General features: G+C 41.5%; 1 protein-coding gene across 1 annotated transcript; it reads right to left on the bottom strand.

Annotated features, from left to right (window-relative positions):
• Positions 1 to 38437: 38437 nt before the first annotated feature.
• Positions 38438 to 45036, bottom strand: SPINK2 (serine peptidase inhibitor Kazal type 2). Its single transcript, XM_007165277.2, has 4 exons — positions 44979 to 45036; positions 44116 to 44159; positions 39349 to 39458; positions 38438 to 38573 (listed from the first exon to the last, which is right to left on the bottom strand). The coding sequence occupies exons 1-4, from the start codon at positions 45034 to 45036 to the stop codon at positions 38528 to 38530; spliced, it is 258 nt and encodes an 85-aa protein (XP_007165339.1). The 3' UTR covers positions 38438 to 38527.
• Positions 45037 to 72089: the final 27053 nt, after the last annotated feature.

Here is a 72089-nt window from a genome sequence, read left to right as displayed (position 1 = left end):
CATTGGCAGGCAGATTCTCAACCACTGCGCCACCAGGGAAGCCCTGAGTTCCTTTTTTAAAAATTTTTATTGGAGTAGGGTTGATTTACAATGTTGTGTTAGTTTCAGGTGTACAGCAAAGTGAATCGTTATACATATACACGTATCTACTCTTTTTTAGATTCTTTTCCCTTATATGTCATTACAGAGTACTGAGTAGATTTCCCTGTGCTATACAGTAGGTCCTTATTAGTTATCTATTTTATATATAGCAGTGTGTATATGTCAATCCCAATCTCCCAATTTATCCCTCCCTCCCCTTTCCCCCCTGGTAACCATAAGTTTGTTTTCTATATCTGTGACTCTGTTTTATAAGTAAATTCATTTGTATCATTTTTTTAGATTCCACATATAAGTGATATCATATGATATTTGTCTTTCTCTGCCTGACTTACTTCACTCAGTATGATAATCTCTAGGTCCATCCATGTTGCTGCAAATGACATTATTTCTTTCTTTTTTATGGCTGAGTAATATTCCATTGTATATATGTACTACATCTTCTTTATCCATTCCTCTGTCAATGGACATTTAGGTTGTTTCCATGTCTTGGCTATTGTAAATAGTGCTGCAATGAGCATTGGGGTGCATGTATCTTTTTGAATTATGAATTTCTCCAGATATATGCCCAGCAGTGGGATTGCTGGATCATATGGTAGTTCTATTTTTAGTTTTTTAAGGAACCTCCATGCTGTTCTCCACAGTGGCTGTACCAATTTACATTCCCATCAGCAGTGTAGGAGGTTCTCTTTTCTCCACACCCTCTCCAGCATTTATTTTTTGTAGATTTTTTGATGATGGCCATTCTGACCAGTGTGAGGTGATAGCTCATTGTAATTCTGAGGATGTCACTGAGAAACTGATCCACACTGTTACTGCAGCCCATCCTAATTCTGGACTTACACTATAGTGACACAGTGAGATCCCTTTTGGTTTTCATCAGTTTAGTCAGGGTGTTCTGTTTCGTTCAGTCAAAAGCAACATAACTCAAGAGTATCTACAAAAAATCCATAGCTAACCTCATATTTAATGATGAAAGACTGACTGCTTTCCCTCTAAGATCAGGAACAAGGATGTTCACTCTCACTATTTCTATTCAGTATGTTCGCAGACACACACATACAGTACTAATAAACAAGTTCAACAAGGTTGGAGGATACAAGCTCAATATACAAAAATCAATTGTATTTCTATGCACTAGCAAGACTAATCCAAAAAGGAAATTAAGAAAACAATTCCATTTACAATAACACGAAAAAGGATAAAATATCTAGGAATAAATTTAACAAAAAAGGTACAAGACTTGTATACTGAAAATTATAAAACATTGTGGAGGGACTTCCCTGAGGGTCCAGTGGTTAAGACTTCACCTTCCAATGCAGGGGGTGCGGGTTCAATCCCTGGTCAGGGAGATAAGATCCCACATGCCTTGCGGCCAAAAAACCAAAACATAAAACAGAAGCAATATTGTAACAAATTCACTAAAGATTTTAAAAATTGTCCACATCAAAAAAATCTTAAAAAAATTTGTGGAAAGAAATTAAAGAACTAAACAAATGGAAAGACATCTGTATTTATGGATATGAACATTTAATATTAAGACAGCAATATTCCCTAAATTGATCTGAAGATTCAATGCATTCCCTATCAGAATCCTAACTCTCTTGTAGAAATTGACAAGCTTATCCTAAAATTCATATGGAAATTCAGGGAACCCAGACTAGACAAACAACCTTGCAAAAGAACAAAGGACTTTGAAGGAGTCCCTGATTTCGAAATTTATTACGAACCTACAGTTTTCTAAAGAATGCAATACTAACATAAGGAGAGATCTATAGATCAATGGAAGTGAATTGGGAGTCCAAAAATAAACCCTTACATTTATGACCAACGGATTTTCAACAAGAGTGCCAAGATAATTCAGTGGGAATAGAATAGTCTTTTCAACAAATGGTGCTGAGACAAATAGATATCCACATGCAAAAGAATTAAGTTGGACCCCAAAATCACACTGTATACAAATACTAATTCAAAATTGATCAAAGACTTAAATGTAAGAGCTAAAACTATAAAACTCTTAGAAGAAAACATGAACAAATCTTCATGAACTAAGATTTGGCAATGCTTTCTTATACATGGCATCAAAAAACACAAATGATGAAAGAAAAAAATAGATAAATTCGATTTCTTCAAAATTAAATACTTTCATGAATCGAAGGACACTACCAATAAAGTAAAAAGAAAACACACAGAATGGGAGAAAATATTTGCAAATTGTATATTCGATAAGGGACTTGTATCTAGAATATATATGGAATTCTTCAATTCAATAACAAAAAAGACGAATATATCAGTTTAAAAGTGAACAAAAGATTTGAATAAAGTGAACAAAAGATTTCTCCAGGGAATTCCCTGGTGGTCCGGTGGTTTGGACTCTGAGCTCTCACTGCCGAGGACCCAGGTTCAATCCCTGGTTGGGGAACTAAGATCCCGCAAGCTGTGAGGTGTGGCCAAAAAAAATTATTTTAAAAACCCCCACATTTCTCCAAAAAAGATACATAAATGGCCAACAAACCCATGAAAAGATGCTCAACATCATTACTTGTTAGGAAAATATAAATCAAAACCACAATAAGATACCACTTCACACCCACTAGGATGACCATTACCTAAAAGACTATAAGAAATGTTGACAAAGATGTGCCTTTCTCCAAGAATCTCCTTCAAAACTCTTTGTTTTAGACTCTTTGTCTAAAAGCTCTATTCATTCCTATGAAAACTCAGGCTTTAACTACAAGGAGGGAGCTCACTCCTGGAGCAGTTTACCTGTTCACATTCAGTGTATAAAAACTTTCTGTCTCAAAATGCACCTTGTGTGGATGCTGCAGTGTACCCCCTGGGTCCCCTCCTGGAATGAAGGACTTGCCCCTGCTGCTGGAATGTGGCCAAAAGACAGCTCTCGCCCGTCAGCCCCCTCTTTGAAGACTGCCTCTGATGATAAAAACTGCCTTGTCCCAAGTCAACCTCTTTCCAAGGGTAGCACAAATACAATGACTAATCAACACAAGGGTGTAAAGCCCCAACCCCCTCACTCTGACTTGGGGCATCTCTGCAGGACCATTTCAGACCCGAATCTCCCTGTGGGGTTGGTTAAAGCCCTTTGCTGGGTCTGCAGCACAACTCAACTTCTCCCTTTGTCCCATCCTGCTTCCTCTCCTTCCCTTTCACGGGTGTTGGTTGCAAGAACACTGTGATGCCCTACACGAACACACACACACACACACACACATACACACACAGAGGCTTTATTTATTTATTTATTTATTTTTGGCCACCCCTTGCAGCATGTGGGATCTTAGTTCCCTGACCAGGGATCGAACCTGTGCCCCCTGCATTGGAAGCATGGAGTCAACCACTGGACCACTGGGGAAGTCCCCATGTAGGCTTTCAATATGTATTTATTTAGGCTGTGCTGGGTCATAGTTGCGGCACCCGGGATCTTTTTTTTCAGTTGCAGCATGCGGACTTCTTAGTTGTGGTATGCGTGTGGGATCTAGTTCCACAACCAGGGATCAACCCGGGCCCCCTGCATTGGGAGCGTGGAGTCTTATCCACTGGACCAGCAGGGAGGTCTCCCCACATGGGCTTTAATGTGATGCTCCACGTCCCTGTTGCAAAACATCAAGGGCATTAAGGGGTAGGGAGCTGGGGCCTCTAGATCTCAAAGTCAGTAGGACCTATGTTCTTCTTATAGGATTTGTTTTCAATAATTCACCAGTATGAGCTGCATACACACTGGTTTCTTTACCAGTGAATACATTAAGTTAAACGAATAAAATGTACAGCCATACTAGAAAGGACATATTCAACAATTCTCATTTAGGTCCTTATTTTCATGAGGGGAACACTTTCCCTATTCTTTGGAAAAGAATTCTTTCCTCATCTATAAAAGGGAATAAATAATCTCTTCAAACAGTTGTAGAGTAGTGAGTTAGTATATGTGCCCAGCCTGTTGTGAGTACTATGCTTACCAGAATAACAAAGACATGAGAGTATTTTGAATAGCAGCTCCCTTTGTTATCCCAGGACTCTCAGACTTAATGGTTAAGGTTCTGCAGTTTCTCTCTGTGGGAGGAGGGTTGCCAATTCGTTCATCTTCACTTGAGACATTTACCTGCATATGTGGGAGGGGCTCTTTCCTATAAATGCAACAGACACTCTGTGCTTCATGATAATGCCTATTACATTCCCCATGGAACCCACTGCAACATCATCATAGAGGTATGTGCCTTGTGAATCTTGAAAGGCTACATAGTGTTTCTTAGGTGTATTTATCCATGAAATCCACCCCCTCCCTTGGTTTTTGAGTCATACCTAGGAATTATTTCTTGAATAGTGTCCTGTGAGACACATTTTTGGAATCCCTGATCTCTTCCAGGTGATTCTACTAATTTAGGAGGACATTTTCCCCAAATAACAGCAGGGAACCTGCTTTATGTGTCGGGTCCCAAGCATTGTCCTGAGAGCTGTACAAGCATCACCTCTTTTAACTCTCTCAATAGTTTTTTTAGAGATGGCCCTTTAAAGCCCCACTTTAGAGATGAGGAAATAGAGGAGCAAAAAGGTTAAATAGCTTGTCACACAGCAAGTAGTGGAGCCAAGATTTAAATCTAGGTCTATCTGACTTGAAAGCCCATGAATTTCAATTTCTGGTTTGAACATGGTGGTATAAAGGTAGCATCTCTCTTTTCTCTTCATTGAAATCAGCCAAAAGCAACAAAGAGATAGAGAAACAAAGATACAAAATTATTTTTCTTAGAATGTAGGAGATAGTTAAAACCCCAGGTCCCCATTTATTTGGAAGGGCTGCCAAAACCAGTAAAAACCAAGGGGACATGTGGGAACAAGAAGAGAAAAAACCTACAGCAAGGGGACACGGTAGCTGTTTATCTCAGAAAGAGCTGGATGCACGTCTCCAAATCAAGGGGCAAAACCGAACTCTCTTGTTTGCTATATTGGGGCAAACATGTGTCTGCTGGTATCAAGAATTTCCCTGCACCCTGTTTGATATCAAAAGACAAAGATAAGCCTTCCAAGGAACCAGAGATCAGCCACATTTGGGAGAAACCCTGTCTTTGTGGCAGCGCAGAAGAGTCTTTGTGTTGTAAAAACTTCACAGCTGCTCATCTTCATTGCTTAGGAGATGCAAAAGCTAAACAAACGTACTTAAAACCCCAAATAAAGAAAAGTTCCAGCTAGCCTGACCCTTCTCCTACACAAACCTTCTGTAAGCAGCTCATCGAGGAAAAACTCATATCCTGCAAGGATGAATCATATAAAAGAAACCAGTACAGGAAGCTACACAGAAATACTATAAGAAAAAAAGCGGAAATGGGTAGGAAACCACACAGTAGACAAAGAATACAACCTGGCATGTTGCTATGAAGCAGATAATAGTTGTGATCAAATATTTCATCATGAGTTTTTAAAATTTAATGAAGCAATTGCCTGTGTGAGACCAGCACACAAAGCAAACAATGCCAAAGGTCAGGAAGGACACAGTGAGATGATGGGATGAAATGAACTGGCAGAGCTCAGATGTCAGCGCAAGCCCAGTAACAAAGCTCACCTGTTCTTCTACATACATCACTAGTAGAGCACAAAAAGGATGATGATAGCAGATGGAAACAGGGTAGGTTTCTCTTATGACCAGAGTATAATTGGAGGGGAAATTTGGGGCTAGATGAGCTCGCCTCCAGAAATCCAAGATGGTCTCTTATAGCTTTTGGTACAGCTATAGGACTAACTCTGACTACAACTTTCAACAGATATGATGTATTCATGGAGATGTAAGGTAAAAACTAAGTATCAATAGATTGTGTCAAAGTCTCTCTTGGCTGTCAATTTTTTTTTCTTTTTTTAAATTTTATTAATTTTTTAGAATTTTATTTTATTTATGTATTTTTTATATAGCAGGTTCTTATTAGTTAATCTACTTTATACATATTAGTGTATATGTGTCAATCCCAATCTCCCAATTCATCCCACCACCACCACCCTGCACCCCTGCTTTCCCCCCTTGGTGTCCATACATTTGTTCTCTACAACTGTGTCTCTATTTCTGCCCTGCAAACCGGTTCATCTGTACCATTTTTCTAGATTCCACGTATATGCGTTAACATACGATATTTGTTTTTCTCTTTCTGACTTACTTCACTCTGTGTGACAGTCTCTAGGTCCATCCATGTCTCTACAAATGACCCAATTTCGTTCCTTTATATGGCTGAGTAATATTCCATTGTATATATGTACCACATCTTCCTTATCCATTTGTCTCTCAGTGGGCATTTAGGTTGCTTCCATGACCTGGCTATTGTAAACAGTGCTGCAATGAACATTGGGGTGTTTCAAATTGTTGAATGGGGAATTTAGTTTGAAAGAATCATGCCAAGGAATGATTGCTATGGGAAAATATTATAGGAATTCTTAAATCCTTTAACACACACATACATACACACACAAACATGCACGTACACTAGATAGATAGATGATAGATAGATAGAAAGACAGACACACACGTATATCTTAAATAGACTCTAAACTAAATGCATAGGCCTAGGCCTTTCCCACCAGAGACTACAAATACTGCCACATTTTCCTCCCATTGCCAGATTACATTAGCTTAAGCCCTCATTTCACTTGCCTTTAGGAAATCTAGTGTTTTTTTTATTGTGTTTTCCACACCAAGTATCACTGAAATTCCTGGAAAATGCTTACTTCTGAAATTCATCTTGGTTGTCCCTTTCCTCCTCAGCAGTTACTAATCACCTCTGAGCCATCTTGGGTCACCATTTCTTCTGCCAAATTCTTCCCCTGGAAGTTCCTAAAATGCCCTCCCTCTGGTTGCTGCTACTTTCCCTTCTACTACTTCATCCCAACCAGGCACAGACCTCTCCCTCATTTCTACAGAGCACTAGTGGAAACCAGGCTGTAATGTTTAACAAAGATTTTTCTAGAAGCTGGTGGCTAACATGAGGGAATTATAACACAGGCCTAGAATCTTCACAGTCCTTGAATGCTTCACAGGAGTCCCTTGTGGAGCATAGCTTTACTTAAACCCCAGCCTGCAGTCACATACTGAGGCTACTAAACATCACTTTTCTCCTGAGAAGACCCATGAGTGAGTCACTGGGTACATTTTCTCTTCCAAGAGTTCAGGTCCAAGTAGAGGATGGAATTGCCCACTCACACCTGTGTCAAGCCTTCTTCCAGAAGCCTTATCTCATGTTCTAGGACCTACATTTTCCCAGAATGATTGACAGCAGAAATGTCCCATTCCCAACCAACAGGGCTAACCTTGCCCCAACTGGGCAAACAGTTTCTCAAGAGGTCCAGCTAATTCAGTACTTTATAGGATCACAGTCTTGTGCCAGGTCAGGCACAGCTAATCCAATCAAACTTATTTTTTAGAATCTCCTTTAATTCAAGAGAATAACCCTCAAGCTGTTTTCAGAGTCTTGTGTCTTGATTTTCTGTTTGCACAGCAATACACATGCATACCTTTACCAAAAGTAAGAAATAATATCCTATCTATACCTTACACATTATCATTCAGGGCATTTTAGCTTCTTGGAGCCACATATATCAAATCCATCCATTCTAGAAGATATGGTAGCCAGTCTCTTAATATACCCCCCAAAAAACCAGACCTCCTGGTATGAAATCCTTGTGAAGGCCTCTCTAACACGAAATCTTGGCTAGCCTCATGACTCACTTATCCAATCAAACGAGAGAGAAGTGACATTGTGCCAGATCTAGACCTAAGGCTAAAGAAGGCCAGGAAGCTTCTATGTTTGAACTTTTGGGAGCCCTGAATCACCATAGAAGTCAGACCACCCTACTGAAGAGACCACGTAGAGGGAGGGGTCATGTAGATAGAGGTCCCAGCCTTCCCGTCATCTCTGCCAAGGCTGCAGACATATGAATGACGCCTTCTTGAAGGTTCCAGCCATTACCACTCTCCTACCATTGCAGCTGGTTGAGAGGCCCCAAATCACTATGTTCTGGAGTGCATTGTTATGCAACTATAGATAATTGAGACTTAGCCTGTTGTCATACAAAAAATTCACAGGAAAAAAAAAGGTAGTTTACTCCAAAGGTGAACTTTTTAAAAAATTTATTTTATTGAAGTATAGTTGATTTACAATGTTGTGTTAATTTCTGCTGTACAGCAAAGTGATTCAGTTATACATACACATATATATTCTTTTCCATTATGGTTTATTACAGGATACTGAATACAGTTCCCTGTGCTATAGAGTAGGACCTTGTTGTTTACCCATTCTGTATATAATAGTTTGCATCTGCTAGTCCCAAACTCCCAATCCATCCCTCCCCCACCTCCCCTTTCTTTTGGCAACCACAAGCTTGTTCTCTATGTCTGTGAGTCTGTTTCTGTTTCATAGATAAGTTCATTTATGTCATATTTTAGATTCCACATATAAGTGATAACATATGGTATTTGTCTTTCTCTTTCTGATTTACTTCACTCAGTATGATAATCTCTAGGTCCATCCCAAAGGTGACCTTTTTAACTGTCATCTCTTATCTGCTTAAAGTTGTAAAATTTTAATTGTTTCCCTTTTGATACTTCAAATATTTTAGGAACAGTATGTAAGATTTGAGTTCAAAGTACCATCACTTTCTTATCCCCTTAGCAGTCTCAGTGTAGCTCATAGCTTTCACAGGTCAGTTTAAGCCTGAAATTAGGGTAGAGGATCTCTTTCCTCCTTCCATGCTTAACGCCAAAGGTCATGGCCTTTCTCTATTACAGTGAGTTAGTTAAATTAAACAAAGCTACTTATGAAAGAGCATGCATTAAAAGTTTTACAAGTATAAAAAAACACATGAAATTTAAAAACATTAAGCTAGAGATATAGGGATGGAATGAAAGGTAAATGTAATAGAATGGAGTATATTGTACACCTAGATCAAAATTAAAATTTTATTCTAATCTGACCTTACAACATAGCAGTTAGTATAAGGCAATTCCATTTTTACCGCTGCCTAAGGGAATCACTACTGAGTCAATGGTTATTTTGTGTGGCCGTTGATTGTGTGGCCATCTTACCTAAAATATGTTCTTGTGACATAGAGCAAGAGGACACTATTTTGTCTCCACTTACTCAAATAGCCAATTCCCAATTACCCAAAAGCAATATCAAGGGTATAATATCATATGTTGCTGACAAGTCTCCTTCTGCCCGTTAGCTCCCTCTAGTCATCCCCAAGTCCATTATCTTGGTCTTTGTAATGGCCTTCTACTCCTGGCCCACAAGGTCTATAGGAAGACAATTTATATCTATTCATTCAATCATCCATTCGTTCAACAAATATTCAGTGAGTACTTACTATAGGATAGATACCCTTCAAAACACTCAAAATAGGGTAAAAATTCTAGTTGCCCTATCACTGCTGCAACAATTACAGAACATTTTGTAGTTTAAAAGTGTATTCAAACACATTACTTCCTCTGCTTTATTAAATTGGTCGCCAAACATTTAAACCTCTCAAAATGAGACTCATTCCACCCACCCATCTCTAGGTTGGTAGGATTTTTTTTGCCTAACTTCAGCACCATTTAATGAGGGTTACTAGTGCCCTGAATTATTCCAAACATAAAGAATGATAGTGATATCTCTGCACAGAGAGGCCTAATAGAAGTTTCTATCAATAAGTGGTCATAAATGTAGGTGATGATGTCATTGTAAAATCGCCATTTATAAATAATACAATGCAGTTGAAAACTAAGTGCAACTCTGAATAACAGAAATGACGCAAGCGGACAAAGAGAAATAAATGACCAGTGTGTTACGATAATAAGTGCTTTATAAATACCTACTTACAGCATATTAAACTTGGGTGGAAAATGGGGTTGGGGGAAGCTAAACTCACATGAGTCTCTCTCTAGTTCCTGAGTATTTCTCAGGATTTTCCTTACAAGGTGGGCACACAGTTTTAAACTCCATGTCTTAGGACAATGTCCAAATTTCCTTAGGTGGACCTGATACATTATTGAATAAGCTCAAGCAAATGATAATATTAAATATTTTATTAGTAGCAAGAAAAGCATTTTGAACATTTAGCAACATTTTCTTAAAATAGGTGATTTCTAGAATCTTCAGGCTAAAAAACAAAACTATTCAAAAGATAGGATGGATTTCTCAGATTTAAAATGTGGGCATTAACATTGTATTTGCTAAAATTTGGTTGTCTATTTCAATATATAAAAAATAATTTGAACACATTTGATATGGGTGGCTGAATGATCGTGGTCATTGGAAACATGTGTTCTCAGACGCTGTATCTAGGCATCAAGAAATTTAAGATCTAGTTTTGTTTTTCAGTCCAGAGTGAAGGTAACAAATGTTGAAAGCTATTAATTTTACAGATGATGGAAAAATGATGAGAAAGAAAAATGAGAATCCCCTGTTTCCCTATGACTTCAAAGAATCTTGTAAACATAGCTTCATTCATCTAAGAAAACAACTCTGCTAATTATATTATATGTAATTATATTATTATATATAATAAGCTAATCTCATAGTTGCCTGTTTTATAGAAATAGAAGTCAAGCCTTGGGAAAAGAGTTGTGCAAAAGTGGAAAAACTAGAATGAAGCCCCTAGATTTTCTAACTTTTTGGCTCAGACTAACCCTCCATGTAAACGGAGATGCGTTTTCCTCTTGGTCTAACTGGTTCAGTGGATTGTGAGCTCCTCCCTAGTGGGAATGTATCTTCTTCACCTCCCTGGTTTCCATGTCACCACTCACTCACTTCATTTCTCTTCCTATCTCTCTAGTCACTTCTCAGTCTTCTGTAGGTTTCTCTTCTATTATGTGCCTCTTACATCTTGCAGCTATTGGTCCTTCCTTGGCCCTTTTTCCTTTTGATGTTATTCATTCTCCCTGGGTAAATTTTTCTTTCCCATGACTTCAACTACTAACCACTTGCAGATGGGTTTCAACTTTAATCTCCAATACCAACGTCTCCTAACCTCCAAGCCTGTCTGTCCAGCTGTCTACTGAGTGTTTCCTGGAGTTCAGCATATCCAAAGCCGAGATCCTCATCTTCCCCTGAAGACCTGCTCTTCTTCATTTCCCCCCATCTCAATGGATGTCACACAATCTACTAAATGTTGAAACCAGAAAACTGGGAATCGTCCAAGATTCCCTTTTCTTTCACAGACTCTACATCCAAACAATCAAGTCCTGACCACTAGCCCCCGAAATCTTTCCCAGGTTTACCTTTGCCTGTCTGTTCCTATTGTTACTGCCTTTTTTTTTTTTTCAAGTTTTCATCCCTTCTCTCTTGGACGAAACACTAGCCTCCTTTACTGGTCTCCCTGACTTCAGACCCATTTCCTGGCCCCCGCATCCACCACAGTGCCTCCAAAGCAGCTCTAGATATTAATTCTCTGTTAACCTTCAGTGGATCCTCATCCAGGACAATATAACATGGTCCCTCTCTATCTAAACTTCCTTGTCTTACACCAATTTCATACTTTCATAAATCCTTTCATGTTGCATTTTATGTTCTAAGAATATCAAACTCTTTGTAACTCCCCAAATGTGCTAGACCTCCCTGCCTTTGCATGTCCTTTTCTCTCTTCCCTACCCTGATGTCCAACTGGCAATGTCCACAAGCCCTTCATGTCCTGGTTCAAGCATTCCCTCCTCTGTGAATGCCTTCCCTGACCCTCCAAGGCAGGTTTTATCCTTCCTCCTACAACTGCACCAGCCACACTACTGTTAGAGCATTCATTACATAGATTGTGAGGCAGGAGCATATTTTGATATAATGAATTGGAAAAACTCAGTCTTTCCCTCTTATGTGTCTCCTTTGCCACCACAAAACACTTCACTTCTCGTTACTAAACGTGTGCTCGTTTTCCCCCCACCACACCAAGGAATCCTCTTTGACACCAGCTAGGTGTCCTACGATTTAACTCAATTCTAACGCTATCTAGGTGGAGATAGTGTCAGATCCCACAGGTTAAGTGCTCAGTCCCATAAGACTGCTACCAACCTGGGAATGTAAATTGACACAGCCACTGTGGAGAACAGTATGGAGGTTCCTTAAAAAGCTAAAAATAGAACTACCATATGATCCTGCAATCCCACTCCTGCCCATATATCTGGAGAAAAATATGGTCCGAAAGGATACATGCACCCCAATGTTCATTGCAGTATTGTTTACAATAGCCAAGACATGGAAGCAACCTAAATGTCCATTGACAGAGGAATGGATAAAGAAGATGTAGTACATATATACAATGGAATATTACTCAGCCATAAAAAAGAATGAAATAATGCCATTTGCAGCAACATGGATGGACCTAGAGATTGTCATACTGAGTGAAGTAATTCAGACAGAGAAAGACAAATATCGTATGATATTGCTTACATGTGGAATCTTTTTAAAAATGATATAAATGAACTCATTTACAAAACAGAAACAGACTTACAGACTTAGAGAACAAACTTACGGTGACCAGGGGAGAAGGTTGTCGGGGGAGGGGTAGTTAGGGAGTTTGGGATCGACATGTACACACTGAGATATTTAAAATGGATAACCTGGGACATCCCTGGTGGTCCAGTGGTTAAGACTCCATGCTTCCAGTGCAGAGGGCATGGGTTCTATCCCCAGTCGAGGAACTAAGATCCCACATGCCTCGCAGTGTGGCCAAAAAAATTTTTAATTAAAAAATAAAATAAATAAAATAAAATTATAAAATAAAATAAAATGGATAACCAACAACAGGGAACTCTACTCAATATTATGTAACAACCTAAATGGGAAAAGAATTTGAAAAAGAATAGATGCATGTATATGTATAACTGATTCACTTTGCTGTACACCTGAAACTAACACAACATTGTTAATCAACTACACTCCAATATAAAATTAAAAGTTAAAAATAATGTACCACCAGAAAACCAAAAAAAAAAAAAAAAATGACTGCTTCTACCCTACATTAGATGCTGATCACAAGTAGTAGGTCCCCAGGTTACCCACAACTTCTGCGCGATTTGCCTACAAAGCAAGGGTTCCCATGACCCCCTCTTCAGGTTCAGTTAATTTGCTAGAGCAGCTCACAGAACTCAGGGAAATATTTACTTATATTTACTAGTTTATTAAAGGGTATGATAAAAGATAAAGCTGGACACCAAGATGAAGAGTGATATATGGAACGAGGTCTGGGAGGGTCCCAAGCTCAGGAGCTTCTGTCCCTGTGGATTTGGGTGTGTCACCCTCCTGGTGTGTAGATGCGTTCACCAACCTGGAAGCTTGTCGAACCCCATACTATTGGGATTTTTATGGAGGTTTCATCATGTAGGCATGATTGATCATTAACTCCATTTTCAGCCCTTCTCCCTTCTCAAGAGAATGAGGGGCAGGGCTGAAATTTCCAAGCTTCTAAGTATGGCGTGGTCTTTCTGGAGACCAGCCCTCATCCAGGAGCCATCTGGGAGCCCACCCAGCGTTAGGGCAGGTGGATTGTACCTTTGCCTCCACAGTGTGATTTTAGGGACCCGAGCAGCTCCCTGCAAAGCTTTCTCACCTGCTCGTTCTAGGTGATGCCTGAAATTCCATTGTCAATACTCCATTCCCTTAACCAGAGATTTTGATCCTTGCTAAAATGGAGGCACATTTGGGAGAAAAAATATTTTGAGTTGCTGTCAATATTTGGGGTGACCAAAAGAGTTGAGGAATTTTTTAAAAAGAGGTGATAAGGTGGAGAAGAAGAGAGTAACAGGTACCTGGAGATTGGGAAGGGGACTCCATGAATAGAGAAAAAAGACAGAATAGAGAAACGTGGGGTGCAGATTCTTGGTGGACTTTGCAGTGCTGCCTTGGACCTACTGTACCTGTGCATGGATAGGATTTGGTTCTGGATCTGGGAAGGCCGGGACGAGAGAACAGAGATGCTTTCCCCTTCCCGCCACTTCCTGACAGTAGTCACTGGCACTGTGGGAATTACCCTGGCCTGCTTGGCAGCAGTTTTCTGTCTTGGATCAGTTGGTGCTTTTCTAAGCACGAAGAGAGCTGAATTGGACTACAATAGACATAAACACTGGGGCATGCACCAACTCACCAAATTGCTTCCTGAGCTTGTGATGCAGAGAACTATGTAATTATGAGACTAATACATATATGTTGGCTTGAAGAAATTAGACATATACACCCAACTGCCAAGAGCAATGAGAAAAAGTGGATTTGTTGGAGCCAAGTGAATGGTGTGGAGACAAGGACCTTGGAAGCTTGGGTTTTCTGATGAGAAGATACTGCTAAATCTAATTAAGTTAAATCTAATTAAATCTAATTGCTACAGGAAGTAGCTCTCACTTTCCAAAGCAAAGAAACAGTCATGGCTGTGGCATGGCTATGACAAGCAGGACCTGAAGGTGTGTCTCAGAATTTCCTAAAAAGATTGACTGCCAGAGCAGCCCATTGTCCTCCTATTTCACTGGGTCTTCTCAAATGGGGTGAATATCTGTTTCTCTCCAAGTTCATCTCAGCTGTGCTTCTGTCCCAGTTATTGAACATGTGTGTACCCCTTGCTGTTGCTTAGAAATAACTGTACAGTCATTGATTGTAACTTAGGTGTCTCTGGAAACTTAACACCTCTTTGCTCTTCACCCTTCCTGCCAATGGCTCTGCCAATTTCTCAGCCTCTGAGTTGGTAAATACTAAAGTAAGCTCTTGCCAAGAGCCAAGGAAATGCTTGTTGATTCTGCATCAGGAAAACAATGCAATCACTAGTTCATCTCAGTATAGGGTTAGCAGGACCTTAGTACTAGAGCTTGAAATGCAGTGGGTAAGTAGGCCCCCAGGGACTCCTCTTGCAGGTTGCACAAGGGGAGAAACAACGGGGGTGAAATGTCCCTTCACTGTGCTTGAGAGATAATTGCAAGTACAAGAATGAACGGGTGTGTAAGAATAAATCCATGCTAATATCTAGACAGAAAAAAATATTGAAAAGAAATCAAGAGAAATTTGCATTGCTGGGATTGGCCTCTTAGAATCAGGATAATGAAAATATCAGTAATTCCCGCCAAAGACCACTGTATTAGCCAAGGTTCTCCAGAGACAGAACAAATAGGATAGACAGAGATAAAGACAGAGTTAGAGAAAGAGACAGAGAGAGATTTGTGGGGATTTCTTATGAGGAATTGGCTCACATGATTATGAAGGCTGAAAAGTCTGAGAAGATCTGCTGTCTGTTAAGCTGGAGACCCAGGAAAGCTAGTGGTGCAATTTAGCGCTGTTCCCAAAGACACGTAAGTTACAATCAATGACTGTACATTTGTTTCTAAGGTACAGCAAGGGGTACAACACTTGTTCAATAACTGGGACAGAAGCACAACTGAGGTAAACTTGGAGAGAGTGTTTCCTGTTATTTTTTTTAGTTTAGCACCTTGAAATATTTCCTCCTTCACTTGGGTTTATGTGGTGAATACAAAGTATTCATCAAAAATTTATCTTTAAATTTGGATTTACTTTATAAACATTTTCATTTACCAGCAACACTCTGAGGATATTTTTCAAGTGATGGCAAGTTGCACACCTTAAGGAAGGCGGGAAGGAAAGGAAATGTGAAGGGAAGCCCCCCTCCCCCTTACTTGTCGTCCATGTTCACAAGTCATCCATCCCTACCCCTTCCCTGCTCTTCCCTTGCTTTTAAAATTATCCCAAGATCAGGAATTCCCTGGCAGTCCAGAAGTTAAGACTCCACACTTCTACTGCAGGGGGCATGGGTTCCATCCCTGGTCAGGGAACTAAGATCCTGCAAGCTGTACGGCATGGCCAAAAAACTAAAAATTATCCCAAGATCATGTGGCCATGTTCCCTCTAGGGTGAAAGCACATTTACAGTGAATGTCCCTTGCGGTTACTTTTTATGATCTCAGCTCCTAAGGAAGTGGATGCAGATGGGATGGAGCCGAGCCAGCCTCCTTTCTCCAGCCTTCCTGTTTCTTTGCCTCTGTCTGTGCATAGGGGTCCCTACAGACCAGGAAATCTCTGCTACAGATGACAGGGGTAGCTAGATGTGTACCCACAACAATTTCCCCTTCTTCCTCACTGAGAAACATTTATTTTACTGCAAATGTCAGCGTGTTCACTTCAGCAAGTGTGGTCCGTTACTTTTCCCAGCCACTGAGGCGGATAGGAGTGAATGGTTCTGGCTGCCGAGATGGGAGCAGAAGTTGCTGAGCAGGGCGTCTGCAAAGCTCCTCCAAAGGGGGAAACAGCTCACCTGGCAGGGCCCTTGATACTTTCCCCTCCCCCTTTCTTGCTTATGTATATTAAGCACAAACACACAACAATACTCCATATGTTACAAGGATGTATGTATATCCAACAGCACATCTCGATCACATCCGAGGGGAATGCCTGCAGGGAGCAGGCAATGGGAATGGGTGGCTGGTGTGAATGGAGGGAAGCAAATTTTACAGAAGAGAAGGGCCCTGCACAGTCTGTCGATGCGAATGCGTTCTGCGATAGGTGCCTATTCACCTGGTGTCTTGAAGAAAAGAGATTATCAGGTAGGGGTGAGGAGGGGAGAGGAGGACGATAAAGGAAAGCAATGCAAAGAGTTATTGTCAATAATCCTACAGAACTCTGCAGGATGACACATGGATAAAATTCATCTGGCATCCACGGACCCAGGAATCCATGACAGCTCTCCTAGGCTCAAATCTTCCCCGTCTTGCCAGGGTCTGACTTCACTTGGGGGAGCTCTCCAATGTCCAACAGTACGGTAGCCAGTGCCCTGGGGATGAGAAAGGCGAATTCTCTGCTTGCGGTACCTTTCCCTGCAGATGTGAACAAGCACCCCATGGCGCTCCTGCCGGAAGTACACGGGCTGCTGGCCAGCCCTCATGTCTCAAATCCAAACACTAGATTCCCTTTCCAGATCCTCTGTCCTGGGTTTGGGCTTCCACCCAGCTAGCTTCAGGGCCTGGATCAGTCTTTACACAGCTGTCCCTTTTAAGACTCAGTAGACCTAACTTCCTGTTTAGGTTCTGTTCTCCCTGGGGGCAGATTGCTGGCTGCCTTCTTCCTCTAAGCAGAGGTGCATAAAATTAAATGTTAAGTAAAACATCTGTGTTGTGAAAGAGAGGTTTGACAGAAGAGCCACGCAATGAAAGCCTCAGGAGGAGTGCAGTAGGCTGCCATGTGGGTAACCCCAGATGGGCCAGGCCTCCTGGCATTCGCACCCCGTGTAGACCCCTCACCTTGACTCTCGATGGCCCTGTGACGTGCTTGACCCCAAAAGATGAGGCAGAAATGATGCCGGGCCAGTTTGGGGCCTAGAACTAAAGAAAGCCTGGGAGCTTCTGCTCTGACACTCCGTGTTCTGGGGGAAGCCAGCTCCTAAGGAGGAGGGCTGATTACCCTGAGACCATCATGCTGGGAGGGTGCCCACAGCAGGTTTTAGGGTGGTTTGTCACCCAACATGAGATAACCAAAACAAGGAGCTACTATATCCATTCTATTTAGAGTTTAAACCTAGAAAGACTTTGGAAAGCTTTCTGTAGAAAATAGAAATAGAGAGATTTAGAGGGAAAGGTAGTATTTCTTCACTCAAGGGAAAGAGAGTGGTCTTTTGACAAACGGTCTTCCAACCCAAGCTTAAGAGAATGTGTGCTACTGCAGAGCTTCGTGTGAATACCAAGTTCATGTCCCCGCACATCTCCTTCTCTCCTCCACCTCCTCTAAGTACGCCGTTCCCTGTCCCCTGGATCTGCCTTATGCTTCTCCCACTCCTGTGGGTGGCCTGTGCTGTACCATCCACCTGTAATGGCTCCTCCCTTCATCGCCGCGTATCAGAGTCCCACCAGTTCTTGTGACCATTGTGAAGCTGGGCCACTTTATGACAGTTTCCCAGTGAGGGCTCTTCCTTTCCTCTGAACTCCATTCCCATAGCAATTCTAAAATGGAAAACTTATGGGTCATTAGCCATTTTGTACCATCATGTCTCTTATTATCTTGAACTGACGTGTAAATGTATTTTGATTTAACTTTATACTGGTTCATTTCTTGTTCCTCAAATCAGATTGTAGCTTATCAAGACAGGAACATGTGTGTCTCCCCTCAGTGGAAAGTCAGTAAATATCTATTGATTTCTACTATACTTTCCAGTTATCCCCAATCCAAGGGACCCAGCAGTTGTATTTTCTTTTTCTTACTTTTTTTTTCTTTTGTGTGAAGCTTGAAATAGTGCTTTTGCAACATGCAGGTTTTAATTTATTTTTTAATTGAGATATAATTGACATATAACATCATATTAGTTTTTATTTGAAGTATAGTTGATTTACAATGTTGTGTGTACAGCAAAGTGATATATATACATATAGATATATACACATACGTACATATTCTTTTTCATATTCTTTTCCATTATGGTTTATTACAGGATATTGAATATAGTCCCCTGTGTTCTACAGTAGGACCTTGTCGTTTAACTATTGTATATATAGTAGTGTGTATATGTTTGTCCCAAACTCCTAATTTATCTCTCCTCCACCCCCATTCCCCTTTGGCACCTATAAGTTTATTTTCTATGTCTGTGAGTCTGCCTCTGTTTCATAAATAAGTTTATTTTTATTGTATTTCAGTTTCCACATGTAAGTGATATATGGTATTTGTCTTTCTCTGTCTGACTTACTTCACTTAGTATGATAATCTCTAGGTCCATCCATGTTACTGCAAATGGCATTATTTCATTCTTTTTTATGGCTGAGTAGTATTCTATTGTAACATTATATTAGTTTTATCTTTTCTTTTTAAAGCTTCCATTTCCCATCAAAACAGTTGTAATGATTTTAAACTCTTGCCCGAGACTGAGGAGATTCCTGGGAAGTAGGACCTTTAGTATTAAAACTGGGAAAGTCTCTTGCAAACCAGGGTAGGTTGGCTACCCTCCTTCTACAAGTTATCGCCACATCTAATTCATTTGGCATCCCACCCAGAGTTTCAACTGCAGAGACTGCAGAACAGTTGCCCAATCCTATTTTCACATAAACTGCACCCTATAAAGTTCAAGCAGGTGGTCTCCTAAATGAGTTTCACTATCATTTACATTTGATAGGAAGGTTTTTGAAAACTACTTGTGGTAATTATATGTTAGCATAATGGTGGTTGTTTTCATAGTAGCAGCTATAAAAAGGAAGATTAAAAACTTGCTGAATTTTCTCCAGCGTGGTTCTAGAGAGGGAAGCAATATGACAAGCACATGCAGTCCAGAGCCCAGAGAGTTTACCATAGTCCATGTGGCAGTAAAAAAAGTCCAGCACTTCACTCATACCTTCATTATAGCATTTATTACATTGCATTGTATTTGCTTCTTTACGTGTCACTCTTTTTTTTTTTTTTTTTATAAATTTATTTATTTATTTTTGGCTGTGTTGGGTCTTCGTTTCTGTGCGAGGGCTTTCTCCAGTTGCGGCGAGCGGGGGTCAGTCTTCATCGCGGTGCGCAGGCCTCTCACTATCACGGCCTCTCATTGCGGAGCACAGGCTCCAGACGCGCAGGCTCAGTAGTTGTGGCTCACGGGCCCAGTTGCTCCGTGGCACGTGGGATCTTCCCAGACCAGGGCTCGAACCCATGTCCCCTGCATTGGCAGGCAGATTCTCTGCCACTGCGCCACCAGGGAAGCCCCACGTGTCACTCTTTATGCCTCTTTATGTGAGCTTCTTAAAGACACAGACAGGTGTATTTATATGACAATATTTATAAAACATATATAATATGCCAGATAGTATTCTCTGCTTTTTACAAATGTTAACTCATTTAATTCTCATATCTCTCTTATAGGTGCAATTTTTATTCTCATTTTACAAGTGAAGAAACTGAGGCACAAAGTAGTTATGTAACTTGCCAAGCTAGTATGTGACAGACTTCAGACTTGAATTCAGGCAATCTGGCTCCAGAATTGCTTCAACTATGACACAATCCTGTCTGGTCCTTATTTATTTTTGTATTCACAGCACCTAGCCCCATCCTTGGCATAGGACTCAATAAGTATGTACTAAGGAATTAATAAATGAACAACTCTCATATGTAAGACAATCATATGTCCAGGATATTCTTGGAGAGTTCTAATTTTAAACATTCTGCTGTATTTTCAAAACATGTATTTAATCCATGCATCAGGTGCTTGCTTTGGCAGCACATATACTAAACCATGCATCAGATGATGCGTCTAGATTTGGGGGTCAGAAACTGGCACAGTTTCCATAAGTTTATGAATTCCATTTATTCTAAGTTCAAATTGATATTCTTAGTCCAAAAAATCGTGATGCCCTGGATAACAAGTTTCAAATACCAGACACTGGAAAAATATCAAGTGTTCTTCATTCCTATTTGCTGTGATCAAGTTTGAAGCTGAAACAGTAATGAAAATATACATTATATATGATTTTGCAAGAGTTTGGGTCAAACAAAGGATTTGAGGGAGGATATAAGAAGGAGTCTTCTTAGATCTGTTATTATTAGAGGTAAAAACACTTGGAAAATCTTAGAAGGGTTGCCTGGCCAGGAATGCACTTTGTTAAGATACTATCTTATAAAAGGGGCTGCTATCGCAAGTTTCAATCTGGTCTCCAGAATATTTCAGCTAAGGACTCTCAGGTCCAGAAGATTATCTACAGCAGTGATTCTCAAAGTATGCTCCCTAACCAGCAGCATCAGCATCTCCAGGGAACTTACTAGAAACACAAATTCTTGAGCCCACCCTAGACCTATAGAATCAGAAATTCTGGGAGTGGGGTCCAGCAACCTGTTTTTGTAACAAGCCCTCCAGGTGATTCTGATGCAAACTAGAGTTTAAGAGTCACAGATCTGGACTTCCCTGGTGGCGCAGTGGTTAAGAATCTGCCTGCCAATGCAGGGGACACGGGTTCGAGCCCTGGTCTGGGAAGATCCCACATGCGGCAGAGCAACTAAGCCCGTGCACCACACACAACTGCTGAGCCTGCGCTCTAAAGCCCGCGAGCCACAACTACTGAAGCCCCTAGAGCCCGTGCTCCGCAACAAGAGAAGCCATTGCAATGAGAAGCCTGCGCACCGCAACAAAGAGTAGCCCCCGCTCACTGCAACTAGAGAAAAGACCGCGTGCAGCAACGAAGACCCAGCACAGCCATAAATAAATAAATAAGAATCACAGATCTACAATAACGAAATTTGGTTTGTTTTTAACTGTATTCTTTCAAAAAGAGAAATGATTTGAGAATAAGTGAACTGGTCTTTGAAGTGAACTAAACACAGAACTGTTGAATTAGTAATGTTAACAAACATATATACACACCCATAGGTGACAAGTGTGACCCAAGTTTCAGAAGCCGCATAGGGTTGAGGGGGTATTCGTCTCACATTTAATCAGAGTCCGTAGCAAAAGCCTTCCATCTGTTTCAATGACCCTGTTATTTCATGACACCCCACCAAGCAGAAAAGTGTTCCCAAGACTGAACTTGTGGCTCCTTGGGACATGGTTCTTTCTTTTCTCTCCTTTGCACCATGGCTTCCTCTTCCCAGGCGGGTGTGCTGTCCCTGCAGGAGCTGGTAGCTAAGGTAGTTAAGACCAGCCACCCCTAGAACACTGCTTCCTTGGGACAGTCTCAAGTCCCGATGCTCAGTCCAGCTGGCTCTACTAGAAGGCCCTACTTTCTCTCCTTCTAGTCCTTTCTTCTAGGGTCACAGTCCCTAGATACAATTTCTACATGTCTGAACTGCAAGTCTACTGGGTCCCACTTCTTTCCCACAGGGTTTCTAGACCCCATGTGAAACGAGGGTTATGTTTGGGCATTTATGTTAATTCATATCCCTGAGTGTGGCAAAATGGTTTCAAAGCTCTCAGAATATTCTCTAATACTCAGGAGACTGACTTGTCTAAACCTCGTAGAGGTCTTGTACAGGATAGTGTTGCCTCAACTAACCTTACCTGAATGACCTGTCAGACATATCCATCTATCTATCATCTGTCCATTTGTCCATCCATCCAAAAACACACATAGGCACATGCACATCCAGGTGCTTTAAGTCCTTTCTAGAAAAAGGCAAAATATATTTTTTTAATACACATATCTATAAGTGTGTCTGAGAATGAAAAACACACAAATACTATAAAATATGACTTTCAAAAAATATGATTTTTATGTATAGAATATGACTACTCATCACTAAGGAATAGATGAAACCTTAGTTAGGTGAAGCTAATGTAAATATTTCTTCTTTCTTGGTCCAATATGAACCCTCCACCCCATTTTTTAAAAATAAATTTGTTTATTTTTGGCTGCGTTGGGTCTCCGTTTGTGCACGGGCTTTCTCTAGTTGAGGCAAGCAGGGGCTACTCGTCGTTGCAGTGCACGGGCTTCTCATCGTGGTGGCTTCTCTTGTCATGGAGCACGGGCTCTAGGCGCACAGGCTTCAGTAGTTGTGGCACGCCGGCTCAGTAGTTGTGGCACACGGGCTTAGTTGTTCCACAGCATGTGTGATCTTCCCAGGCCAGGGCTCGAACCCGTGTCCCCTGCATTGGCAGGCAGATTCTTAACCACTGTGCCACCAGGGAAGTCCCACCACCCCATTTTCCGTCAACTAAGTCTACATATTTTGCTAATAGTCTTCTATGTCATTCTTTTTTGAAGACTTTTTTTAAAAAAAATCTTTTTGGTCGTGCAGCATGTGGGATCTTAGTTCCCTGACCAGTGATCGAACCCACACCCCCTGCAGTGGAAGCACAGGGTCTTAACCACTGGACCACCAGGGAAGTCCCCATTCTTTTTTGGAAGGAACAATGCAAGACTTTTATGCTCACCACTGAATATTTGGTCTCTCCGCGATAGTCAAAATGTTAGACCAAGAACAGAATTGAATGTACCTTCACAGCCTTCACTATTTTGTTATTATTTATCAGGAGCTTCCTTCACTTTCAAGGTGCTTTCTGTAATGTGCCAGCTGCAGCTGGCACTCTCTTAAAAGGACTTCGCTCTCTGTATGATTTTTGCTCTGCTTTTATATTATGGGGGTCATGGAGACTGACTTTTGGTAGGAAGAGAACAAATTCAAGGTAGTTCAAGCAACACAACACCTGGAAAATCTCCCCCAGTGTGCAGGAGACGTTGACCTCATTGTTTTTTTCTGGGTGACACCATCAAACTCCCCTTGGCAGTAGCTGCTCAACACTTTGCATTCAATTTCAGGCCCACTATGTGTGAGCTTCCCTTGGCTTAGGGATAGAAGAATATCTGTGTGCAAGTCTTGATGAATGAGCTGTTTGGAGATGGATAGTTACCCGTTTAGGAAGGCCTGACAATATTCCACTATTATAAAGTAAATGTCCCACAACTTTTATTTTGTAGATCAGCCACCCTGATTTCTTATTTCTGCTATTAAAGTAGTATTGGGCAAAGAGCCTGGGGTGAAATTGTGATGTAGAACAAGCTTGACCTTAATAGCTCCTCTCATGCCCTTATTATCCAGTTTCCCTGCTTCTAGAACCCACCAAGGGGATACTGTATTATCAGTTCATTCAATTTACACTGCTGCAACAGGGATGCCAAATAGGCTTCAGCTCATCGGCCAACTTTGATTAGCCTGGATAGGCTGCCAGGAGCACTGTGTTGAGGATTTAACTCCAGACTCCTTGAGAAGCGTGCATGTCTGCCATAGACCGGGAGTGTGCCAGGAGATTTGCCTAGAATTTGCCGTCCCTGTGTTAAGAATGTTATATTACCTTTCTATGGGATATTTGTACATTAAAAGAAGAATGTGAAAGAGAGAGCAGTTTATTACGTTGGATGATAAGTGGATGTTCAGGCATCTGTAGAAGGTCAGTGGGGTATATATTTGGGGGAGTCCTTAGAAAGAGAGCAGAAGAAAGTGAAAGGAAGATCTGTCCCAAAAGAGAATCAGTTTGAAAGGGTGCAGAGAAGTTGCTAATCCTAGCCTTACAAACTACGATTTTATGGACCTAATATTAACTCTAAATTTTGGTTAAGTGTATAAAATGTGTCCAAGGTGCTTTGATTTACTTTGCTGCTAATATGATTTCTATTTAACAACAACTTTCCAAGATTCACATTACACCCCTTGGTCTGTTGCTTATTTTATTCTCTGTCTATGATATGAGCCAAGGAGCCTGAGAAGGTGGCTTATAGAAGGCACAGACTGTACCATGCGTCATTCTTCTACTGGACCGAGCACATGCTTGGTTCTCAACAAATAATAAACCACCCAAGTGCTGCCACCTACTTAGAGACCAACTTTTTTCCCAACAGGGTCTAAGTAAGAAACTCCTCACTCAGCAGCACTGAAAACACCAAAGTCCAATGGTTAGGACTCTGCACTTCCATTGCAGGGGGCACGGGTTCGATCCCTGGTCAGGGATCCTGCAAGCCACGTGGTGCGGCCAAAAAAAAAAAGAATAAGAAAACACCAAATGCTTTTGGAGCCTTAGTTTTTTAGGTTCAAAATTGGAAAACAGTAGCCACCAAATCCACTGTAGAGAGATGAAGCAAAAGTGGTCTGGTGATAGGATTTCCTTAACACAGTGAGATATTTTCAGAGCACAGTGATTAAAAAAAAAAAGAATCCCAGATTTAGAGTCAAAAGATCTGCTGTGCCCTTTGGTTGACCATGACACTTAACCTGTTTCAGATTTTCTCCTAAACCATAGAATAGAAACACAACAACTCCCAATTTTCAACCAAATCATTCCTGGTTGACAATCAAAAGAGAAGCCATCATGAATTTAACCCTGAATTCCTATAAGCACAATGCTGTTTCCCATCACAAAAATTATAAAAGTGATCACCAAAAAAGAACCAAAAAAACCCCTCCAAATATATGTGCCTTTATTAAATATGTAAAGCCACACAGCCTTCTAAACTATGTAGTAGGTGCTTCTTTTGTGAGATTCTTCTGCATAGCTTAGACTTGTTGCAACTTATCAAAATATATGGTTTAGGAGGACAAGTTTCCCTAATAAATCACCCTATGGCAAACAAAGGATTTCTTCACTCCTCCAAAGACGAACATACGACATTGCAAGTTAGGGTCATCTGTCTCACAAATATTCATTGTCGATTCCATGCTCATGGATGCCTGTGAAAGTCTTTGAGTGGCTAATGCTTCTACAGTGCCACCTTGCCCTTCCTTTTCAGAAAGGAATTCATTCCTGAGCTCCATACCCCAGAATCTAACACTTCCATTCTGCCCACATCACACCGTTTACCCTGCAGCTTGGTCCATGTTGCCAGGCTCATGCGATGTCCTTGGCACTTGGTTCCCAGCTTTTCATTGGTTTTTTGGTATTAGGTTTGGTCAGTATGATGGAGTCTATTTCCAGTAATAAAGTTCACTAAAGTGGGTGTCAAAAGTCAAAGCATTTCAAATGGTGGGTGATAAACATACTTGAAAGTGGTTTATAAAGTATGAAAGACTTTGGAAACTGTAAATAGTCAAGCTAATATTGGATATTACGGATTTTCTGAATTAATGGATATGGTCACCAGGGCAGAAGTTTTAGTCAGCATGAAAGACGTTGAACCAGAGAGGGACAGGAGGCAGAAAACCTAGAGAAGAAAGGTTGGAAGCTTCTTCATGAACCTGCCCACCACAGAAGAGCGGTCTTCTCTTAGGCCTGTCGGGTCAGAGCTTTTTGCTCATGTCACCTAAGCTTGCATCCTCCTCCTCTGGCAGTTTTTCAAATTCCACCCTTTCCAGCCACAATCTGAGAGCATTTGCCTAACGCCTACTCCAGAGGGTAAAACTGTTTGTCAGCATTTCATCTAGGTCCTTGACCCTGCATGAGCTCCAACTGTACCATTCATTCGGTGTTATTCATAGAAACAATGTCTTCAAAGAATCAAAGCATGAGTCTTTAAAATCAGTTTGCAAGTGAAATGTGACTCCCAGGCCAGTGGCAATGCACTAGAGACGCGTCACTGAGCTGGTTTCAGGCTGAGCTGCATGATTTGCCGGCAAGTGCCAGTTCCCAGGGAGCCGCTGCCCCCTTGTGGCTCAGCACTGGCCAGGAATTATTCCGTGACGGGGAGAACACTTGGCAAAAGTCTGTAAAAGATTATTGGTGGGCTCTTTCTGGCCCTTAGATTTGTTGGTTCAAATAAAATTTCCTTTCATCTCATGGCTTTTTAAATTAAAATCTTTCTTCTTTCTTTAAAAAAACAAATTTTAAAAGGAATATTTTATTATAATTATCAAAGTAGTGTATACTCCTTGAAGAAAAATTTGTGTAAAATTATTTAATTTTGTTAGTTTTGATGTATTTCTTCCCTGATTTTTAAAATCTTTTTCCATATAAGGAAACCTAATTTTACTTCGGGACAGAAAAAAAGCCACAGAACTATGAAATCTAATTGTATCATAAACGTTATGTAAACATGATCTCTTCTCCACAGTAAGAAAATAGGCTTTTGAATATGATAGAGTACTACGAAACAGAATTGACTTTTTTCTACAAAATTTTAAACGTAAAGGATAGCATTTTCGATCATAGAATCTCATAAACTTTGCTTGTAATTTCAATTCTATGGATTAAGAATACTGTAGTGAATACAACTATTAGACACATTAAATTAAATATTATCTCATTTTCAAGACAGAAGAATAAAACTCTTTGCTCTAAAGATGGACTGTGGGAGTTATGGTAATTTAGCAGTGTAAATGATCCAGTCATTGACAAATGCTTCAGATGTTGGTCATATTTCTAAATGCTGTATGGATATGTTGCTTCCCCCCAAGTATGGAGAATGTAGAAACAAAGGCATTATAAGAAGAGCTGAGGGGCTTCCCCGGTGGCGCAGTGGTTAAGAATCCGCCTGCCAATGCAAGGGACGCGGGTTCGAGCCCTGGTCCGGGAAGATCCCACATGCCACGGAGTAAGTAAGCCTATGCGCCACAACTACTGAGCCTGCACTCTAGACCCCTCGAGCCACAACTACTGAAGCCCGCGAGCCTAGAGCCCGTGCTCTGCAACAAGAGAAGCCACTGCAAAGAGAAACCTATGCACCGCAGCTAGAGAAAGCCCGTGTGCAGCAACAAAGACCCAACGCAGCCAAAAATAAATAAATTAAAAAAAAAAAGAGCTGAGAATGAGTCATTTGTGTCTCCAAGTACCTTTCCTTCTATATCTCGTTTGTTGTATGTGTCATCTAGATGTGTATATAACACAATATAAATATGGGTGATGGTGTCAAAGGGAGTCTGTGGACAAGGCCTAGAATAGGCTGGGAGGAAACTGACCGTATCTTTAGCTGCTTTATCTGATCCTTTATTTTCTCAAGAGTTCTCAATCTTTTTGATCTGCAGATCATTTTAATTCTACAGGAAAAATGTCCACAGTCCACCTACTTCTTGTGTATCACTTTTAAAAAAACATATATGAACATTTTATCACTTTCAACATAGAAAAATAAAACTTCCTAAAAAAAAACTTCCTTCTGTAAAGACAGCCTATGGGAATTATGTAATTTGGTCATTTAAATGACCCCGTTATTGGCGACTGCAAATGGCTATTACTATGCATACATACAAAATAATGCTGTATAAGTTTAAACAACTTTACCAAAAAGTCTATTGAATATTAAGCTATTAATTATAATACCTCAAAGTCTCTTATTGTTATTACACATTTCTACATGTTAACATGCTTGTAATCCATGCCCTATTTTTGGTGCTCTTCTATTTATTCATTTACTTTTATAAATTTATAAATTTATTATTTATTTTTGGCTGCATTGGGTCTTTGTTTCTTCGCCCCTTGGAGGGAGGGGGGGCTGGGGGGACTACTTTACATTGCGGTTGCGCGGGCTTCTCATTGCGGTGGCTTCTCTCGTTGCGGAGCACGGGCTCTAGGCGCGCGAGCTTCAGTAGTTGTGGCTCCCGGGCTCTAGAGCGCAGGCTCAGTAGTTGTGGCTCACAGGCTTAGTTGCTCCGCCGCATGTGGGATCTTCCCGGACCAGGGCTTGAACCCGTGTCCCCTGCACTGGCAGGCGGATTCTTTTTTTTTTTTTTTTTTTTTTTAAGGATTTTCTTATTTATTTATTTATTTATTTATTTATTTATTTATTTATTTATTTTTGGCTGTGTTGGGTCTTCGGTTCGTGCGAGGGCTTTCTCCAGTTGCGGCAAGCGGGGGCCACTCTTCATCGCGGTGCGGGGACCGCTCTTCATCGCGGTGCGCGGGCCTTTCTCTATCGCGGCTCCTCCCGTCGCGGGGCACAGGCTCCAGACGCGCAGGCTCAGCAATTGTGGCTCACGGGCCCAGCTGCTCCGTGGCATGTGGGATCTTCCCAGACCAGGGCTCGAACCCGTGTCCCCTGCATTAGCAGGCAGATTCTCAACCACTGCGCCACCAGGGAAGCCCTGGCAGGCGGATTCTTAACCACTGCGCCACCAGGGAAGCCCTTATTTATTTATTTATTTATTTTTAAAATTTTTCTATCTAATTTGACTTATAATGAGGCCAAAAAATGATACAATGGAGAGTTGACAAGAGAGTGAGGAAATGGGCACTCTTGCTCACGTTCAAGGTCACAAAGCTGGGAAGAGGGCAAAACAAAATCAAAGCCAAAGTCTTATCAGAGTCCCAAACAGAAAGATGTGTTCTCTCTCCACCAGTACTCACTGCCTCCTGGGCTTGGAATCCTGTCTCTTGAGTAGAACCAAGGATGATGTCATTCACCTTCAGATTGTAGGGGAATTAGTGAATGTAACCTCCAGTGAGTGTCAGTCTATGTCCTTCCTGGTGAACACACTGCTGTAGCCTCTTCTTATCCTCTGAAACCTCACAAAGTAGCTTGAATAAAGTGTTTTCAGTGAGCGATAACTGGATTAGACCAATGTCCCGTGGATCGTGCAGGGTCTGGCTCTGTGATCTGGTTGTTTTTATTCTCACTCCAACTGCTGGTCCAGCAGAGCCTTCTCCCTGCTCGGCACTTTTGTGGTCGCGCTGACGTTCTGAGGCTCAACTGGCATCACATGCAGATTCCCCAAGTCATGTGCATCTCTGATATTAACCTAAGCTCCAAGCTTCTTCTCTTCTCTCTTCGGCGGAGGCTTCCGAAGTCTGTATGTCATGCGCTCCTCCCCCAAGACTGGCCAGGACCGGCTCACTTCCAAGCTTCTAGAGGATGCTCCGCCCCCTCCCTGTGATGGGGAAAGTAGGAGGTCCTTCCCTCGTTTAGAAGGAGGAGAATCTCCAAGTTGAACCGAAATACAGTTAAAGGAAAGAAATGTTCATTTTAAAGAACTTTAACGTGTAATGGAAACATATGTCTGTTCAGTTTTCTTTTAAATCCCTAGGGTGGTACTCTTCTTTTTAAATCCATTTTTATTCTTTGAAATATATGAGATTCAAATCTAGATCAAGATGGTGGAAAATATCTATCCCGTATATTTTAGTGGGATTTGCATTTTAGACTACTCTAAGGAGATAATCTGAAGGGTCCAGAGAGCTCTGCTTGACCAGCACCAGTGGAGGAGAGTGGTCTACTCTAGGGCACGCGAGGGCAGAGTAAAAATGGGGCCCACGTTTCTCGAGATGCATGTATGGTCGGGCCACTCAAGATGGCTCTTCTCTTCCTCTGTACATCCCCTGCTCGACCGGTCCCTGCTTCACTCACAGGACTATCCAATCCTCTTAATTACAGGGCTTAATCAGTAACTAATTGTGTGCTTGCCCCTGCCGCAGCCGCTGGTTTCCCTGGTAACTGACGAGCCAAACCGACGTCAATTCCCCCTATAAATGGCAGCCTCCTTCTCCTGCCATGTCCTGCCTGCAGTCTGCCGTCCACCGTAGGGTGTCACTCCAGACCCTTTTGCTTCTGACATGTAAGCTCCCCTGTCTGATAAACGGGATAAACGGTTGATGTCTCTGTCACTGTCTCCCGGTTCCTTTTTTTTTTTTTTTTTTTTTTAAAGTATTTGCTTATTTATTTATTTATGGCTGTGTTGGGCCTTCGTTTCTGTGTGAGGGCTTTCTCTAGTTGTGGCAAGTGGGGGCCACTCTTCATCGCGGTACGCGGGCCTCTCACTATCGCGGCCTCTCTTGCTTCCGAGCACAGGCTCCAGACGCACAGGCTCAGTAATTGTGGCTTACGGGCCTAGTTGCTCCGCGGCATGTGGGATCTTCCCAGACCAGGGCTGGAACCCGTGTCCCCTGCATTGGCAGGCAGATTCTCAGCCACTGCGCCACCAGGGAAGCCCTGTCTCCCGGTTCTTTATTCAGTCTCGACGCTGGGCAACTACAAGGGTGCAGGCCTGCGGGGTGCAGCCCAACAATGCAGCTCATCAGAGCTGAGGATACAGAAAGCCAACCAAGGCCACAAGTAACTGTATCAGGTTCATGGCTCTAATCCTTCTGGCTTGTGGTTTCTTTTGCCATCTCAGTTGAGCATTTCACTCTGATAGAGACTGTTAGAAAGAATTCCACATGCCCCAAGGAATTTTGCAATTGTACTTCCCATCTATCACCTCTAGCTCTCTGCCAACCTTGCCTGCTCCTAAAGGGGAGGAAGGGGAAATTACAAAACTGAAAGCTAATGCTAAGCCAGTGATGAGCGATAATTATCACGGTGATGTCTACCAATCAGATCCAGAGAGACAATGCCGTTTTGGGCAACTCTCAACCCAATTGCTCCTCAGTTTACTCATCTGTAAAGGACATTGGACCAGTTATACCTAACTCTGTACCAGTTCAAACTCTAGGAATATGTACTTTATACTAGGGCTTCACAGGCAGAAAAAGTGTGTGGTTCAGCCAAGAAACAGCAACAAGAGTGTGTCAAAATAACTTTATATTGGCCACCCCAATACCTTAAAAAAATGAATAAAACAAAGTGCTTCCTTAAAAATAAAAATTGTTGATCAAATATTCCAATAAACTAGGACGTAGATCACTTATGTCAAGGCTCATGGCCTTGGTGCACGTCCCGCACCTGGTGAGGAAGTGGCTGTCCCTGGAGGTTGAATGAGAGTGATTTCTTTCTGACTGTTGCAACCTGCTTTACTGCCTGAATTTCAGACTCTCCTGCTGTTCAGAATACTCTTACCTTCCTAAATCTGGCCATAGAATACAGAAGCCAACAGAATGGAACTGACTTAAGCTAGCCAGCCCACAAATAGGTATTAGACACCTACTGTATGTCAAGCTAGGAATATAGTAGAGAAGATGACAGGTAAGTGTTCTAGCCTCATGGGATTTATAGTTTATAGCAGACATCAGGTTTTTAGTTTCCAGAAGTGAGAGTTGTTTGCTTTTCAGAGGAACTTAAGAGTATGGTCCTATAGGCTCTGCATGAACAGGGCTATGTTTCGTTCATCACTGTAGACCCAGTGCTCAGTACATAATAGATATACACAAATGTTCATGGTGTAATTGAGGGAATAATCGGATATAAACTGGATACTTAACAAAAAACCTAAACCAAGTTTGAGGTACGCTCCAAGAATCGTTCAAGATCACCTGGACATTCAGTCTCATTCCCTTTTTCAGAGTAATGAAGGAAAAAATTGCAATTCACTGTTGGCCAAGAGTCAAAACCTTGTTTCCTTTGTGGTGTGTGGGTTGTATATTTGTCTGTTTTCAAGGAAGAAGGGTATTCAGGGAGGTTAGTGGTTTTGTTGTCATTATTTTGTGAAGCCTCCTGGGCTATTTTTTTCTTCCTTTAATCAACAAATACGCACTGTGCTAGGCATTGTCCCAGGCACTGAAGATACCATGATGAGCAGGACTGGCAAGATCTCTGTCCTCTGGGAGCTTCTATTTCTGAACTCTCCATGGATTGGTGGGCTCTTCTTTTCTCCACTTACTTTGGGTGACTCTAATGATTACATATCACTTTTATAATGAGAACATTTTTAAGAGGGTAAAAAAAGAGACTTCTTCAACAAAGGATGGATACAAATCTGAGTTTTCAGTACAACTCTGAGTGAGCATATTTGGGCAGCACTGCTTCCATTGCACAAAAAGAAAAGGAGACCAGGCACTAGTTTACCACAGAGAATATGTAAATAGACACAACCTTTTCAGAAAGAAATTTTACAGTCTCTTTCGACATTTTAAATTTGTTTGTCTTCCAACCAAGTGATTCCAGTCTTATGAATGTAACCTACAGATTGCTTGCAAAAATAAAGAAGGATATATGTGAAACATTATTTGTGGTAGTGGAAAATGAAAAATAACCTAACTGTCCATCACAAGGGAACTGCATAAATAGATCATTGTATGTCTGTATAACAGAATACAATAACGTTCTTCTTAAAATGAAGTAGTAACATATACAGACTACTATATATAAAATAGATAACCAACAAGGACCTCCTTTATAGCACAGGGAACTATACTCAACCAAGAGAATTCTCATAAACGATCCAAATACAGAACAGAGACTGGATAAATTATGACACAATAATATAACGGAATACTATGTAGCTTTTACAAAGAGGAAACTGTATATTAATATGAAAACCTAATATAAAGGAGAAAAGCAAGTTTACAGGATGTATATGTATAGATGTTTTATAATAATAGAAGGTTGTACAGAAAAGCACAGAAGTATTGATAGTTCAATGTCATAAAAACAATACTGCAGGGACTTCCTTGGTGGTGCAGTGGATAAGACTCCGTGCTCCCAATGCAGGGGGCCAGGGTTCGATCCCTGGTCAGGGAACTAGATCCCACATGAATGCCACAACTAAGAGTTCGCATGCCACAACTAAGGAGCCTGAGTGCCACAACTAAGGAGCCCTGGAGCTGCAACTAAGGAGCCTGCCTGCCACATATAAGACCCCATGCAACCAAATAAATATTTTAAAAAAAAAACACTGCAACAAAATCCTTATAACACATGTTTACACATTTGAGTTTCTTTTTGAAATACCATTATTATCAGTTTTTTTCCTGAATATAAAAGTCTTCCATGCTCACTATAGTGGGCAATAATTGTTTTATCACCTCACACACTTAAGAATTGCTTGAATTTATTAGTAGACAAGTTTCTTTTAACAACCCAACTCAAACTGCTAGCAAAAAACTGGAGCAAAAAAGAAGAAGAAGAAGAAGAAGAGGAAGAGGACGAAGAGGACAAAGAGGAAGAAGAAGGAGAAGAAAAATAAAAAGGAAGGTGTTGGGGGATGGGCAGCGGGCCAGCTCACAGATTCAAAGGAAAAGTTGACCAACTAAGAATGAGCCATGGCAAGGTAGAAAACAGGGGTGCTCCAGGAACCCTAATGCCTGGAACCAGACTTTTTAAAATTTTATTGAAGTGTAGTTGATTTACAGTGTTGTGTTAATTTCTGCTGTACAGCAAAGTTATTCAGTTATACATATATGTATACATATTCTTTTTCATCCTCTTTTCCATTATGGTTTATCACAGGATATTAAATACCATTCCCTGTGCTATACAGTAGGTCCTTGTTGGTTATCCATCCTATATATAATAATTTGCACCTGCTAACCCCAAACTCCCAATCCTTCCCTCCCCACTTCCCCTTCCCCTTGGCAACCACAAGTCTGTTCTCTATGTCTGAGTCTGTTTCTGTTTCATAGATATGTTCATTTGTGTTGTATTTCAGATGCCACATATAAGTGATATCATATGGTATTTGTATTTCTCTTTCTGACTTACTTCGCTTAATATGATAATCTCTAGGTCCATCCATGTTGCTACAAATGGCATCATTTCATTCTTTTTTATGGCTGAGTAATATTGTATATATGTGCCACATCTTCTTTATCCATTCATCTGCTGATGGACATTTAGGTTGTTTCCATGTCTTGGCTATTGTGAATAGTGCTGCTATGAACATAATGGTGCATATATCTTTTTGAATTAGAGTTTTGTCTGGTTATATGCCCAGGAGTGGGATTGCTGGATCACATGGCAACTCTATTGTTAGTTTTCTGAGGAACCTCCATACTGTTCTCCATAGTGGCTGCACCAATTTACATTCCCACCAACAGTGTAAGAGGATTCCCTTTTCTCCACACCCTCTCCAGCATTTATTATTTGAAGACTTTTAAAATTTTTATTTATTTATTATATTATTTATTTTTGGCTGCATTGGGTCTTTGTTGCTGCACGTGGACTTTCCCTAGTTGCGGCAAGTGGGGGCTACTCTTCATTGCAGAGTGTGGGCTTCTCATTGTGGTGGCTTCTCTTGTCATGGAGCACAGGCTCTAGGTGCGTGGGCTTCAGTAGTTGTGGCACGTGGGCTCAGTAGTTGTGGCTCCCAGGCTCTAGAGCACAGGCTCAGTAGTCGTGGTGTATGGGCTTAGTTGCTCCGCATCATGTGGGATCTTCCTGGACCAGGGATCGAACCCATGTCCCCTGCATTGGTAGGCAGATTCCTAACCACTGTGCCACCAGGGAAATCCATTTGCAGACTTTTTAATGATGGACATTCTGACTGGTGTGAGGTGGTACCTCATTGTAGTTTTGATTTACATTTCTCTAATAATTAGCAATGATGAGCATCTTTTCATGTGCCTCTTGGCCATCTGTATGTCTTCTTTGGGGAAAAGTCTATTTAGGATTTCTGCCCATTTTTCGATTGGGTTGTTTGGTTTTTGTTATTGAATTGTATGTGCTGTTTGTGTATTTTGGAAATTAAGCCCTTGTTGGTTGCATTATTCGTAAACATTTTCTCCCAGTCCATAGTTTGTCTTTTTGTTTTGTTTATGGTTTCCTTTGCTGTGCAAAAGCTTATAAGTTTGATTAGGTCCCATTTGTTTATTTTTGCTTTTATTTCTATTGCCTTGGGAGACTGACCGAAGAAAACATTTATACAATTTATGTCATCGAATGTTTTGCCTATGTTCTCTTCTAGGAGTTTCACGGTTTCATGTCTTATATTTAAGTGTTTAATCCATTTTGAGTTTATTTTTGTGTATGGTGTGAGGGTGTGTTCTAACTTTATTGATTTACATGTGGCTGTCCAGCTTTCCCAGCACCATTTGCCAAAGAGATCATCTTTTCCCCATCATATATTCTTGCATCCTTTGTCAAAATTTAACGAATCCTAAGTTTGTGGATTTATTTCTGGGCTCTCTATTCTGTTCCATTGATCCACATGTCTCTTTTTGTGCCAGTACCATGATATTTTGATTACTTTAGCTTTATAGTATTGTCTGAAGCCTAGGAGGGTTATGCCTCCTGCTTTGTTCTTTTTCCTCAGTATTAGTTTGGCAATTCTGGGTCTTTTATGTTGGAACCAGAATGTTGAGCTCCACCAAGACTCTCTGGGTCTCAGGTCTCTGCTCTCCTTGGCATGTTGGCCTCATGCTCTCCTACCACAGTCTTTCTTTGTAGTGAGGGATCATGGCTTCCAGCAGCTTTCAGTGACAAAGACTCTCAATCCCACCACCTAAAAGGAAAAGGGCTCTTCTCTGAGGAAGGATTCTGAATGGTCAGAAACCCACTGCAGACCAACCTCTGTGACCAAGGTAGGGGGAATTATTACTGGTCATGACTGGTCTAATTTGGACCAGGTGCTCACCCTTCAACCTGTCACCACCAGGGTCAGGGATACAGGATCATGTAAGAAGGCGGCAGCTCCATTCAGCCAGAAGTCTGGAGTGCAGTGGAGAAAGAGAGTGGGAAGCAGAAACAGTGCTTTTTTGGAGCAGAAGAAGGAAGAGTTGTTGGGTAAAACAGATGATTAGTGTATGCTGCATGAGCATAACTTTCTTCTAGATATTTTTAAGTTATTTTCATCGTGTATATATACATATAAACATTCAAGTGCCAAGAATGTATTTATAAGGATATTCTCAAATAGTTTTATAATCATTAAAAACTGTAAGCAACCTATAGTTAACATCTACTGATATTTTTTCTTCTTGAATTTTCCCCTTTTTTCCCTCTGGGAACATTGCACCCAAGTGCTCATCTCAGCTGAACCAATCACATATCACCCTACTTCCTGTGACTACAGCAATTGGCCTGTAGGGTGGGTGTGTGATCCAGTGTGAATCGATCTGTCTTGGCCCAGAAAAGGATCATTTTCTTTTCAGGTAGTGAGACGGTGGGGCTGTGACTCAGGCAGACTTTTTCACCTGGAGCTGTTAGAAAAGAATCATCTCCTGTCAGATCAGGAAGCTGCTAGGACACGATCTGGAGCTGCCAATTCTGCCTCCCACACAGTGGGTAAAGCTAGTCTATGAAGGAAGACTCCCCCCACTCTTCTGCAAATATGACTAAATGGGCCAATTTCCTCCTTACCTAAGGCTAGTTTGAATTGGGATTCTTGCAGTTTCAATCACGAGACTCCTAATATCTGAATACAGATCAATAGAGCTGGGTAACTTATGGCACAATAAAATACTTTTAAGTGTAGCTTTTAAAAAGAACAAACTACATATATTGACGTAACAAACAAATACAAGGAGAGAAGCAAGTTTACAGGACAGGGGTGTGTTTCTGTGTGTGTGTGATTTTATATACACCACATACTTACGGAGACTGTGTTCCAAAAGGTTAATATTGGTTACCTCTGGAGGCTAGTATGGGAAAGACTTTCACTTTCTAAATATATTTCTGTGTGTTTTTTAAAAATAAATTTATTTATTTATTTATTTTTGGCTGCGTTGGGCCTTCGTTGCTGCACGTGGGCTTTCTCTAGTTGTGGTGAGCGGGGGCTACTCTTCATTGCAGTGTGCGAGCTTCTCATTGCGGTGGCTTTTCTCGTTGCGGAGCATGGGCTCTAGACTCACAGCGTTCAGTAGCTGTGGCACGCGGGCTCAGTAGTTGTGGCTCATGGGCTATAGAGCTGTGGCACGCAGGCTAAGTAGCTGTGGCACGCAGGCTAAGTAGCTGTGGCATGTGGGCTTAGCTGCTCCACGACATGTGGGATCTTCCCAGACCAGGGCTCAAACCCGTGTCCCCTGCATTGGCAGGCGGAGTCTTAACCACTGTACCACCAGGGAAGCCCTCTGTGTATTTTTTTTAACTTTCTGAAAATCATATACCACTTTTATAAAACTTTTAAGCCAAAAATAACTATAGGACATAATGTAATTGTGGCACATTTATGTTATACAACTTCCCACTTCATTGCCTCTGTTCCATTTAAGAACAGAGGTCTGGGAATTTGGAGACCAGGCTTCTAGTCCAGACTGTTTTGCATGTATTCTATAACCTTGGGCAAGTTGGTTTGCCTCTGCAGGCCTCAGTTTCTTCCTCCCTAAGAGGGGTACTTAAGTAACAGTAGCTACTGTTTCAGTGGTTTCCATGTGCCAAGTGCTGTGCTAAGCAGTTTCCTCACAGCAGCTCCATGCGTAGAGCATTATCCCCCTTTTCCAGATAAGAAAACAGAAGCTCAAGTAAGTGTTGGAATCAGAATTCAAATTCACGTTTAGCCCATCCCCCAAAGCCATGTTCTTTTCACTACACACTCTCCCAGCCACCTCTTGCCTCACGTCTCACAGTTTCCTGGCCCTAGAATGCACTTAAATCCAGGACTTGACTCAAAATCCTCTATCTAGAAAACACTATCTTTCTAAATTAACCTTTGGTCACTTTTATTATTGCTATGTCTGTTCTTTACGTTGCATGAAACTCTAAGACAGGGTGTCTCAATCTCAGCACTACTGACATTTTGGACTGAAAATTTCTTGGTTGTTGGGAGCTGGATGTCTTTGGCAGTATCCCTGGCTTCTACCCACTATATGTCAGGAGCACCCACCCTTCAAGTTGTGACACCAAAAATGCTTCCAGACATAGTCACAAATGTCCCCTGGGGGATAATCACCCAGGGTTGAGAATCAGTGTCCTAAAAAAGGGAAAAGGCAAATTCCTGCATTAACCCTGAAGGAACACTGTTTTGAAAGGAGTTATGGAATCTTATAAGTATTTTTACCTGCATGATTCTTGGACTTTACCAGCTCAGGCTAAAGTCAGCTCCAGTGTCTCATCTCACATTATCTGCTTTGTGCAGAACACTGTACCAGTTACACATACATTACATATCCAAGATTTAGGGAAATGGGGAAGGAGAATAAACCTTGTCCTCTAAAAAAATGACTCCACTTCTCCCTTAGTGAAATTCACTTTTGCCTCAGAGGAAAAGAGCCACATGAGGCTGCTCAGTGAGAATGGATATTCAACAGGGAACAGTGGTAATTGAATACGATGCTGATTTTATTCCAACTAAATAAAGCAGCACATAAGTCTGGGCAATAAGCTTAACTCAAGGCGCAAAAGCCAAGAAACAAGTATCTTTGTTTGTTTGTTTTAATTATTAGTCACAGTCTATGGCTCTCTTCCATACCTCATCTCAGAAAATGTGGGTTAACATTTCACACAGAGTAACATAGGAAAAGAGAAAAAGGGAAGATGAAATTCATTTAGTGTGCAGTTAAAGGTGGTTTCTCCAATTTCTCTTCTGTGAACTGTTCCATCAGCATGGTCCACTTTGGATTATTTTAATACCATGACCATCTTCCCTGCAAAATGAACAACCATAAAAACACATTTATTACCTACCATATTGAAACTGTCCCCCTCTTTGTATTAAAAAGACCCACGTCATTATACATTAGATTCTTTCCAGGGTGACACTGAATTAGTCATTTTTAAAGCTAAATCTAGGAAATTATGAGGGCAAAAGCACAACTCTGCCATTTTTTTCCTAACCCAATGGCACAAGGAACTATCCCTAAAGAATCACTCTGAGAAGCCCTAGTAATTTCCTGAAGACTGAGTTCAGAGAATGGACCCCTGAAATACCAAGCAGCATACCTGGAGGGGGAGGCATGATCACCTGATCTGGTCAGGTATGTTACATGAAGGGCATCAGGTATAATATCAATACACTTATTACTGAGCATTCTAACAGCTAGAGTTATTAAGATCTGTTTTCTGACCAGTAGTGCAGGCTGTGTAGGTCGCCTGTACATGCCCTCTGAATTTAATAGAACATTTACTACTCCACAGAGTTTAACTACTAAATATATTCTTAATTTTGGGAAACTACCCATCCCTGGATAGTACCATCACTTCATTATTTGGTCTATAATTGATTAATCACTCACCTCATTCTCTAACCTTGACCTAGAAAATGTACTGAAGGAGTCTGTGTCTTTTTAAATGTCAGTCTTAAAATAGAACTACTTATGTCTCATTTGATTCTTATGTCCAAGAGTCACAACTTCCTAAGTTATCAAAATGCAAGATAAGAACGAAAGAAAACTTGGCTAGTTTATACTGTAAAATTGTTACCTGATTTTCATGCACAGAGTACACTCATTGGGATACGTGGACATATCACTTCCACACACGGGGTTAAAGTCCCTGGGACATCCTGGTAATTTATACTGATCGCAGTTTGGCTAGAAAAGAGAAAGGAAGACAGAAATTGGAGAATAACTTGAGACGTTCTCATCACAAAATAGCTGAGGGGAAGACAAAGTCCCAAGTTTCCCTAGATTTCCTAGAAACAGCCTACAGAAAGATTTCTATTTTCCACACACACAAAAAAGTTTTTCTAATGCAAAAATCAGATGCAGTGTTGAAGCAATGGGTCAATACCTGCTATGTAAGAAAAGGACCTCAGAGGAAGGTTCTGTCTGGCTGATTTTTAAATGAAAGTCCAAGACATGTCACCAAACCTACTTTACTATCCTCCAGCTTCATAATTAGCTCTTCACTACCACCTCCATGAGAATGTCCTGTTACATTCCACCTAATCCCTGGGCATAATGCCCAGACACACTCGGGAATCCTGTCTGGACTTTTAAGATACTGGCATTGAAGCAACAGCATTAAAGAAAGCAGTAGGTTCAGAATTAGATCTCAGGTGTTGTTATGGGTTTAATTGTGTCCACCCGGAAAGATATGTTAAAGTCCTAACCCCCAGTACCTCAGAATGTGACCATATATGGAAATAGGGTCTTTATATAGGTAATCAACTTAAGGTTAGTAGAACTGGCCTTAATCCAATATGACTGGTGTCCCTATAAAAAGGGAAAATTTGGACACAGAGTCACACACACAGGGAAGATCGTGTGAAGACATGGAGAGAATGCCATTTACAAGCCAAGGAATGCCTGGGGCTACCAGATACTAGGCGAGAGGAATAGAGCTTCCTCTCTTGGAAGGAAGCAACCCTGCCAACACCTTGAGTTTGGACTTCTAGCCTTGAGAACTGTGAGACAATTCATTTCCGTTGTGTAAGATACTCGGTTTGTGGCTTTATTACGGCAGCCCTAAGAAACCGATATGGGGTCATGGAACTCAACCCTCAGATTTCATGGAATTGAGGCCGGATAGGTAACATGTCTTGTGCATAGCCACTAGTCTCTAGCAGGGCCAGGACTAGAAATGGTCACAATGGTCACACCATGGTGTGCAGAGTCCCACTTTAATAACAGGTTAAATATATGGCCTGCTGTATTTCTGTTTTGTGTGTGCATATATGTTTTAGTAAATAGTGATTACCTTTCCTCACTTCAGAGTAAGTCACACTGTTTAGCACTCTTAATAAATGAATTACACATTTCTACTGACATTATCTGGATTTATAAAGTGCTAAGCAGGGCTGGCCTTGGGCCAAACTCTGAAGTAAAGAAATTTTTTGACCCTTTCCATCCTCCGTTCAGCCCTCTATCTCCATTTCGGAGCCTAATGTGTTTCTTGCAGCTCCAGGCTCACTAAGATGATGCCTTCCAGGGCTTCCACAGGAGAGTAGATGCCCTCTTATCCAATGAGATTGGGACAAGTTGTTCTTGGGCATTTAACTGAAAAAGTCAATTAAAGCACGTAAACAGTAACACAAAATATAACATACCCTAAATATTTTATCTTAAAACATATAAATGAAAATAAAATTGCCATTCTTTTGATGTAAGGCAATGACAAGGCACATGGCCAGCTGTAATGCTACCCACACTAAGATAACCTCGCTTGCAGCTAGTTATGACCACATGATCAAGATCAGGCTGATGGGATACAAGTGGAATTATTGTGTAGTAGCTTCTGGGAACCTCCTTTAAAAGAAAGTTGGTACCTGTCCTCTGCTTCCCCCAATTCTTATTCTCCTTTGTCCATTCCTCCATCCTGCTCCTGGGTGCATGGAGCTATACTTTTTATCTTACAGACCAGGAGGCCAAAGGCCAAATCCTAAGATGGCAGCTCTGCGAGCTGTTATTTTGAGTCATTTCTTGCAGCTGAATCTAATCCTACCCAACACAAGACATAAGACTTTTCCTATCAATGTTTCAACTAGAGTTTTGTGTACTAACACTGCAAAAATCATACCCACAATAAATCACCTATGATTTCTTTAAAATGGAATTTCTCAACCCCATTCATATTTTGGACCAGATAATTCTTTGCTGTGTGAGGCTGTGCACCGTAGGATGTTTAATAGCATCTCTGTTCTCTATCCACTAGATGCCAGTGACAACTCCCTGGTCATGACAATCAAAATGACAGTCTAAATGTCAGCTGGGGGGTAAAACTGCCCCTTTTTAAATATGGTGAGACTTTATAGACACTGGCACAGCAAGGTAATATACAATTTAAAAAAATAATTCCCCAATTATTTTCAGTTGTTTTACCTACACCTAATTTAATTTGTTTTTAGCATTTTGTCTTTCAGCAAGTCTTTCAAAAGCATTTGACACATTTCTCATATAAACAGCTTTATTTCTTTACACTCATGTTTATGCTGTCTTTACATTTTTAATTAAAATAGGACTGGCAACTGGCATAACAGGCTTGTGAACACACACACCTGAGTCTTGGTCAGCACATAACACCACTGATGGAAAATAAGCTTTACTGGCATACAGGAGAGTAGTTAAGCAAAAAGGTAACCTGTCTATAACCAGTGAGTAATCGACCTGCTGTGGGAATTGTTTAGAGAGAAAGGAGAGGGAGGGTCGTATGTGAGTCTGCTGAAGTGGAGGGTGCCTGATTGAGTTTTTACTGTTATTATCCCCCATTTTCTGAAAGAAAATCAAACCCAAGAAAACGAGTCATCTGATCAAAAGTAATATTGGGCACCCATTAAGCGCTGAAGACTGGGTATCAAATAACAAATAAGACATCATCCATGACCACAGGAGTATACCACCTACTAGGGGAAGACAGGCAATTACAATTCAGTGCTCTGATGGGCTAGTGAAGAGCACCAATCTGGAGTCAGAATGCCTGGGTTGGACCCATAGTTGCACCATTTCCATGTGACCTTGACCAAGGAGATAATAATGGTACCTACTTCATAGTGCTATAAAAAGTTAAATGAGGGAATTCCCTGGCGGTCCAGTGGTTAGGACTCCACACTTTCACTGCTAAGGGCCTGGGTTCAATCCCTGGTTGGGGAACTAAGATCCCACAAGCCTTGCTGCGTGGCCAAAAAAAAAAAAAAAATTAAATGACTTATTCTATATAAAGAATTTAGAACAGTGCTTGGCACATAGTAAATGGTATCTAGACATTTAGTGTTGAAGAAAATGAGAATATGTCACCCCCAAAATATGGCTCTATGACAAAAATTATTTTGAGCTAAAGGCAGTTAAGGTGCAACTCTCTCTCCCTTCCCCTTTTCTGCCTAAAGGCAGGATATAAATTCTCCTTTACTGGAGATGACTCTGGACTCTTACCAGCCCAGAAATGGCACCTGAGGAATCTGCAAACAAACCTTACTCCATTAGTTTCCTCCCACTATTTATCTTCCCACTGTTTGCCACCCTTGGAAGCCTAAAACCATTTTTCTTTGTCCTGTCATTTATCTACAGACTTACTGCTCTCTGGTAAAGATGCTATATAAGGCAGATTTCTAAGCCGCCTCTTTGAGTTACTGTTCTCTTGAGTGCTCCCACGTGTATGCACAATGCACATGTTAATAAACGTTTGTTTATTTTTCTCTTGTTAACCTGTCCTTTGTTATAGGGGCCCCAGCTAAGAACTTAGAAGGGTAGAGGAAGGATTTTTTTCCTCCCCTACACTAGCATGGTGGTGATGATAATGCAGTGTAGTTTGAATGGAAGCACAGAGAAAGTGCATTTATGTCTGCTTTGGAGGAAGAAAACAGGGTGGGAAGGTTTCCTGGAAAAGGTCTACACTGAATTGAATATTCAAAGTTACCTAACCCACGGAGGTCAATATCCCCATATGTAAAATAATAATATCTATCTATCTTACAAGGTCATTGTGAGAATTGAGAGACTGCATATACAAATGGACAGTGTCAGACCACATGTTAAAATAGAACTCTGACCCATAACCTGAAGCAACTTGCCCAGGAAACCAACCCATTACTTAGAATAACCAACCCAAGAAGCCAACCTGCTATAAATTAGACTTGTCAGAAGTCAGATAGTGACTGACTTATCTCTAGTGACAGTCCAATAAGCCAAACAGTAAGCTCTGTAACAACTGGCCAAAATGGCCAGGACTTGATTAATAACTGATAGTTTCCCTAAATTTTTGTTCCTGCTTCCAACTTAGGACCAATCAGAGAAAGCCAATATGCCCTCCTAACCAATCACATAGGATTCCTGCCTTTAGTTACCCACTTACAGCCTCCCCATGCCAACAGCCTTGATCAGGGCACACCTGACGCCTTCCCTTTTTCCCACTTTAAAGCTTTCCCTCTCCTCTGCCTTTGAGTCTCGGCCAAAATGCAGGTGATATGCCTGATTCACTTGCTTCATCAAGCTCTGAATAACTAGCTTTTGCTTGTTGTCATTTGGTTGGCCTTCGCTTGCTTCCTCAGAATTTAATTTGATAATATACATAAAATGTCTAGTACAAGGTGTAACTATTAGGGAAACAAAGCCCTGAGGCCTTCAAGGCCTGAGCTATTGTCAACCAAATTTTACATTGTGATCCGTATCAAAAAGCCTGCCTGAGAATCTGGTTTCTAAAGAAGCAGTCCACTGTTTCAAAAGTGGCAGGTCAGACCTGAAAACCAGCCCCCAACCCAAACTGTTGAGGGCTTCGCTCTATCAGTAGAAACAATACAAGTGGTTTCCTACTTACTGTTCTGTATTCTGAAGGGTGAGCAAATTGAGTGTTCAAAGAGGCTGCAAGAAGGAAACAGACACTTTAAAGCATGGGGTTAATTAAGGTTAATTCTTGTTCATAAGGGTTTTTTAAAATTCAGCTTGTGATTTATACAGGCCACGTGTCTCCCTTTCCCTCTGATGCCTAGCTTCTTTGAACCCCCCTAAGAAGTATGTTCAGTTGTGTTCTGGCACCTCTCCTAGCAGGCACACAGAGGACATTTGGTACCGGTTCCGTAACTGACCACGCTAATAGGATTGCTTGGGAAACTTTGGAGCTACCGAGTAAAAGTTAGAGAAGAAACTCAATAATTCACGATGTTCTTTTCCTCTGTGGCTCAAGGTAATAAATGCAAAATTTGACATTAGGTGTTCCCGCTTTAACTCCATTTTAAGTGGACATCAAGTCTGGCTGGACTAAGGCCCCTTTCTCATGAGCCCGAGTGCCCGGCGCACTTGGCATTCACAATTCCTGATTCCTGTACATCTCCTGCTGAGGTTCTGTAGGGCCCCTGGTACACAAAAACCCAACTCCCGATCTTGGGCTCCAGGAAATCTGCTTTAAGGGAGAAAGAGCAGACAGCAGGGTCACTAAGAAGATGCTGGGAACGAAGCCCAAGCAAAAACTAAAGAGGGTTGCTGGCTTCACAACGCCAGCCCCGCACACCCCCAAGGTCGTGTCCCTAGACAACCGCTGGGCGGGCCTGGAACCGCCAGTAACGGGTGCGCGGAGGGGCGCCAAGGCCGCCCGGACCCGGGCAGGGGCAGTCGCCAGCGAGACCCCCTCTTGGTGACTCCTCGGCCGGTCCTCCGCGGAGCAGGCCCACAGGTGAGCGTTACCTGCCGAGTCCCAGCAGACCAGGAGCAACAGCCCCAAGCGCAGTGCCTCGAGCGCCATCCTCCGCAGCCGGCGGTCGGGTCCCTGCGCTCCAGCGCCCGTGCGACACGGACAGCGCCCTCGGGTCGGACACGCGACGGGGTGGGGTGAAGGAGGGGCGGGTAAGAGGAGGAAGAACGGAGCAGGTAGGAGGAGGGGGGAGGGGCAGGAAAGGACGCGTGGGGGGAGGGGGAGGGGAAGGCAGAGGAGGGGTGGTGGCTGGCCCCCCATCTCCTCACCCCGCTGAGGATGAGAGTAAGCAATTAGAGGACCACCTCTCCCTGCAGCAAACTAGAACCTTGTAAGAGCCCTGGATAAGCTTGTGAACGCTGTCAGTCAACCTCAGTTTCTTCAGCATCTGCTCTGTACCAAGCAGTGTTTGGGGCTGAACTTAAAGGCGTCCCTGATGTCTGGAAGCTTTCCAGTGTAGGTGTTGGGGGAGAGGTAACAGAGGGAACTCCAAAACAAGTGAATACAATAATTTCTAAAATTAGGTGCTAGAGAGTTGGGAGGGGGGAGGAGAAGACTTTCCTTTGGGAGGTCAGGAAAGGCCTTTCAGAGGTAGTTAAGCTGCAAGCTGAAGGATGAGAAGGAAGCCTGATGAAGACCCTGGGGACAAGTATTCCAGGCTCAAGGAAAAGCGAGTGTGGAAAAATAGAGGCAGGAACCAACTCAGTGTGTTCAGCTGGAGCCCTAGGTGAGGGAGAGGGAACGGGGAGGGTGATGGAACCATAGGGTCATGAACATGTGTGGTCGTGTAGGCCATGATAAGGGGTTTGGATTTGTTCCTGTTGCAGTGGGAAGCCAGTGGAGGATTTTTTTTTTTAATTTTTATTTATTTATTTATTTTTAATTTATGGCTATGTTGGGTCTTCGTTTCTGTGCGAGGGCTTTCTCTAGTTGTGGCAAGTGGGAGCCACTCTTCATCGCTGTGCGCGGGCCTCTCACCATCGCAGCCTCTCTTGTTGCGGAGCACAGGCTCCAGACACGCAGGCTCAGCAATTGTGGCTCACGGGCCCAGCTGCTCCGCGGCATGTGGGATCTTCCCAGACCAGGGCTCGAACCCGTGTCCCCTGCATTAGCAGGCAGACTCTCAACCACTGCGCCACCAGGGAAGCCCCAGTGGAGGATTTTAAGCAGGGGCATGGCCCTGATATGACTTACGTCTTAAGAGATTGGATGAAGAATGGAGGAGACAGGTAAGAGTGGAGGCGGGGGGAGAAATTCAGTGGCTTTTACAGAAATCCAGGCAAGGGATGGTGGCAGCTTGAACTGGTGGCTAGCAGGGGACTGGTGAGATGTGGTCAGATTCAGGATGTCTTTTGGAGGCAGAACCAAGTGGAGTGAAGAGAAGAATCAAGGACGCTTCCTGGGATTTTGTCCTGAACAGGTGGATGTGTGGTGATGCCATTTCTGTGATGAAGAACGTTTGGAGAGGATGCCTATTAGACCTCCAAGTGGACATGTGGACAAGGCAGTTGGAATTACAAATTCGGAGCTAGAGATATAAATGCAGAAGTCATCAGCATATCAATGGTAGGCTGACCCAAAGTCCAGGGGAAGAGTACGGCATGGGTCAGAGGTCAGAGTCCTGGGGCACTACTATGTGCAGAATTCTGACAGATATGGAGAACAAGGAACAAGCCAGTGAAGGAGGAAGAAAACCAAGCTAGAGTCTGGGGTTCCTGCTGCAAGGTTGGGAATTAGGAGGACTGAGCATTGTCATGAGCTTTGGCGAAATTGTAGTCACTGACGACCCTGATAAGATCTTTTTCAGAGAAGTGGTAGGTTCCAGAGCCCAAATGGCCTGGCTGAAGGCATGAGGTGAGAAAGTGGTGAAGAGCGTGTAGACAGTCCTTGTGAGTTTTGCTATGAAAGGGGAGCCAGAGGTGGGCAGTGAGTAGCCTGTGAAACTTCCGAGTCTTCTGGGGATCATGCCAAAAACCCTCAAGTATCTTCCCGCCTCCGTTGTCTTAGGAGGAAACCAAAGTTCTTACTATGGCTGCCAAGGCCTCTGCTGGTCTCTTACTGCTCTCCCCTGACTCACTCTTCCCCAGCCCCACCGGGCTCCCTGTTCCCACCCTAGTGCCTTTGCGCTTGCCTTTCCCTCTGCTTACATATCTATGGAGCTCCCTCCTCCCCTTCCTTCTGTTGCAGCTCACATGTCCCCACATCAGAAGTGCCTTCCCTGACCATCCTGTAAAACCATAGTGCCCCTCCTTTCTATTCTCCTTAGCCTGCCTTATTTTCCCTCCCCCATAGGGTTTATCTCAACTTGGCTTTTTAAAAAAATTTATTTATGACACCCTCATGTCAGTTCCTAAAGGGGAGTGATTCTTTTTTGGTTCATGCCATATTTCCAGCACCTAGAAGAGTACTGCTCAACAAATATTTGGTAAATGAATAAATGGATTCCTACGGAGTCGGGACCTTAGCTTACCTAAAAGTATGGTCCACAGAAAAAAAACAAACCACCAGTATGCATAAACAAAATGGCTCTTTGGTTAAGAAGGAATTAAACCTTGATTTCTGGTTTTGCATGCATTCATTTCTTAGTATAACATGGCTATAAAGAGTTTTGCAGTCAAATACTTGCTCTGCAAGTTACTTAACAAGCTCTGAATCTCAGAGCTTCTACTTTTGCCTTCCCCCTATAAAATAGGTATTATAATAATAGAATCTTGGGAGTATTAAATGAGAAAATGTACATAAAGAACTTAGGACACAGTGGACTCAATAAATTTTTGTCTCTTGCCATCTTCTCCATGATGGCATCTGTAACAAAAACAGTTATTCAGTTTGTAAGTGATTAGGCACCTGCCCTGAACTCACATCACATCGGCCATTGTGTTGTTACAGAGCTGGACATCAAGAGCCTATAGGCAGTGACATTTTCTATTTCTCTTACTTCTCTAACCCTAGTTTTTAGCACTGTGCCTGACATAAGCTCAATAAATATTTGGTGAATAAGTAAATCTTTGAAATATTAAACAGACATCACAACAGGAAAGTAGACCAAAAAGAGGAAGAATAGGACCCAGGAAACAGGAATTCCAACCCAAGAGAGAAGCAAAGGAATTAGTAGGCAGCAGTATAGCAGTCCTAGAGTTCAGCCAATCCAGAATGGAACAAGCAAGAGGCCCCTGGAGGCAGGTTCTAGAGGAGGAAGTAGATAGAATAAGAAATGTGTCTTACAGTAATTGAGATGAGATTGACATCAAAGGAGTAAAGTTTAGGTATTGATGTGCAACAAGTACATAGAAAACTAAGCAAATAAAAAAGACAGTAATTGGCTTCAGGAAAAACGAAGTTGTTCAAAGTTGTTCAGTCATTGATCTATCCAAAAGTATGATTCACTATTTTGGGAGAATGGGAGGAGAGGAAGTGTGTATGTGGGTAGTGCAAGTGATGGGAGGTATGACAGAGTTACGTCTTTCATAGTAAAAATCAAGGGATGAAATCTAAACCTGAAAAACCAAGAAGAGGCATTATATACATATTATTTAGAGATGGGAAGTTAACTGCTCAAATAATTAGTTAAAAGAGTGCAAATTGGATTCTTCCAGGAATTGGAAAATGAGGCAGGAGGGATGGAGTAGGAGCAGCCCGCTGCTACTTTCTTAACAAACTGTGCATGTGTCATGGGCTGAACTGGGTCCCTGCCCCAAAGTTATGTTGAAGTCCTAATACCGAGTACCTCAGAATATGACCGTATTTGGGGATTTAATTAAGTTAAAATGGGGTCATTAGAGTGGACCCTAATCCAATATGACTGGTGTCCTTATAAAAAGATATTAGGACACAGACAGCACCGAGGGGTGAGCATGTGAGGACAAATGAGAGAAGACGGCCATCTGAAAGACAAGGACGGAGGCATCGGAAGGAAACAAACCTTGATCTTTGACATCTAGCCTCCAGAACTGTGAGATAATACATTTTTGTTGTTTAAGCTACCTGGTCTGTGATATTTTGCTAGGACAGCCCTAGTAAACTAATACAGCATGTACAGTGTTTAAAAAATTAAAAGTATCATTTTGTATTACAAGAATAATATTTTAAGAAATTAGCAAATAAAAGAAAGGTTATTCTGAGACTCATTCATCAATGACCTCTAACAGTACCTCGTATAGTATGAGAACATTTATTTACTGATTTTTTTTTTCCCTTGAGAAACTCCCTTTGACATATTGACTGATTCTACAATACATACAAATTTTTGTGGCTATTCAGCAAACCTTAATGAGAGGTTTAGAGATGAGAAATAATTTGACCAAAGAGGCACAACAAGTTAGTACATTGGCAGATCTGTTTCTTTTCTGCCTCTTATATCTGTGTGTCAGTGTTGATCTGTGACATACTGCCTGGTTCAGTCCAGGTCTAGTCTGGAAAATACAGTCTACATCAAACAAAAAGATTCCTAAGCCCAAGCAGGTAGTTCACTCATTTGAAATAATATATGCCCTTCATCCACATTCCCGCATAATCACAGAAGTGGGACTAGGCCAAGTAAGTAACTGTATGAAAACTATCCTGTATTTGTGTTCCCCCTCAGCTCTTTGTTTAGTTGAGCTCAGCTCTATTTGGTGATGTCTACTGCCATCTAGTGGAAATAAATTGACATTTTAACTAGTGCCTCATTTTTATGGTACTTCAGTTTTCGAAGAGCTCTCATTTTATCTTCACAATAACCTATGAAGTAGACATTGTTATTCCATTTTGCTTTAACTTTTTAGAAATACTAATATTATTGAGCTTATTGTGCTTCAGACACTATACATGAATGATCTTATTTATTCCCCGTATCAATTTTTTTTAAATTTATTTATTTTAGGTTGTGTTGGGTCTTCGTTGCTGTGCGCAGGCTTTCTTTAGTTGCAGCGAGTGGGGGCTACTCTTCGTTGTGGTGCGCGGGCTTCTCATTGCAGTGGCTTCTCTTGTTGCGGAGCACAGGCTCTAGGTGTGCGAGCTTCAGTAGTTGTGGCACGCGGGCTCAGTAGTAGTGGCTCGCAGCTCTAGAGCGCAGGCTCAGTAGTTGTGACACACAGGCTTAGTTGCTCCGCGGCATGTGGGATCTTCCCGGACCAGGACTCGAACCGGTGTCCCCTGCATTGGCAGGCGGATTCTTAACCACTGTTCCACCAGGGAACCCACCCCCCTTTTCAATTTTGTGTGATCTGTGAATGTTGTTATCCCGTTTACAGATGAGAAATCTAAGGCTGAGAGAATTTAAGCCTTAGATTTAAACCTCAGTAGGAATCAGGATTCAAACCCAGGGGAGGCACACATCACTAATACAAACCTTCTCCTGCCCCTCCTTCTCCTTCTCCTCCTCTCTTTCCTCCTCCTCCATTTTCTTCTTCTCCTCTTCTCCTTCCCCTTCTTCATCTTCATCTTCATTATTGCAAACATTGTGATTATGTGCCAGGCATTTTCCTAAGTCCTGTACAAGTATTATATAACTTAATCCTCACAACAACTCTTATGAATTAAGTATAATTATTATTCCCATTTCATAGATGAGGAAATCAAGGCACAGAGAAGTTAAGCAAGTTAACTGAGGCCATCAGCTAGTGAAAGCGTAGCCAGAATTGGAACCCAGAGAATTTGGGGTTTTATTTTTATTTTATTTATTTATTTATTTATTTATTTATTTATTTATTTATTTATTTATTTTTGGCCATGTCGCACAGCTTGTGAGATCTTAGTTCCCCGACCAGGGATTTAACCTGGGCTCTGGCAGTGAAAGTACCAAGTCCTAACCACTGGACCACCAGGGAATTCCCTGTTTTAATATTTTTAAAAATTTAAATAAAGTTAACATTTGCTTCTCTGAAATCTATGAAGTGAATCTTTTCTTCCTCTTTTCTTATTTTGTTTTCTAGCTTTATTGAGCTATCACTGACATATAACATTGTGCAAGTTTAAATATACAGTGTGATGATTTGATACACATAATATATGTGAAATGATTACCACAAAATACTTAACACATCCATCACCTCACATAATCACAAATTGCGTGTGTGTGTGTGTGTGATGAGAACATTTAAAATCTATAATCTCAGCAATTTTCAAGTATATGATACAGTATTTTTTTTTTTTTTAAACGTGATGATGCATTTATTTATTTATTTATTTATGGCTGTGTTGGGTCTTCGTTTCTGTGCGAGGGCTTTCTCTATTTGCGGCAAGCGGGGGCCACTCTTCATCGTGGTGCGCGGGCCTCTCACTATCGCGGCCTCCCTTGTTGCGGAGCACAGGCTCCAGACGCGCAGGCTCAGTAGTTGTGGCTCACGGGCCCAGCTGCTCCGCGGCATGTGGGATCCTCCCAGACCAGGGCTCGCACCCATGTCCCCTGCATCGGCAGGCAGACTCTCAACCACTGCACCACCAGGGAAGCCCGATACAGTATTGTTAATCGTAGTCACCATGCTGTACATTAGATCCCCAGAGCTTTCTCATCTTATAACTGGAAGTTTGTACCCTTTGACCAACATCTCCCCATTTCCCCACCCATACAGCCCCTGGCAACCACCATTCTTATTCTCTATTTCTATGAGTTTGGGTTTCTTTTACATTCCATCTGTCAGTGAGGTCATGCAGCGTCTGTCTTTCTGTCTGACTTGCTTCACTCACCACACCACAGGGCCCTCAGGGGAACCCCAGGGAGCATTGTATTATTCCAGACCCCATGCTCTCAACGGTAAGCAGTTTCAGAAATAAAGTTAATTTGTCTCCTCATTACAAAATTAATACATATTTAGGAAAGCAGAAAGAAAAAAATCACTCAAAATTCTGTCTCCCAGGACTTCCCTGGTGGTCCAGTGGTTAAGACTCTGCGCTCGCTCCCAATGCAGGGGGCCAGGGTTCGATCCCTGGTCAGGGAACTAGATCCCACATGCATGCCGCAACAAAGATCCCGCATGCCCCAACTAAGACCCAGCACAGCCAAATAAACAAATATTAAAAAAATAAAAAATTCTGTCTCCCAAACACAATCAAAATTAATATTTGGTGTCTTTCTCCTAGACATAATTCTAAGCTACTTTGATTTTAATATAGCTGTGATTGTACTATAAAAACCATTTTGGGTTGTTTCTTTTATTTAACATTTTAACTTTGGCATTTCCAATATCCCCAAACTCTTCATAAGTGTTACTGTGAATAGGTCCTTTATTAACATTATAACTTGTGTAATGCCTTCTATGGGTCAGGTACTGGTGTAAGGAATTTCTATGTATTCATTCCTTTAATCTTCACAACAAACCCCATAGGATAGAGAGTATTTTTAGCCCTATTTAGATGGGGAAACTCAGACACAGCTGGTAAGTGATGCAGCTTGGATATGAACCTCCACAGTCTGGCTCCAGAGTCTATGCCATCATCTAACTGAGGAAGCAAGGATTTAAATTGTTTATATTTTGAATCAGTTACTAAAAAGCACATGGAGAAGCACTAACAGTTTTACCATTAAATTGTAAGAAAACTTTATGCAAAAAATAATAATGATGGTGATTAATGTGTCACTTATTAAAGAGGCAAAATTTGCATATAATTAGATAAAGCCCAGAAAATAGAGGAGAGTATTAATAGTCACCATTTATCAAGTAATAGCTATGTACTTTTACATACGTTATCTCTAATCTTCACTGCGACCCTGTGAAATAGTTAATATTATTCCCTGTTCATATGATGAGGAAAGGAAACCAGAGAGGAGTAATTTGCTCAAGATCACAAAGATAATACGTGCTGAAGCTGGGTTCACTCACAGATTTTTTTTACTTTAACCTTAAGTTCTCATCTGCAAGCTAAACTCTAGAGCTGCATTTTCTAATACTGTAGGAATTAGCCATGTGGCTATTGAACACTTGAAATGTGACTGGTGTGAAGTGAGATGTGCTGTAAGGGTAAAATACACACCGAATTTCAAAAACTTAACAGGAAAAAGAGTGTAAAATATTTCAATGATTTTTATATGGATAACACGTTGAAATTATAACAGTTTGTATTTATTGAATTCAATAAACTATGATGACAATTAATTTCACATGTTTCTTTTCACTTTTAAATGTGGCTGCTAGAAATTTCAGATTACACACGTGGCACACATTATATTTCTATTGCTTAGTGCTGCTATAGACCAGCACCTCTTAAACTTTAATGTGCCAATGAGTCACATGGGGATCTGAATTAAAATACAGATTCTGGGCTTCCCTGGTGGCGCAGTGGTTAAGAATCCGCCTGCCAATGCAGGGAACACGGGTTCGAGCCCTGGTCCGGGAAGATCCCACATGCGGTGGAGCAACTAAGCCCGTGTGCCACAACTACTGGAGCCCGAGCGCCTAGAGCCTGTGCTCCGCAGCAAGAGAAAGCCCGCACACGGCAATGAAGCGTAGCCCCGGCTCACTGCAACTAGAGAAAGCCCATGCGCAGCAACTGAAGACCCAACGCAGCCAAAAAAATAAAAAACAATAAATCAATAAATTAAAAAATAAATAAAATAAAATAAAATACAGATTCTGATACAGGAAGTCCAGGGTAGGACCTAAGATTCTGCGTTTCTAATGCGCTCTCAATGAAACCAACGCTGCTGGTCCAGGTGGAACACGTTGAGGAGCAAGGTTCTAGATGGGAGGGAGGCGGGGGAGATCAGCATTAGAACCCTTAGCAACACCTGTGTTTGGGGGAATAAAGGGAGGCTCCGACGCGCCGAAGGGAGAGGTGGCCTGAGAAGGTCCTTGCAGAGCCAGGACAGTGTGTTGTTGGGGAGGCCAGGGTGGCAGCATGTCAAGGCGAAATAATCAACAGCAACGCCTGGGAAGAGGCTAATCGGGGCCTTGCTGGTTTGTCGACGAAGAGGCTACTGACGAATGCAGTGAGGACAGTTTCCGTGAGTAATGAAAACGGAAAGCAGATGTCAGAATGTTGGGGAATAGGACAAGTGGACCTGGTCGCTCTCTGTTTTCCTAGAACGACAGGGAAAAAACAGTTGCTAAAGCTGATGTCAAGGGCAAGTGAGAGAAAGTGGGATGAGGAGCGTAATGGATTATGGGGACACTTGTTTGGTTTGATTTTGCAGGGGGGAGACCTGAGTCTATGACTTATGCAGAAAGGGAAGGGTGTGAGGGAGAAGTTGGCCCAGAGAACATGGGCAACTTCTCTAAGTAAAGGAACGGCCTCACTGAATGTCAGCTGTGAGGCCATGCCAGGAATAAATACGACACAGCCTCTGGCTTCGAGGATCTCACAGTCTCGAGTACTAAGAGACCTGTGTGCCCCTTCCATGAAGCCCTGAGAAGGCAGTAAAGCTGGCATGGATTAGTGATGAGCAATCTCTTCTACACGAGGCCCAAATCAGGAAAGATGTATATGATCCCCAATTTTCCTTGCAGTTACATTTAAGCATTCTATATTTCTTGTATGGTCAGACCACCCAAGATGGCTGTTCTCTTGCTCTCTTGTACATCCCCTGCTGACCAGTACCTGCTTCACCTATACCCTACTCACCTGACCGACCTTCATAGGTACTTGCCCACATCCCAGCTAGTGATTGTTCTTATCAAAGGGGCAGTGAGGGGTGGGCCTCTCTGCTGGTTTCCCTGCTGATGAGCCAACCTGACTTAACTCCCCCTGTAACTGGTAACCTCCCCTCCCCCTCCCCACGCAGACTGTCACCACGTCTGGCCCGCCGTAGGACACACAAGGTGGGGGGTCACTCCAGGACCTTGCTTCAGATGCATAAGCTCCCCTCATCCATTAAATCATTGATGTCTGTTGCTGACTCTGGGCTATTTCTTTGGTCTAGAAGCTGGGCAAGTACAAGCCTTGTAGGCCTGTGGGGTACAGCCCAACATTCTCCATCACATCACAATGAAGGGTTTTATTTTTTAGGCTAAAATTTCACAAACAACTTCACTAGTAACACCCACTGCAGTGACCTTGGTGACAATGAAACCGTGCACCTCAGATTGGGACTTGAACCCACGTGCCAGGACTCAAACCCAGCCAAAACCCTGACTGGGACTTGAACCCATGCAGCTGAGACTTGAACCCATGCGGCTGGGACTCGAACCCAGACAAAACCCACAGTCTTCCAACTGAGATCACACACCTGTTTTCAGGACTTAATGAAGCTCAGGTTCCTGATGTCTCATTGCAGAAAGAATTTAGTGAGAGACAAAGTGATAGGTAAGAAGTGGATTTATTAGGGAGAAACACACTCCGCATACAGAATGTGGGCCATCTCAGAAGGTGAGAAAAACACCAGGGTATGGTGTTGTCAGTTTTTAGAGGGGTGGGTAATTTCATAGGCTAATAAGTGGGAGGAGTATTCCAGCTATTTCAGGAAGGGGTGGGGATTTCCAGGAATTGGGCCACCGCCCACTTTTTGATCCTTATGGTCGGCCTTGGAACTGTCATGCCGCCTGTGGTGTGTCATTTAGCTTGCTGATGTGTTACAGTGAACATATACTGAGGCTCAAGGCCTAGTGGAAGTCAACTTGTCCGCCATCTTGGACCCATTTGGTTCTAATCAGTTTGTCATGTCCTCCCGCTATGTCATTCTTTCAAAGGTTGTGCCCTGCCCCCTTCCCTCCTGTTTCAACAACACCAAGTCTTTGAAGAAATGTTGAGTGAGGTGACACCACGTGGGGTTGGTGAGGTTATGACATAGAGGCAGGGAAGAGATTTGGCTTCAGGATACAGTCACAGACCAGGAACAACCAAAAACCTCTGGCCCCTCGGAAAAGGCTACTTTTGGTGGCAACTGGAGGAGGGGGGTCTTGTCCTTTTAGTGGGAGCACATGGGGGTATGGAGTGAAGTGGCAGTGTGCCAGGCCAGAGTGAGGGGGAGGGGAAGCTGGTGCAGGCACAAAAGAGAGATTTCTCCCTCCCTTATCTCCTTGTCAGCCTAAAAACAGTTAAAAGAGAAACCCATATCAGGCCCCACCCAGCCCATCTTCTGAATAAGCTCTGCAGTCCACTCAGTTGCTGTAGAGATTCCCAGAAGAGTTAAAGGTCAAGCCTCCAATTCTGTCCGGAAACCAGCCCACCTGCGGGTTTGTGTAACTATTGTCCCATTGTGTCACATTCTTATGCAAATATTCTGAAGCACAGCAATCAAAGAACCAGCCTCAGGGAGTAAACAAACTTAAAACACACAGTGAAGATGCTCATCTCCCTTCAGGATTTTTTTTTTTTAATTTTTATCGGAGTATAGTTGCTTTACAATGTTGTGTTAGTTTCTACTGTACAGCAAAGTGAATCAGCTATACGTATACATATATCCCCTCTTTTTTGGATTTCCTTCCCATTTAGGTCACCACAGAGCATTGAGTAGAGTTCCCTGTGCTATACAGTAGGTTCTCATTAGTTATCTGTTTTATACATAGTATCAATAGTGTTTATATGTCAATCCCAATCTCTCAACTCATCCCACCCCCCATTCCCCCTTGGTATCCATAAATTTGGTCTCTACATCTGTGTCTCTATTTCTGCTTTGTAAATAAGATCGTCTATACCAATTTTTTCAGATTCCACATATATGCATTAATATATGATATTTGTTTTTCTGACAAGAGCACAGAATCATGGAGCTCTTTGGAGATTCACCTCCAGCATCTTGGCTTCCTGGGGGCTCAACTGCCTCCTAGCCCTGGGCCAACCCTTCTCTGCCAGCTCTCTGGGTCCTTCTTCCTCCCTGGGACAGTCTGAGCCATTTTAAAGCAGCCTGGCTCAAATAAAGGAAGAGCCATTCCTGTTCTTTCCCTCAAGGATGAGTGTTTACACAGGCAGATGTGGAGCGTTTAGAAGTGGTTCTTTTAACGTGTCTCTGGAGAATGATCTTCTACTTCTGTAATGACCTGTCCAATGCACCAAAGAAGCCCAGCCACTTATGCACCTTCAACAGTTTTCTGACACCTTAATAATTAAGGCCCATGCACCTCACCAAGGTGGTTTTAAAAAACCTTGCTGTTTCCTTGAAACTTTCCTGCTTAAAGCCACTGTCTCACCCTGTTTAAGCTTCCTCCCCTCAGCCTCCTCCCCAGCCTCCTAAGTGCACCTTCATCTCCAAAACCCAGGCTCCAGTTTGCCAGCATGTAAAAGCCCTGCCAAGCCCCGGCCCGTCCATGAAGCGTGTCTGAAATTTCAACATTCTCCAAAAGGCACACCTAGCCCTCATGAATGACTTCTTTCTCTTCACTCCTATGGTTATTTTGTAAAACGTCCACACTTACAGTGGCTAATTCAGAAAATATAAGGCTTACTGCGTGCCTGGAGATTTTTAAGGTGCACTAACAATTCCAAGATGTATAAAGTGGTCAGTCAGTCCTATTCCCACGGAGCTTGAAGATCAGTGAGGGAAAATGACGTGTAAACATATTACTCTATGGTAGGTGCTATGTTTGGGATATTCCCCAAGTACCATGAAAATCCATCCCAGCCTTGAGGGCCCTAAAAAGGCTTTCTGGAAAGGGAATGGGGAAGGACATCCCAGGCAGGAAGTAGACAGGCAAAGGCCTAGAGAGGGGTCTTAGCCTAGCTAACAACACCATTGGGTCAGCTAGGCTGGAGGGCAAAGTCAGGCAGGGCAAGGGGAGGATGGGATGAGGCTGGCGTGGAACGCAGGGTCCAAAGGGTGAAGGATCTTTTCAGCCACGTTCAGGAGTTTGGTCTTGATCCCTCAGGCATATGGGCCATTTAAGAAAATTCCTTTGTGGTGGGCTGAATGCATTGGTTGGGGTGAGGGGACTGCAAGAATGAAGGTGCATCACATGGGATCTGACACATATAGGAACCAGACGAGTATTTCTTCCACGAGGAGGCAGCTAGAAGCCTGTGAGGTTACCCAGATGAGAGATGACTGAGGCCCAAGCTCAACAGATGACTGTCTTCAGAGTATTTGTTTCTTCACTTGTGTATGCGTGTGTGTATGTTTCTCCTTCATTGGAATGGAAGCCCTGAGATGGCATTTCTGTCTTGTTTACTGCTTATTATAAGCCCAGGACTTACAATGGCGCCTCGACCCTAAGAGGCACTCAATAAATAGGTGAATGAAGGAATGAGAGCAGCTGACAGTTGATTTGACAGGTGACTGATTGGGGTGGGGGGAGGGGGGGAGGGAGGCAGGACCGCCTGCAGTCCCTGCCCCAATGCCATGACCCCTGAAATGAGGCCCCCTCAGAGTTGGCGACTATTAGTTTCCTATTGCTACTGTAACAAATGACCACATGCTTAAAACAACACACATTTGTTCTCTCCCACTTCTGGAAGTCAAAGGTCCAAAATCAATTTGACTGAGCCAAACACAAGGTATTAGCAGGTCTGGCTCTTTCTAGGGATGTAGGGGAGAATTTAACTTTTCTAATTTCTGGAGGCTGCCTGCATTCCTTGACTCCTGGCTCCCTCCTCAAATCGATTCAACCCCTTGTTTCCATCCTCAGGTCTCCTACTTGCTATTTTGTACTCAAATCCCCTTCTGCCTGCCTCTTATAGGGACACCTGACTATGTTCAGACCCATCTGGATAATGCAGGATAGTGTCTGCCTTTCAAAGTCTTCTATTTAGTCACATCTGCAAAGTCCCTTTTGCCATATAAGGTGACATTCACAGGTTCTGGACATTAGGACGTGGATATTATTGGGGGCCATTATATCAGCCTATGACAGTGACCAGCACATGAGGTGGCTACTGGGTGCTTGAGTTGAGCCCCTGTTGAGGTTGGTAGGACTGAACCTCTTCACCTGAGAGTGTTTAGGAGCACAGCCTGGAGCCAGACTGCCCAAATTCAAAGCTCTGCTACTCATTAGCTGTGTGACCTTGGGTAAGTTACTTGACCCCTCTGTGCCTCAGTTTCCTTATCTGTAAAATAGAGAATAGCTGCCACACAAGGTTGCTGGGATGAGTTAATACAAAAAAGGCATGCAGGTAGACTAATGCTAGGCACACAGTAAGCCCTCAGGAAGTGTTGGCTACTTGGGATAGCCCAAGGGAAAACCTGGGGATGCCCTGATCCCATTTCTCAGCGTGAGGTGTGTCAGCAACTCAACCCTGAAGAAGCAAACTACCCTGGGCATCTGAAGCCTCTCCTATGCTGGGGAGATTGAATGACTTGGAGGTGGTGAAGCAGGACATTGCTACTCAGAACTCCTCCATTGAATCTCCCCATTTCAGATGATCTTTCTATAATAAAAGTCAACACAAATGTATGCCACGTGCTAACCTAAGTACTTTTAATATTTTGAATCCATGTAATTCTCACAACAACCATATGTTATAGCAACTGTTATTATCTCCATTTTACAGTTAGGAAAATTGAGGACCAGAGACCAAGATTCACTGCAGGAACAGTCTGGCCAAAAAGCTGCCTTTAGTACCTCTACTGTGGGATACTCAGAGCAGCCACTGTGAAGAATCATTTCTCAACGATAGATCCCTACATCTTCAGGTCACTAAATCCCAGGCTGTTTCTGAATAGGCTGAGCCCACACGTGCCCATATTCTCGAGGAATTGAGGGCAGACCATGTCTGGCTCTTTTCAATAGCCTTGATGGAGGCTGAGCCATGCCTTCAACCAAAGCTCAAATAATCGGTGAATTGCCCCTGGATTAGTTCTCTTTTCTGTGTAACAAATTACCCTAAATCATAGCAAGTCAAAACAACAAAACAAACAACATTTCAGTTTCTGTGGGTCAGGAACCTGGATCCGGTGTCACTGGGTCTTTTGGCTCAGGATCTCTCACAAGGAAGCAATTGTATTGTCAGGAATATAGTCATCTCAAGTCTTGAGTAGGTAAGGATCCACTTCTAAGCTCAGTCATGTGGCTGTTGTTAGGCTTCTGGTCTTTGCGGACTGTCAGCCAAGTCGACAGTTCCTTGCCATGCAGGTCTTTCCATAGAGCTGCTTGCACCATGGCAGCTGGCTTCCCCCAGAGTAAAGGCTGAGAGAGGAACGTGAACACCTCCTGAGTGCAATATTTAGGAAGAGAGTAGGGAAGAGCAGAAAGAAGGAATTAAGGTAGGAGGCGAGGACAACCCAAAGGACTGGTGAGATGGCTTGATCCTCAACATTTTTCTTTTGTCTTTGGATACTTTAGGCAGACTCAATATGAAAAACTATATAACGTAAAACTAAAGGAAAAATAGCACAGTCAAAGTTCAGGAATCCACCGTGTAGCAAGAAATGAACAGATTCTCAATATGAAAAACATGCAAGCATAATTTTTAAATGGATAAAACTGAAGAAGTCTAGGGGTTGCTGTGAAATACAAGACCATTGGAACAGATGGAAATCATCAATGATATTATGCAGCAGGTGGAGAAAGGAAAGTTAACCCCTGGAAAAAATGAGTCAGAATTTGAAGGCTGTAAGGTTGTGGTATACATTTTAATGGAGAAAAGTGGTACCTTCCTGTTTTGGTGCTCGGGTTCACAATTAAAGATACTCTCGGGAGTCATTTGTGTGTACAGAATTACATTCCATGTACCCTGAGTCCTGTGCACTAGTGGCTTTCAAACACTTTTGAAGTGGACAAAGAGTTAGAAATACATTTTACACAGCAACTGAGGTGCATACACTCACATGTAACAGGGAAGAGCCAAATCAGACTACATGTTGGATCTGTTTCTTTAACTTTTGCTTTCCCTGCTTTTGTTCACTAAAAGGATATTGTCTCTACATAGTGGCCTGCCTCAGGGAACCCTGCCCCTCTGCCTGAATGTTAAACCAAAGCGCCTTTGTTCAGGGAAACATCCAGACCCTGCCCACCTGTGAATGGCTGCAAGAAAGAAGAAATTAACACATCCCCTCCCCGAGGCTGGCCATTCCAGGGGATAGTTGCAAAACTTGGTGCCTTTTTACTTTACTTCCTCATCTGCTCCCCCTCTCTGAGCTGTAAAAGAAACTGGCATCCAAACCCCGATAAAATGGTTATTTTGAGACATTAGTCTGCCATCTTCTCGGTCTGCTGGCTTTCCGAATAAAGTCGTATTCCTTGCCTCAGCACCTCGTCTCCGATTTATTGGCCTGTTGTGTGGCAAGCAGAGTGAGCTTGGACTTGGTGACACACACACAACAGAAGTACAAGTTTTATGAAAACAATATTTATCCTTATTATGTGCTCAGATTTTTATATTCTATTTTAAAATTCTGGTCAAGATCCACTATACAGATTTCATGAACATTTAATAGGTTGTAAACATGCAGGTTGAAGAATATTACTCTTGGGAGACTTTTAGCCAGTTTCATCCTGAATTATAGAGAATGGTCAGGATAAAGCCACAAAGCCCAAGTTTACATTAACTGACTTCCCCATAGGGAAAAGGAAGAAAATCAGGTGTGAAATAAACATTTTATCTTAAAGATTTTTTTTCATTTTTATTCTTTTTTTTTTTTTTTTTTACCATTTTTAATTGAAATATGGTTACTTTACAATGTTATTTTAGCTTCAGGTGTACAGCAAAGTGATTCAATTATATATATTATATAATATATATATAATTCAGAGTTTTTTCCATTATAGGTTGTTACAAGACATTGAATATAGTTCCCTGTGCTATACAGTAGGTCCTTGTTGCTTATTTTATACATAATACTGTGTATATGTTAATCACAAACTCCTAATTTACTTCCCCCTCACCCCCTGCTATCTCCTCTGGTAACCATAAGTTTGTTTTCTACATCTGAGTCTATTTCGGTTTTGTAAATAAGTTCATTTATATTATTTTTTTAGATTCCACATATAAGTGATATGCTATAATATTTGTCTTTGTCTGACTTACTTCACTTAATATGACAATCTCTAGGTGCCTCCATGTTGCTCCAAATGGCATTATTTCATTCTTTTTCACGACTGAGTAATATCTTTTAATAATGCATAAAGTTGAACCAAGTACTTAAAAATGTTTTTCTATATCTGTGCTTATTTCCCCATTCTAATTTTTTATTTTGTGTATCATTTTGTTTTCTTTTTTCTTTGGTTAGCAGTTTATTGCTTTTCAAAGAATTCAGTTCTCGGGTTTATTTATTAGTTCTACAATTTTTCAATTCTCTAATATGTTAATATTTGTATTCACCTTTATTTTTGCTTTCCTTAGGTTTATTCTGTTTTTCTGTTAAATTTGAAAAATTCAATGCTTAATTTATTTAATTTTTCTTGTGTGAGTTGTCTATTGCTAATTATTGCTAATAAATTACCCTAAAACTTGGTGACTTAAAATAACATACATCTATTATCTCACAGTTTCTGTGGGTCAGAAATCCAGGTTTCACCTGCCCTCTGCTCCAGGGTCTATTGTGAGGCTGCAATCAAGGTGTCAGCCCAGGACACAGTCATCTCCAAGTTCAGCTGGGACAGAACCACTTCCAAGCTCACCCAGTGGTTGTTGGTAGGAATCAGTTCCTCTCTGGCTGTTGGTCCAAGGTTGCCCTTAGTTCCTTGACAGGAAGGCTTCTCCATCAGGGTAGGCATGGGAGAAAAGCCAGGGACAAAAACACCAGTAAGATGAAAGTCAGTCCTTTGTAATGAAGAAAGCAAGAATTTGTCACCCCAAAATATTGCCTCTTTGATATAAAAATCATTTTGAGCTCAAGGCAATTGAGAAGAAGCAAATACAGGAAAAGCTCTCTGCCCTTCCCCTATTTTCCTAAAAGCAGGACATAAATTTTCAAAGGTGTCCCTCTCCTCTCTCTACCAGGAAAGATAAAAATTATCAGAGACAGCTTTAGACTCATATCAGCCTGGAGCTGGCCCCAGAGGAATCTACATAACCAACTTTACTAACTAGCCTTTATCTGCCATTGGTTCCCCATATATTTACCTTTCCTTGGAAGTCTAAAACTATTTTCCTTTGTCCTGTCATTTCTCTACAAATTTATTGTTCTTTGTTGAAGATGCTGTGTAAGCCAGATTTCTAAGCCACCTCTTGGAGTTACTCTTTCCCTGAGTCTCTCCCATGTATATGTGAGATATACATGTTAGTAACTTCAGTTTTTCTCTTGTTTATCTGTCTTTTGGTACAGAGGTCCCAGCTAGAACTTAGAAGGGTAGAAGGAAAAGACTTTTTTTCCTCCCCTACAAAAACCTAATGACAAAAGGAAGCTTCAATCCATCTCTGTTACCATGTTCTATTCATTAAAAGGGAATCATTATGTGTAGCCCACACTCCAGGGGAAAAGATTACACAAGGGTGTGAATTCCGGGAGGCAGGGACCACTAGGATTCATGTCAGAACTCCCTACTGCACTTATATACAGTTGACCCTCGGGCACTTTTGCCTGAGGCTGTACATCATTCACAGACATGCAGAGCAGCAAAAAATTTGTGTCAGCTTATATGTTTGTTCCCAGATGGGGCTGAACAAGGTGAAACTCTGCCTTCTTGTTTTAGCTCTCATACTATAACGTGTCCCTTCCACAGTCTATTTAGTGCCACATTTTTGTGTTTTTTGGTGGTGATATCCATATTTATGCCACCCCTGCCATGTTAAGTACTGAACTATTGCCTAGTATTCCCAAGTACAAGAAACTTGTGATGAGCCTTAAGGAGAAAACACATGTGATAGATGAGCTTTACTCAGGCATCAGTTACAGTGCTGTTGAACATGAGTTCAATGTTAATCAGTCAAAAATGTATACGTTAGGGGACTTCCCTAGTGGTCCAGTGGTTAAGACTCCGAGCTTCCACTGCAGGGGGTGCAGATTCGATCCCTGGTCAGGGAACTAAGATCCCACATGCTGCACAGCCCCACCCCCGCAAAAAAAGTATATGTTAAATAAGGTGTCTTTAAACATAAACACCCATAAAACTAGGTTATGTATTAATTGTTTGACAAAAATGTTGTGACCAGAGGCTCATAGGAAACTAACCCTGTATTTTCCCTAGAGCAATGGTTCAGTATTCACTAATGCAGCGTTTGTGGCCACTTTATAGAACATAACTACTATAAATAATGTGAATAGGCTCTATGAGTGTTTGTATTTAAGACTATGATTTTCTTCTGAGCTGGGCTTTTTATGCATCTCAGAATTCTGATATGCGGAGTGTGCCTGTTACTAAGCTTTTATCAAACCCAGAAAGAACTGCTTTCCAACTACCTTGAGTCCTATATGTTAGTGGTTTTGAAACCTCCGTGCTGGGCTTTGTGATGGCGGGACTAGAACTCTACAGTTTACATTCATTCTTTGTCAGCTGGCTGGTGTTAGGTTCTGTCAGTAGGGGGCACTATAGGGAGACTTGAAGGCAGGAGGAGGAAGCAGGAAATATGGTCTGCAATGCCCCTTTACCCTGGCAGAAGCAGCAGCTAGTTTCAGCCTCCAGACATTTTTCCAGGCACCCTGAACCACTGTCCCCCTCAGAGGGCTGAGTCTCAGCTCTGTGGAGCCCTTCCTAGAACATGGCAGATGCTACCTGCAGGCTTTACCTCAGAGTTACCTCAGTGTCCCTTTGCTTTTTTTCAGACCTTTAAGATCTGTATAACTAATTTAATTTCCAAGTTAAATTCTCTCTGTTGAGCTACCTACCATGGTTTCTATTTTCTTGGAAACTAATTGATACATAGAGGTTTCTTTAACTTTTTACTTTAAAATAATTTTATACTTACAGAAAAGTTACAGAATAGAACAGAAAAATTCTGTATATGCTTTATACCCTTTACTCAAATCCATCATTTTTTTTCATTGAGGTGAAACTCACATAATATAAAAGTAAACATTTTAAAGTGAACAAGTCAGTAGCAATCAGTACAATAAAATGCATCAATCAACTTTTATCATTTTCCCATGTTTGTTTTATAATTCACTATCTCTATAAAGCACATATGTATGGATGCATAATTTTGCATAATATTAATTATTTCTCCTGAAATATTTGTAAGTTGCATACATCACACTCCTTTACCTCTTACTACAATTACATGTACTTCTTTAGAATATATTTGTATATAACCATTGGTACATTACTTTAATCTATAATCCATATTACAATTTTGCAAAATATCCCAGCAATATCCTTTACAATATTATTTTCCCCATTAGTTCAGGACACAGTCCAGGATGACACATTGAATTTAGTTGTTATGTCTCTTTTATTTTATTTATTTATTTATTTATTTTGAAGGTTCACGTCTTTAAGCACACGTACACCTTTTGTAGGGTTGCAAAATTCAGTTTTTGATGCACGCAATTTTTGTTCCCTTTTTACCATTACTGTGGTTGTGATTTGTAACCCGTTATGTCCATTAGTAACTGTGACTTTTTCGTTTTTTTCTTTGATTTTTTTTTAACATCTTTATTGGAGTATGATTGCTTTACAAATGGTATGTTAGTTTCTGCTGTATAACAAAGTGAATCAGCTATACATACACATATATCCTCATACCTCCTCCCCCTTGCATTTCCCTCCCACCCTCCCTATCCCACCCCTCTAGGTGGACACAAAGCACCAAGCTGATCTCCCTGTGCTATGCGGCTGCTTCCCACTAGCTATCTATTTTACATTTGGTAGTGTATATATGTCCATGCCACTCTCTCACTTCATCCCAGCTTACCCTTCCCCATCCCCATGTCCTAAAGTCCATACTCTACGTCTGTGTCCTTATTCCTGTCCTGCCCCTAGGTTCATCAGAACCACTTTTCTTTTAGATTCCATATATATGTGTTAGCATACGGCATTTGTTTTTCTCTTTCTGACTTACTTCACTCTGTATGACAGACTCTAGATCCAACCACCTCACTGCAAGTAACTCAATTTCATTTCCTTTTATGGTGGAGTAATATTCCATTGTATATATGTGCCACATCTTCTTTATCCATTCATCTGTTGATGGACACTTAGGTTGCTTCCATGTCCTGGCTATTGTAAATAGAGCTGCAGTGAACACTGTGGTACATGACTCTTTTTGAATTATGGTTTTCTCAGCGTGCATGCCCAGTAGTGGAATTGCTGGGTTGTATAGTAGTTCTATTTTTAGTTTTTTAAGGAACCTCCGTACTGTTCTCCACAGTGGCTGTATCAATTTACACACCCACGAACAGTGCAAGAGGGTTCCCTTTTCTCCACACCCTCTCCAGCGTTTATTGTTTGTAGATTTTTAAATGATGGCCATTCTGACTGGTGTGAGGTGATACCTCATTGTAGTTTTGATTTGCATTTCTCTAATGATTAGTGATGTTGAGCATCCTTTCATGTGTTTGTTGGTGATCTGTATATCTTCTTTGGAGAAATGTCTATTTAGGTCTTCTGTCCATTTTTGGTTTGGGGTGTTTGTTTTTTTGATGTTGAGCTGCATGAGCTGCTTGTAAATTTTGGAGAATAATCCTTTGTCAGTTGTTTTGTTTGCAAATATTTTCTCCCATTCTGAGGGTTGTCTTTCCGTCTTATTTATGGTTTCCTTTGCTGTGAAAAAGCTTTTAAGTTTCATTAGGTCCCATTTGCTTATTTTTGTTTTTATTTCCATTTCTCTAGGAGGTGGGTCAAAAAGGATCTTGCTGTGATTTATGTCATGGAGTGTTCTGCTTATGTTTTCCTCTAATAGTTTTATAGTGTCTGGCCTTACATTTAGGTCTTTAATCCATTTTGAGTTTAGTTTTGTGTATGGTGTTAGAGAGTGTTCTAATTTCATTCTTTTACATGTTGCTGTCTAGTTTTCCCAACACCACTTATTGAAGAGGCTGTCTTTTCTCCATTGTATACTCTTGCTTCCTTTATCAAATATAAGGTGACCATTTGTGTGTGGGTTTATCTCTGGGCTTTCTATCCTGTTCCATTGATCTATATTTCTGTTTTTGTGCCAGTACCATACTGTCTTGATTACTGTAGCTTTGTAGTATAGTCTGAGCTCCAGGAGCCTGATTCCTCCAGCTCCGTTTTTCTTTCTCAAGATTGCTTTGGCTATTCAGGGTCTTTTGTGTTTCCATACAAATTGTGAAATTTTTTGTTCTAGTTCTGTGAAAAGTGCCATTGGTAGTTTGATAGGGATTGCATTGAATCTGTAGATTGCTTTGGGTAGTAGAGTCATTTTCACAATGCTGATTCTTCCAATCCAAGAACATTGTATATCTCTCCATCTGTTTGTATCCTCTTTAATTTCTTTCATCAGTGTCTTATAGTTTTCTGCATACAGGTCTTTTGTCTCCTTAGGTAAGTTTATTCCTAGGTATTTTATTCTTCTTGCAGTGGTAAATGGGAGTGTTTCCTCAATTTCTCTTTCAGATTTTCATCCTTAGTGTATAGGAATGCAAGAGATTTCTGTGCATTAATTTTGTATCCTGCTACTGAATTTACCAAATTCACTGATTAACTCTAGTAGTTTTCCGGTAACATCTTTAGGGTTCTCTATGTATAGTATCATGTCATCTGTAAACAGTGACAGTTTTACTTCTTTTCTGATTTGGATTCCTTTTATTTCTTTTTTTTCTCTGATTGCTGTGGCTAAAACTTCCAAAACTATGTTGAATAGTAATGGTGAGAGTGGGCAACCTTGCCTTGTTCCTAATCTTAGTGGAATTGGTTTCAGTTTTTCACCATTGAGAATGATGTTGGCTGTGGGTTTGTCATACATGGCCTTTATTATGCTGAGGTAAGTTCCCTCTATGCCTACTTTCTGGAAGGTTTTTAACATAAATGGGTGTTGAATTTTGTCAAAACCTTTTTCTGCATCTATTGAGATGATCATATGGTTTTTCTCCTTCAATTTGTTAATATGGTTTATCATATTGATTGGTTTGCATATACGGAAGAATCCTTGCATTCCTGGGATAAACCCCACTTGATCATGGTGTATGATCCTTTTAACGTGCTGTTGGATTCTATTTGCTAGTATTTTGTTGAGGATTTTTTTTTAATTATAATTATTTTTTTTTGGATGTGTTGGGTCTTCCTTGTTGCATGCAGGCTTTCTCTAGTTGTGGTGAGTGGGGGCTACTCTTCGATGGGGTGCACGTGCTTCTCATTGTGGTGGTTTCTCTTGTTGTGGAGCACAGGCTCTAGACATGCGGGCTTCAGTAGTTGTGTCACGCGGGCTCAATAGTTGTAGCTTGAGGGCTCTAGAGCGCAGGCTCAGTAGTTGTGGCACACGGGCTTAGTTGCTCCGCGACATGTGGGATCTTCCCAGACCAGGGCTTGAATCCATGTCCCCTGCATTGGCAGGCAGATTCTTAACCACTGTGCCCAGGGAAGCCCTTGTTGAATATTTTTGCATCTATGTTCATCAGTGATATTGCCCTGTAGTTTTCTTTTTTTTGTGACATCTTTGTCTGGTTTTGGTATCAGGGTAATGGTGGCCTTGTAGAATGAGTTTGAGAGTGTTCCTCCCTCTGCTATATTTTGGAAGAGTTTGAGAAGGATAGGTGTTAGCTCTTTTCTGAATGTTTGATAGAATTCACCTGTGAATCCATGTGGTCCTGGGCTTTTGTTTGTTGGAAGATTTTTAATCACAGTTTCAATTTCAGTGCTTGTGGTTTGTCTGTTTATATTTTCTATTTCTTCCTGATTCAGTCTCGGAAGGTTGCGCTTTTCTAAGAATTTGTCCGTTTCTTCCAAGTTGTCCATTTTATTGGCATATAGTTGCTTGTAGTCATCTCTCATGATCCTTTGTATTTCTGCAGTGTCAGTTTTTACTTCTTTTTCATTTCTAATTCTACTGATTTGAGTCTTCTCTGTTTTTTTTTTTTGATGAGTCTGGCTAATGGTTTATAAATTTTGTTTATCTTCTCAAAGAACCAGCTTTTAGTTTTATTGATCTTTGCTGTCGTTTCCTTAATTTCTTTTCCCTTTGTTTCTGATCTGATCTTTATGATTTCTTTCCTTCTGCTAACTTTCCTCTGCTAACTTTTTTGTTCTTCTTTCTCTAATTGCTTTAGGTGTAAGATTAGGTTGCTTATTTGAGATGTTTCTTGTTTCTTGAGGTAGGATTGTATTGCTATAAACTTCCCTCTTAGAACTGCTTTTGCTGCATCCCACAGGTTTTGGGTCGTCGTCTTTTCATTGCCATTTGTTTCTGGGTATTTTTTTTATTTCCTCTTTGATTTCTTCAGTGATCTTTTGGCTATTTAGTAGTGTATTTTTTAGTAGTGTATTTTTTCCCATGTGTTTGTATTTTTTACAGATTTTTTTCCTGTAACTGATATCTACTCTCATAGCGTTGTGGTTGGAAAAGATACTTCATAACGATTTCAATTTTCTTAAATTTACCAAGGCTTAATTTGTGACCCAGGATATGATCTATCCTGGAGAATGTTCCATGAGCACTTGAGAAGACAGTGTATTCTGTTGTTTTTGGATGGAATGTCCTATAAATATCAATTAAGTTCATCTTGTTTAATGTATCATTTAAAGCTTGTGTTTCCTTATTTATATTCATTTTGGATGATCTGTCCATGGTGGAAGTGGGGTTTTAAAGTCCCCTGATCTTATGGTGTTACTGTCGATTTCCCCTTTTATGGCTGTTAGCATTTGCCTTAGGTATTGAGGTGCTCCTATGTTGGGTGCATAAATATTTACCATTGTTATATCTTCTTCTTGGATCGATCCCTTGATCATTATGTAGTGTCCTTCTTTGTCTCTTGTAATAGTCTTTATTTTAAAGTCTATTTTGCCTGATATGAGAATTGCTACTCTGGCTTTCTTTTGATTTCCATTTGCATGGAATATTTTTCCATCCCCTCACTTTCAGTCTGTATGTGTCTCTAGGTCTGAAGTGGGTCTCTTGTAGACAGCATATGTACAGATCTTGTTTTTGTATCCATTCAGCCAGTCTATGTCTTTGGATTGGAGCATTTAATCCATTTACATTTAAGGTAGTTATCAATATGTATGTTCCTATTACCATTTCCTTAATTGTTTTGGGTTTGTTATTGTAAGTCTTTTCCTTCTCTTGTGTTTCCTGCCTAGAGAAGTTCGTTTAGCATTTGTTGTAAAGCTGGTTTGGTGGTGCTGAATTCTCTTAGTTTTTGCTTGTCTGTAAAGGTTTTAATTTCTCCACTGAATCTGAATGAGATCTTTGCTGGATAGAGTAATCTTAGTTCTAGGTTTTCCCTTTCATCACTTTAAATATGTCCTGCCACTCCCTTCTGGCTTGCAGATTTTCTGCTGAAAGATCAGCTATTAACATTATGGGGATTCCCTTGTATGTTATTTGTTGCTTTTCCCTTGCTGCTTTTAATATTTTTTCTTTGTATTTAATTTTTTTAAATTAATTAATGAATTAATTAATTTTTGGCTGTGTTGGGTGTTCGTTTCTGTGCAAGGGCTTTGTCTAGTCGTGGCAAGCGGGGGCCACTCTTCATCGCGGTGCGTGGGCCTCTCATTATCGCGGCCTCTCTTGTTGCGGAGCACAGGCTCCAGACACGCAGTCTCAGTGATTGTGGCTCATGGGCCTGGCCACTCCGCGGCATGTGGGATCCTCCCAGACCAGGGCATGAACCCATGTCTCCTGCATTGGCAGGCAGATTCCCAACTGCTGTGCCACCAGGGAAGTCCCTGTATTTAATTTTTGATTGATTAATATGTGTCTTGGCATGTTTCTCCTTGGATTTATCCTGTATTGGACTCTCTGTGCTTCCTGGACTTGATTGACTATTTCCTTACCCATATTAGGGATGTTTTCAACTATAATCTCTTCAAATACTTTCTCAGTCCCTTTTTTTTTCTCTTCTTCTTCTGGGACCCGTATAATTTGAATGCTGGTGTGTTTAATGTTGTCCCAGAGGTCTCTGTGATTGTCCTCAATTCCTTTCATTCTTTATTCTTTATTCTGCTCTGTGGTAGTTATTTCCACTATTTTATCTTCCAGGTCACTTATCCATTCTTCTACCTCAGTTATTCTGCTATTGATTCCTTCTAGAGAATTTTTAATTTCATTTATTGTGTTGTTCATCATTGTTTGTTTGCTCTTTGACATAGTTCTTCTAGGTCCTTGTTAAATGCTTCTTGTATTTTCTCCATTCTATTTCCAAGATTTTGGATTATCTTTACTATCATTACTCTGAATTCTTTTTCAGGTAGACTTCCTATTTCCTCTTCATTTGTTTGGTCTGGTGGGTTTTTACCTTGCTCCTTCATCTCCTGTGTATTTCTCTGTCTTCTCATTTTGCTTAACTTGCTGTCTTTGGGGTCTCCTTTCACAGGCTGCATGTTCATAGTTCCCATTGTTTTTGGTGTCTGCTCCCAGTGGGTAAGGTTAGTTCAGTGGGTTGTGTAGGCTTCCTGGTGGAGGGGACTGGTGCCTGTGTTCTGGTGGATGAGGCTGGATCTTGTCTTTCTGGTAGGCAGGACCATGTCCGGTGGTGTGTTTTGGTGTCTGTGAACTTAAGATTTTAGGCAGCGTCTCTGCTAATGGGTGGGTTGTGTTCCTTTCTTGCTAGTTGTTTGGCATAGGGTGTCCAGCACTGTAGCTCCTGGTCGTTGAATGGAGCTGGGTCTTATCTTTGAGATGGAGATCTCTGGGAGAGCTTTCGCTGTTTGATATTGCATGGGGCCAGGAGGTCTCTGGTGGACCAGTGTCCTGAACTTGGCTCTCCCACCTCAGAGGCTCAGGCCTCACACCTGGCCAGAGCACCAAAACCCTGTCAACCACACAGCTCAGAAGAAAAGGGAGGAAAAAAAAGAAAGAAAACAAATAAATAAAATAAAGTTATTAAAATTTTTAAAATTATTAAAATTTAAAAAGTAATAAAAAAAGAGAAAGAAAGAAGAGAGCAACCAAACCAGAAAACAAATCCACCAATGATAACAAGCAATAAAATCTATACTAAAAAGAAAACAAAACAAAAAGGAAAGACAGAACCCTAGGACAAGTGGCAAAAGCAAAGCTATAGAGACAAAATCACACAAAGAAGCATACACATACACACCCACAAAAAGAGAAAAAGGAAAAAAATACATACATATATATAAAAAGGAAGAGAGCAACCAAATCAATAAACACAAAGATAATAGGCTGTAAATACTAAACTAAGTGAAACATAAAATCAGAAACAAATTATATGCAGAAAGCAAACCCCAAGTCTGCAGTTACTCTCAAAGTCCACCACCTCAATTTTGGGATGATTCATTGTCTAGTCAGTTATTCCACAGATG

This window comes from Balaenoptera acutorostrata, chromosome 5, assembly GCF_949987535.1.
Source record: "Balaenoptera acutorostrata chromosome 5, mBalAcu1.1, whole genome shotgun sequence".
NCBI lineage: Eukaryota > Metazoa > Chordata > Mammalia > Artiodactyla > Balaenopteridae > Balaenoptera > Balaenoptera acutorostrata.
Note: the sequence above shows the minus strand (reverse complement) of the source record. Positions and strands in the feature narration are given on the sequence as shown.

Excerpts from the sequence above, each read along its gene's own strand:
- SPINK2 (XM_007165277.2), bottom strand. The coding sequence starts at position 45,036 with ATGGCGCTCGAGGCACTGCGCTTGGGGCTGTTGCTCCTGGTCTGCTGG. Across the intron at positions 39,459-44,115 it reads ACCCTTCAGAATACAGAACA|CCAAACTGCGATCAGTATAA; the intron begins GTAAGTAGGAAA and ends TCTCTTTTCTAG. Across the intron at positions 38,574-39,348 it reads ACTCTGTGCATGAAAATCAG|GGAAGATGGTCATGGTATTA; the intron begins GTAACAATTTTA and ends TTCATTTTGCAG.